The following is a 72,089-nucleotide window of genomic DNA, read 5'->3' as shown; positions in this document are numbered from 1 at the left end:
AAAAAATCTATCCCTCTGTCAGCAATAAAAACTAAACCCATATCCGAAGTCTAGTGGTGAATTTCTGTCACACGATTGACCCGGGCGAATCTCTCTCTGCATCATCTCCATCTCCCATCGATGACTTCAAAGGAAGCTGCTGTTGTATCGGTCTGGATGCTGCTCGATCGATGCGTGTAACAATACCCAACTTCAAAACAATCTGCCTGGCTGGTCGATAGCCAGTACAATAGCCAACAGATGTACCTCAGTAGCAGCTACCGGCTAAATTAGGGTGTCTAGGGTGGTCCTCACAGACAGAGGTATTAGGCGAGGGGGGCGACACATCTAAATCTCAAGTCTAGATGCTCAACAAATCTCACACTAGCGAATCAATCTTCGAAAAATCTTCTTTCATTTCTCGCATCTACTTGCATCGCGTATCATCTTTTTGCAGGAAATCTTCAGAATCGTCATCAATCTTCTTTCTATCTACTCAGCGTGCGCGCAGCTAGCCACAGCAAAACACAATCTTTTCTGCATCGTAGATAGAGTCGTCCCCCTCGGTATTAGGTATGTTTTACAGTCAGTTGGTGATAAATCACCAACAGAATAACATCAACATATCGTGAGCGATTTTTTTCCTCAAATTTGAAGCTCTCGGGCCAAGCGAGTAAAAAATTAACGGAATTGAACTATCTATTTTTACTTCATTGTAGTTTGCTTAACAATTATTTCCCAGAAAAAGTAGTCGTCAAAGTCCATGTTAGGAGGGGGTGGGGGGATATTTTGCATAAATAATTTTTCCACGTTTCGTATTAGGGGCTGTTCATTAACTACGTAGACAGTTTTTAGGGATTCTTGCCCCACCCCCTCTAAACTGTGTACGTAGTTAATGAACAGCCCGTTAGTTGAACGGGACCCAAGATTCCTTCCACTCCATCGCTGGTTGTCAAGGTGATCATGCCGTGATCCACCTTTAACCGCTGACTTGCTCCTGCTTCATAATGCAGTGCCACGCCGTCCGAAGCGGTAATGAGCAAAGGTACGACAGCAGAGCTGTTTTACATCTTTTCAGGTTCAAGCAGAATGATATGTAGCCAAGTGGTACTCGATTATGATGACTGGGTTTGGGAAAAACGGTAATTTAATGAAAACAGTGATTACATTATCATTTGTACATTTTTCAAAAGTTTGTTTTATGGAAAATTGGAAAAAATATATTTCAGCAGATTTGTAATTTAATATCCTATCGAATGGCGTACTTTGATTTTACTTTAATTTATAAATGACAAAGTTACAAGTGTTCAAAACCTAACACTATTTAACCACACATATTTTTTGATTTGCACCCCAGTATAGTCGACAAAGACGTAGTTCTGCGTCAAAAAAAATCACGAAAAGCTAGGATTCTGTCAAAGATATCTTATTAACAAGATATCCCACTAATTAATTCCTCATACCAGTCATATAATGACCACCCTTATGTGATCACAGTGCCATCTGTTGAGTGCACATTGAAACTGTTGAGAGTTTCCCGCCAACTTCACCACCAGGGCTCATTAACTGATAGGTGTCAGCATGACAGATGTCAACGCGGACGTTGATGATCAGCCGAGGAAAGACGATAACATCCTCGAAGTCATAATCATTATATTGCGATAGCAAGTTTGTGATTGCTCCGATTTTCAATAATTACCACTTTATACGCAACAGAAACATTTAAGAAAACAATCACACATCCAAGCGCGCATCATGAAGTGCTTGTAATATGTTTTGCTTTCGAGCGAAAGAGTTTCCAATACCACCGGTATCAGTAAGATGCAAATCTCTAATAGTAATTGATGATTTGCGAAGCTGGTGCCCAAAATAATCTTAATAAGCATAGAAGTAAACATGGAAAAAAGATTCACTCTCTCTGAAAAATTATTCCAAAACCCCAGCCACTGGAAATTAAACGCATCTAAATCATTGCGAAACGTAATAAAATATGCCGTCTTCTTTGGCCAACGCAGCACGCATTCTATTCAAAAATAACGTTGGAATAATCATTACTTTCCTATTTTACAACGTAGAAAGTATTTGTCAACGCCGGTGAAAGCACACGCAAACGGAAGTAGCCGAAGCTGAATGATGACGATGAGTGATGACATCACTTCGTGTTTTGATTTGCGCTGTACCGTGCGCTCAGTTATGTGGGTACGTCAAGGGGTAAGTCACTCAGCACATTGTCCCGAAATTATATTCGGCACAGCTTGGGCACATCCATCGGCACATTTTCATCATACCTTCGACACAATCTCGTAGGTATTAGATTGTTGTAAATAAAATGGGAGCACTGCTGGACAACTGTCATTGAAGTTGTTCAGAACATTACGTGCTGTTTGACTGTATGTTCAGGGATATCTTCTAATTGAATATACTAGAGGAACTCAGACCAGCAGTTCACTTATAGATCTAAACATGAAATGTAGGTTCTAGAGTGGACTCAAGAGGAAGAGGCAGTTAATCAGACTTCATTAGTACCCTTAATTCAAATAATGCTGCAACTCACACAAAACAAACTAAAGAAGTCTAGATAAACATTTCAAAAGGTCCTATCTGTATTGATCGATTCTCTTCATCGACTTTCTCTTTCGTCAATAACTCAGCTGCAAAACCTTTCCCTGTTGTAATTGACGTTTTGGACGCTAGATAAGAACCTTCTTTATCAAACTATGTGGTAGAATTAGCGCGAAATCTGTTTGCATAGCAGTGGTTATGAAAAGAGAAAATCGATGAAGAGAATCGATCCAAGCAGATAGGACCATTTGAAATGTTCATCGAGAAGTCTATTCATCACCCTCTATAGTCGGTCTCCAACAATGCTCCCCACCGGTTCCAACTCTTTCCGACCGAAAGGCTAGGTTTCTGGTCTGCCTTTGAGGACATTATAAAACACTAAAATACACGACTTTTATTACCCTATGGATCACAAAACATCGAAATTTCACACACTCGCCACTTCCCGCGTCAGCCTCAATCCAATTTATCCTTGCGATTTCAAACCAAAACATTCAAGGTGTCAGAAATACCGGGTTGCCGGGATGGGTATTTTACAAACAATTGCAGCTTGCTCTATATATAGTCCTCTCCAGGTGGGTTCGTATTGGTGCGATTTGCGTGTGTTAGTGAGATGAAATTTTTTGTTAGCTGTGAGAATTTTTTTGTTTGCTGTAAGAACCGAGGGGGACGACTCTATCTACGATGCAGAAAATATTGTGTTTTGCTGTGGCTAGCTGCGCGTACGCTGAGTAGATAGCAAGAAGATTTATCACGATTTTGAAGATTTCCTGCAAAAAAATGATGCGCGATGCAAGTAGATGCGAGAAATGAAAGAAGATTTTTCGAAGATTTATTCACTAGTGTGAGATTTTTGAGCATCTAGAATCGAGATTTAGGTGTGTCGCCCCCCTCGGTAAGAACTGTCATTCTAAAGTAAAAATAAACAACAAAACAAAAACAAACCCTACGCTTGCACGGTAACAGTCAAGTACCCTTTTGTGAGTAAAGGTTAACCTATTTTTGATAAAGGTGGCTTTACTCATTAATCAGTCGCGCACGGAACCCATTTGGATACGGTTGTGTTTGTTCTCTGTTTAGTGCGTGCGTTCGCTTTCATATTTTCGGTTGCATTTGCGGGTTTAGCGCTGGCAGTCTGCCTCCCGGACGGTTATACGTGTGTGATTGGTGGTTTTCTCGCTTTCTGAGAAGTTTTAGAATCGAGAAAGAAAACGTGATTCATCATGTTTGCAAGCATCAGAAGATTTGGCGCTTTCTGCGTTGTTTGATTTTTTTCTCTCGGACCAGATATTTGTGGCATCGCGAGTGATAATGTTTCATTTCAGTTTATGTACGCGCTGCAAGGTGCGTGAAAGAGTATGGCACGATCGGTGTTGATGTTGGTTCACTTGCAACTATTTTTGCAAAAAATTAAAAAAAAAATTAAGTTTTTTCGAAAGAAATTGATATCGAAAGTGTACCAAAAGTGCTTCTGAACGTGTTTCGCAGTTGGATGGTGAAATTCGCGGTTGTTTTCAGTGAAAATTCCGTATCACAAATTTTCTCACCGAGTTCCCTTTTTTTTGCCGTTCGACGACATCGGGAATGCGCTCCCGGATATATTTATTTGGTGAGTACGTTCCAGTTGAGGATTGTTCTTGTACAATTTTCGATTGCATTTTCGAGGGGACGTGTCTGCTTTTGTGGGCAGTGCGTTTGATGGTCGGTTTGGTAGTATCCTTTTAAATATAATATCTCATGTCAAAATAACCTCGATTTTCGGTCTATTGATTCAATACTTCAGTATTATATTTTCAAAACATACAATTATGCATTATGTCATTTCATGGCACATAAAACAAAAAGTCTGTGTATAGGACCCAATAATCTAGGTTATTTGTATTTTGTAAAACATTTTTATTTTTTATTATATTTTTCATTCTACTACATATTTTATATACATTATATATTACATGATTATATATAAATTCATAATGTAAATAACAATAAATACTGGGAGGGGAGGGAGCATCAGGGCATCATTGAAGTTGTAACTGGACAATGGAGTGGAGTGCCAACCGGAGTCTAGGAGGGAATGTGTACTGTCATTTTAGATAGTTACATTTCACTCCAACAGTTGCAATGAATTTGACGCGCTCTTCTTTAACAAACCATCACGTGGAAAGCTTAACATGTATTGCGAATTTCGTTATTCATTTTGTTGGATCATATTGTTGGAAGGAGATTCTCTTATTCCCGCGGGTTTCGCGTAAGTGCCTCTGCTTACGGGCCCGTCCAACCCTTTTTGGCCCTTCATACAGCAGTATGTTGAATTCAGAATGATGACGGAATTTGATCTTGCTGTTGAGTGGAGCCGCATGCAGGGCAAGACCCAAGCTAGGATGGTGGCTACTTACATACATACATAGGTGGCTTTACTCATTAATGACTAAATTATTTTAATAACAATGAGTTTCTGCTAACAGTAGCTAACAGTTACTACTTAATTGGCATAATGAATTAATCATTAAATTAGTGGTGCCACTTAGAGTCGGTGTATAATGAGTCACGCCAAGAGAAAAACAGTTGAACTCGCATCACGGTTTTTGAAAGATTCCCTTTATTTTAACTTGGCAACAGAGGACTTCTGCATCAACTTCAAATGACTTCTAGCGAGGAAAAAAATTAACGGCTGTAGTAAATCATTATATCAGGGATTTTGTCGAATTATCTTAAAGAAAAATAGTAGAAATTGTCATTACTGATCATTACAAAACGTATCGCATGACAAATGTAATGCTCACTGCGTGTATATGATCATTTCTTCGATTATATTTTATATTTAATTGCAATACCTTTCGTGGACCTTTAATAGCATCGTAATGCTTGTTTACTTTGCACGATAGGTAGCCGGTTTGACAGTTCAATAGGTAGACTTGGCTTCACTCTTGGCGTGACTCATTATACACCGACTCTAGTGCCGCTTTTATTGACAATGGGTTCACTTTTACTCATAAATGGATGTTTGATTCTTACCGTGCACATGACAGTTTTACGTGTGTAAAATTATGTTATTAGTGTATTGTTCGTGAGATCCTGCTTGGAGAACTCAATGACCTGCACAATCGGCATACTTGCGTCACACTAACAAAAAAGATGACCCAAGATTGGTGTGCGGAGTGACCTACCCCTTGGGGTTCGTTCATGTATAGATGTTGGTGTGCGTGTTTTCTTCCAGCGCTGCAGTTCAACGTTGTCTCGCCACAAACCATTTGGCGCTGTTATCGGTCTTTATAAATTCCGAAGAGTGAAGGGGGTCTGATTCTGTTCTACCTTTGAGGGCATTATAAAACCCTAAAACTCAGGACTTTTATTCTCCTATGAACACAAAACACCGCATACACATACCCACATTCCCGAGCACCTTTCTCTTCCCGCGTTAAGGTCTAAGCGCAATGACAGCGGAAGCGGAACGGCAGCGGCAGCGGAAAAGCCCGATCTGAGTAAGCCTACTTGTCGGATTGAAAATTAGTTAGAATCAAATCGACTTCGGTTAGGCATCTTGATGCCATTTGTGACAACTGTCAAACTTTCCGTTCCGCTTCCGCCCGAGGGGGACGACTCTATCTACGATGCAGAAAAGATTGTGTTTTGCTGTGGCTAGCTGTGCGCACGCTGAGTAGATAGAAAGAAGATTTATGACGATTCTGAACATTTACTGCAAAAAGATGATTCGCGAAGCAAGTAGATGCGAGAAATGAAAGAAGATTTTTCGAAGATTGATTCGGTAGTGTGAGATTTGTTGAGCATCTAGACTTGAGATTTAGATGTGTCGCCCCCCTCGCTTCCGCCCACATTGCGCTTGGGCCTTTATCATCAATCCTAAAGCCCTACAGTAAAAGTATGGACGACTCTCACCACAAAACTGAAATAAGCTGTTCCAATCGAGCAAAGCGGTGCATTTTGACGGTTCGATTGGAACAACTTTTGACAGACGTCCATACTTTTACTGTAGGGCTTTAATCAATCGGACTTATCCTTGCGATTTCAAACCAAAACATTCATGGTGTCAGAAATACTGGGTGCCGGGATAAGGTTTTGCACCGTCGGGGTTAACCTTAATCTGATGACAGTTCTCGCCGAACTTTTCAAAAGGTCCTAAGTAACAAATGTAAACAAATCGAGTTTATAAATGCACATTGCAACATTTGTACCTAAGAACATTATGCACACACACACATTCAGATTAATGTCAATTGAATTGAGATAATTCTAAATTAACAAAACGTCTGAAGTCCAAATTTGCATTAACGATGTTTCACTGTTACATAAGACGTTTGACTATTTTCATCAAGACAAACGTCTGAAGTATCAGAAAAACCAAAACAATGCAGATCTGTATTTCGGTCCTTTGTGTTTATACGAGTAAAACAAACCAAAACAATGTGATTGTGCACATCGGAATTTTCATGTCAATCATTTTTCTACTATTTCCGCGTGGGGGGGGGGGTGTTGACAATTATCCACGGCCCATACAAATTTTAAAATTTTTATATGGACAATTGTCTACGCATGAGGAAGGGGGGGGGGGGTCAAGAATACCGAAAAGCTGTCTACGTAGTTAATGAACAGCCCCTAAAATAACACTGTTATCAAATAAAAAGCAGCTCACGCGACCACCAACGATCGACCAAAACAATCTGTGGGCAGTGTTGCGATATACACGGCGAATGAGAACGACCCAAATTTGAGTTTAGTTAACTCAGCAATGAGTAAAATTTGTGTCATGGTTTCCTGTGGAAAACCTAAAAAATCTGCCGGAAAATGAGGAAATTGACGAAAATTTTATTCAGTTTCTAAGTAGTACCAAAAGACTGAGTGAATCCAATCTTTACTTTTCTCAAATTCGGGAATTTTTCCCTGGAAAATCCTGGAAAAACCTGGGAAAACATGAGGCAAATTTACTCATCGCTGAGTTCCTGCACTTTTGGCGATTATGAGTGAACTAAACTAAAATTTGGGTTGTTCTCATTCGCCGTGTACCGTTGAAAAAAAGGTAATGCATTGTCCAATACTCATATTGTTCGTTTAACTCGTATAACTTAAATTATGCACTCATAATGCTTACAAATAAACAAATAATGTTGAAAACATAAATGATCTATGTAACCACAGACAAACAGAAGTAACTCTTTGAAAAGGTTTTTCTTGAAAACATAGTATCTCAAAACATAGGACCTCAGTAGCGACATCTTTCAGGCTTCTCGCGGAAAACAAGCTTGCTCGCTAACTCGCAAACAATATTGCATAAAAGTTATATAGAATGTATAGAAACGTCAAAGTGATCCGATGCCAGCGCTGCGGCGAGTAGTTCGCGGAACTGATAATATTCAAATCAACCGTTAAATGCGCGAACGAAGATACACAATGAAGAGTTACGTCTGTTTGTCTGTGGTATGTCTGTTACGGGTGAGTCCTTTTTTTACTGGCTATGGATTGAGATTCGATCCGGAACTTGTGAGAAATGGAGGTCAACTCCCCTGCACTCGATCTCTCTAGGTCACGTCTCCTTGGTGGTTGAGCGTCGTTGATAAGTTAATGCATTCAACTGGAGAGAATCGCCCATGAAATATGCTTCCTGAGAGTTATTTCCTGACATCTTCAAGTGGTGGATTTTTTTTTATTATTATTGTATGATTATTGACTGCACGGAAAAGGTCTGCATTAAGCGGGATTTAGATGAGGCAGGAGAGTTGAGTTCAACTCAAACCGATCTGGTCGTAGGCGTTCAATTGACTTGGCAACGAATAGAGCCAAACGAACTGTCAAAGCAAGAGCCATACGAGCAGCGCCTATCTTGATCAGCGCTGCCATTTATACAGATTTATCTGTATTAAACAGATTTTTTAATCTTAATACAGACCCGATACAGAATACAGATTTTTCACAGATTTTTAAATTACAATACAGATTTATACAGATTTTTATAAAATGCTTGAGAAAAAAAAATTTATATAAAAATAAGTTATCAAGCAGTTCTAACTAATATCAATATATGTTATAATTTTGATATTCTTCGCATATCTTTTAGCTCTCATTTTTGTTCTGTTACCCTAATAAAAAATAACCATAAACGAACGATAACCCAAATCATCGAACTATTCAACAAATGGTTTGGATGATACTCAGAACACGTCGTTAAGCAAATTAACCATACAATTTTTATTAGGGTAGCCATCAACTCCATCAAAATGCAATCAATTTGAGTTATCAGGAATAATGAAAACAACATAATTCTTGTTTTCATTTTGTTGTCACCCTCTGCTCGGGAACCTATCAAATTTCCATCGACAATTAATCGTGTTATGGTGTTTTTGACAGCATTCACAACCAGAGGACCAACCGCTTTCGGATGCATATGGAGCTGGTAGTAAACGATTTGAGATTGTATGGGGATTTACAGTATTAATTGAATATTTCCAATATAAGCATGTATGTTAAATACAAGAAAAGTGCCCGAGCACATTAAAATGGTACAAATACAAGTACTCGTAAACATTTCACTTGCATTGAAAATGTATTTCGTAAGAAATTGCGGATTTTCTGATATTCTCCATACTGCAAAAATGATTTTACCAGCACTGGCGGGGCGACATCTCTCGACTTTTCGGTGTAACTACCACACAAATGATGTAATTAATTGTATTCATCTATATTAAAAATATCAAATAGTAATGAACTCGTGCACTTTTTTGCATTTAAAACTGCTTATCAGGAAGATAATGAATAGAAACTAAAATCTCCATACATTTTCAAACGGCTTCATATCACTCGATTATAAATAAGTACGGACGATATCACAAATGGCACAATTATATCCCGTATGGTTAGTACGATAGCCCGAATAGGTGGTTAAGCACTTTTTATGGATATTTTGTATGCACTGTATTTGTAAAACAGCAAAACATGATTAATTAAGAAAAAAAATCGTCAATACAGAAAATACAGATTTTTTAAAAGAGTGGATACAGATTTTTATCAAACCACCTGGCAGCTCTGATCTTGATTACATTGGCAGTGTTGCTGACCCTCTCATAGTCACAAAACACACCAATATTTAATGTAACAACAATTTTTATTGTAAATAATAGAGTTGTTCATTATTGTTCGTGATCGAAAAAATAAAAAGTAAAAAGTGAAGAAATCTTTGGAAATGCCTTTAATGTATTCAGAGACGACAGAAATTTTCATGCAACACAGAAGAAGTCAGGTGGTGGAGTTCTTATAGCTCTTTCGGCCAATTTTAACTCAGAAATTATCTTTACACCAAAATTTACAGAATTTGAGCATATTTGGGTGAAATCACACATAGCCGGTGAAACCACATCAAAAACCAACAAAATTGCTATTTGGACTTTTTACTAACGAATATTTATGAAGATTTCTGTGTGACCGAATCATTATATCCACTGTGGAAAAATGAAGCGTTTCACACAGCAATCGAATATTCTTTATTTATGCATGAAAACCAAAGACCCAACGACTGCGAATACGAAGAAGTCTTTGAATACAAATTAGCAGACTACGAAAAAAATAAAATTTAAATTAAACAGTGTCAATTGGCAATTAATTTTAAGGAATGTAGGAAATGTCGAAATTGGTATAGACGTGTTCTACAAAATTTTAACAGAAATAATTTCGGAAGAAATACCTTTGAAGAAAAAAAGACGTAACAGAAACACACAAAATCCAGTCTGGTTTAACAGACAAATAAAAAACTTGAAAAATCGGAAGCAAAAAGCACATAAAATTTATAAAAAACACAATAGTAGTAATAATTTATTAATTTATTTGGATCTATGCGATCAACTGAATTTAGCTATCAGTACCGAAAGGGACGACTCTATCTACGATGCAGAAAAGATTGTGTTTTACTGTGGCTAGCTGCGTGCACGCTGAGTAGACAGAAAGAAGATTGATGACGATTCTGAAGATTTCCTGCAAAAAGATGATGCACGATGCAAGTAGATGCGCCAAATGAAAGAAGATTTTTCGAAGATTGATTCGCTAGTGTGAGATTTGTTGAGCATCTAAACTTGAGATTTAGATGTGTCGCCCCATTCGATCAGTACTGCATTTGAAGAATATAATGCAAAAACTGAACGTGAAATAAAGTCCTGTCCGAAGAACTTCTTTAATTACGTAAAAACGAAATTAAAATCTGACAATTTTCCTTCAATAATGCATCTAGACGAAAATGTCGGTGATAGTTCGGAAAAAAACTGTAATCTATTCGCAAAATTTTTTCAAGAAATTTATACGACATTTTCTGAAGAAAATCGTGACCGTGATTATTTTGCATTTTATCCAGAGTTTTCAAGGGACATTGGCCTCAATCAACTTCAAGTGCAGGACATTTTGCAGGCTTTAAAAAATTTAGATGCCTCAAAAGGTCCTGGACCTGACGGAATTCCTCCAGTATTTATTAAATGTCTAGCAATGGAACTCACTGCTCCATTGTTTTGGCTTTTTAATATGTCCCTGGAATCCGGAACCTTCCCTAAAATTTGGAAAAGCTCATTTCTAGTACCTATCTTTAAATCTGTTCGAAAATCTGACGTACGTAATTATCGTGGTATAGCCATTATCTCTTGCATTCCTAAGCTTTTCGAGTCAATTATCAACGAAAAACTATTTCTCCAAATCAAAAATAGAATTACTGACATGCAACACGGCTTTTTCAAGGGTCGTTCGACCTCGACCAACTTACTTGAATGTATAGACTATTCATTGAATGCAATGGATAATGGAAACCACGTAGAAGCTCTCTATACAGACTTTAGCAAGGCATTTGACCGCATTGACATACCAATGCTACTCTTCAAACTGCAAAAAAATGGAATTAAGTCAGGGCTCCTGAAATGGCTTGAATCATATTTAACTAACCGCCAACAAATAATTAAATTCAACGGAAAGAAATCGAGCCCAATTCAAGTCACTTCAGGCGTCCCCCAAGGCTCTCATTTTATTCTATACGTAAACGACATATCTTACATTCTCAAAAAACTTAAATTGCTTATTTATGCCGACGACATGAAGCTCTTTTTGGAAATAAGAAATGAAGAAGACATCAATATATTCCGGAATGAAATACACATATTCTACATATGGTGCAAAAAAAGTCTACTAGAATTGAATGTAAAAAAATGTAACTTAATATCATTTAGTAGAAAAAGAACAACTTCAAACATTTCAATTGCATTAGGAAATCAAACTGTAGACAAATGTGAAAGAGTTAGGGATTTAGGAATTATCTTAGACTCTAAGCTAACTTTCATAGACCATTACAATACAATTATTCACAGGGCAAATAACATGCTAGGCTTTATCAAGCGCTTTTGCTATAACTTTCAGGACCCTTACACAATTAAAACACTATATATTGCCTATGTGAGGTCAATACTGGAATATTGCAGCATTGTATGGTCTCCATTTTCAATCACGCACGAAGAAAGATTAGAATCAGTACAAAAACAATTTCTATTATACGCTCTTCGTAAATTAGGTTGGACTTCATTTCCTCTTCCATCATATGAAGCACGCTGCATGCTTATAAACATACAAACATTAAAAGAGCGTCGTGAATATGCAATGGTTTGCAAACTTTTATCAAAATTAAATTTCCATGCACCCACTCGGCAACTCCGAAATCGAAATTTATTTGCCATAAAACATCATCGCACAAATTATGCAAAATATAGGCCATTAAACCGCATGATGGCCTCTTACAATAAACACTGCGAAACCATTGACTTTACAATGTCTCGGCATAAACTAAAGCAATATTTTTATTCCATAAGAAATAACAACTCATAAAAGAAAAGACAAGAAAGCTGACACTACTTTTTTTTACATAAATATATATTTAAGAAAACAAAACTGTATTAGTTGTACTAGTCTACGTTGGTTGACGAAATAAATAAATAAATAAATAAAATAAAATAAATGAAAAATACAATAAAAATCATTGTAACAACATTTTATTATGTACATTCATTGTACAGCTAGGTAGCAGTTTTGCCGTTTTCGGAAGGGTACAACATTATAACAATCATTTTTATTGTCGACAATAAATATTAATGTTAGAGCATTGTTTCCACTGAAAATTTCACTGTAATTTTTTTTTTTCGGGCAAGCACTTAGTCGTTTTTTCGAAAAAAAATATATTTTAAAATTTCAGAATTTTAACTTGAAAATTGTCGAGGAACAGCGCGTAGAAAGGATGTTGCTCATGTCGTTGTCGATGTTATGATGTTGTCGAGGAAATGCGTGGTGAAAGAATGTGGCTCGTGGACATTGCAAAAGTGTGGTTATCCAGTAAATCTTCCCAAGAAAAAATCGACTAAGTCCACGTAAACAGTACCAGTGAGCTGTCATCAGATTGAGGTTAACCCCGACGGTGCAAAACCTAATTTTACCGAGTATTTTACACACAATCGCAGCATGACCGGCACACTGACAAAAAAGATGACCCAAGATTGGCGTGCGGAGTGACATTAAAAGTTCGCATTGATCGCATTTATGTTTTGATTCAAATGATTCTGAAGCTTTATTGTTTTTGTTTATGATCTGGTATGAACGTCATGCTATATCACGATAGCGTAGTGTGAACACCTCCACTTGATATCGATATCATCTCGCTATATTACGTGATATAGAGCGTAATGAGAACAGGGTATAAAATTACTAAAATATTGTCAATAATGAATGCAATACTTGTAGTTGATTGGCTGTGGGAACAATGGTGTTTATTTACTTTCCTCATTTGGTACCCCGCTTGACAATTCGATTGGTACTTCTGGCTTCACTCTTGGCGGGACTCTTAAGGCCGGCGCAAAATAGAAACGTTTTCAGGTTTCTTGACAGTTAGCCCATGCATTATCTGTCAAAAAATCCGAAAACGTATGCATTGTGTGCCGGTCTTTCTTATAACATAGACTCTGAGGTTGAGGTTCACACTGACAAAAAGTTCGGTTTCGCACTGGGTTGGAACTGGTGTTAACCCCGATAATAAAGAATTCGCTATAAGTATCTATAATCCATTGTGGGATTTTGTTGGTTTTTTTTTCTCCATTTTAAGCCTAGTATATAGATCGAAGCGAAACAAAAATTGAAGCACACGAAAAATCATGAAATTTCGCTAGCGAAAAAGGTTGTGAAAAAATGTTTGTGGAACATTTTCCAGTTTCCTTTTTTCGCAGTTTACAGTTCATGTGAAACGAAATCGATCAGATTACACCTCCGGTGAAGTGAAAATCTGACAGATACGCTCTTTCTCGAAACGTCAACTTTTCGCTTAGCTGCTGCTCTTTTCGCTAGCGCTCCTAGCGCTGCATGCGCGAAAAAAAATCAACGTATAAAACGCTGTCCAGACTGGAGAGCTAAGGCCCAAGCGCAATGTGGGCAGAAGCGGAACGGAAACGGAAAGTTTGGCAGTTGTCACAAATGACATCAAAAAGCCTAACCGAAGTCGATTTGGTTCTAACTAGTTTTCAATCCGACAAGTAGGCTTACTCAGATCGGGCTTTTCCGCTGCCGCTGCCGTTCCGCTTCCGCTGTCATTGCGCTTGAGCCTTTATAACATGTTATAACGGTTGTCAAATAATTGCAACACAGAAACCACCATCAAGATAGCGCTATTACATGTTATAAATCTGTAGTGAGAACGTACTATAAGCGAAAAAGATACGATCCACAAAATAAGATTTCGCTGGATCGTATCTGTTTACAGTTCAAAGCGAAGTGAACAATTTGCGAATTGTCTTTCACGCAGGTGAACATTTTTTAGTATTTTGTAGGGTAGAGCGCTACTTCATCGTAATCGCCCATTTCCGTTCTATCGATCAGAAAAGATCAATAATATCAATGATTTCACCGTGCACAAATCAATAATAGGTTTGTTCCGATGCGTTAGTTCATTAGCTACAGCATAAATCCTATTAGAGAGCATTGTATGAATTATTACGCACATTGTTCTCAAAACAAAAGAAGCACTCCTAGCGAATCCCCTTTTTCTACGTTTATCCGTAGGACGAAGGAAATCTAACCCAACAAACAATCGTCTATTGAAGAAACGGTTTCTTGACGATTTTATTCAACTGCATACTTAATAATACTTGTATTATTTTTAATAATAGCTTCTTTTCAGGCTTTGTTCACACAAATCTGGAGAATTTATTCAACCACAACATTATTGATCTACTTGGTGTTGTTTAAGGTATGTCGAGCAGCTTTTATTCGACTTATATGAGTTGTAACAGAGCTTTATTCGATAACATTTTTGATTATTCAGCGTTTTTTAGACATCACTGCTTCCTTACGCTTTATTCTCATGTGAATTAACGTTTAATTAGACATTTTTATACATTTATTAAACGATTATTCAACTGTGAGGAAATTAACTCAAGAATAACAGACCAGAGCACAGTGGAAGGAAGGGTGATTGTTTTCATTATTTCTGACGCAGCACGGTACCACACCACTCACAGAGATATTACAAATATTTTTACATACATATACATTTCGTTGCATGGGATTCGAACCATGTATCTTCCGATCACTAGTCGCTTGCCTTGCCATCTGAGCTATCCTAGAATTCATCATATGGGCAGCTCAATAATAAATAAAAGCTTGCTTGAAAGTGAATACCTATCAGCACTCCCGATCGCAACTCAAGCTCCTTCGAGGCCCTGTGAGAATGATTACACAATTAAAAACAGGGTTGAGCTTGGTATTGAACTCACGATCTTCTACTTGGAAAGCGGAAACGGTAACCACTATGCTACCAATTTCGTTTTGTTGTTAGCCTGAACCAGTGTTGTGGAATAATGAATCTAATACGTCGTTTATAAAGCATTTACAAAGCATGCGATTAAAACATGGACGCATAGTGGTATATGAGCTAATATGTTGACTGTATTCACCTTTATTCAGCAATATTATAAAGCAATGCAATGAAATCTAACAATGGAGCTAGAAAACATTTATTAGACGTCTAATAAAGCATGTTATTAAATCAATTGAAAACAGTCGACTTGAAGTATAAATGTATGTGCAAATTACACTTATTCAGTTTGTTATTAGATCAAACTTCTGGCGTTGAATTGGGAAGACAGCCAACGTTTATACAGCTTTTATTAATTAAATTAATCAGATCAGAGAAAACAGCGGAATAATGGTGCATCTATCAATCTCAATGAGGTTTTTTCAGCATATAATTCGACAACTCGTTTTATTCAGCATTGTTCACTGTAATACAGCATTTATTCAATAAATATGCTTATTTGTGACTCTGAATTGTTTGTTGGGAATGGCATTTCAATGCGTTAGGACGGAATTGAACCTCATAGGACGAATTTAGAATCAAGACGCAGTATTAGATTTTCAACAATATCTCAACAATTTGTGACTTTTTATCAAATCCAACGGTACTTATGGAAAGGTGAATAAATTTAGAAGCAATCTTTGATAGAAATATTCCATTTTTTGTTCAAACCCGTTCAAAAAAGAGAGGTAAAGCGTGGGTTGTGCTTAGTAGGACGGAAATTAGATCAAAAACCCTATGAGGTTGTCGCTTCGCTTCGAGCTCTACTATACAGGCCTTTAGTGGTGACCAGCGTTGCCAGATATACCGATTTATCGGTATTTGTACCGATTTTTAAACTTGATACCGATATACAGATAAGGCTCCCCTAATAAAAATTGTATGGTTAATTTGCTTAACGACGTGTTCTGGGTATCATCCAAACCATTTGTGGAATAGTTCAATGATTTGGGTTATCGTTCGTTTATGGTTATTTTTTATTAGGGTCATCAGGATACCGATTTTTTAGATTATATACCGATTTATACCGATTTTTAATAATCACAATTATTAATGTCTGCCTACGCTCAAATGTCAGAAAAAAACTTCTTCAGGCAAAAATATGCTGCTTGATACTCTTTCGATTATATTTCCATTTCCTCGCCGTGTTTGGCTACCCATAAATCGAGAAAAAGCTAATAGCTCATCTTGATCTCGATTCCTGGGAATCGGGAAATACTTTTGTCTTTTATGTCAGCAAAAAAGTCCATCAGAATGTTATTTTTTAAACTTTCTGGAGTTTATTTAATCTATCCTTAGGGCCTGTTCATAAACTACGTAGACAGTTTTTTGGGATTCTTGACCCCCCCCCCGCAGGGGGAGGCCCTGCGTAGACAGTTGTCCATACAAAAAATTTAAAATTTGTATGGGCCGTGGATAATTGTCAACAACCCCCCCCCCCCCTAAACCGTCTACGTAGTTTATGGACAGCCCCTTAGAAGTTTCTCAAAACTTTCCCTTGGAATTTTCTTCAACCTTAGTCCGTAAGTTATTTTCCAATTCCTCTCGGTAAATTATTTCGATTTTCCTCGGGAGTTTCATCTGGCTTTGCTTGAAAGGTTCTTCCGTCTACTCCCGCTAGTTTTTTTTTTCAATTTCCCTCGGAATATTCTGCTAACTTTCTCTAGAAGATTCTACCGATTTTCACCGGAAATTTATTTCGACATTTCCCAAAAATCTCTTTCTACCGGAATTTGCTTCCAAACTTCTCTTGGAAGTTTCTTTAGACTGTTCCGAAAACCTTCTAGCTTTCGCCGGAAGATGCTTTCGACTATCCTCAGAAGTTTCTTTTTGACTACCTCAAGAAGTTTTTTTTCCAGCGTCTCCAGGAAGTATCATCTCCAAAAGATTTTTGTGTGTTCCGTTTCTCGATAAGCTTCTTTCGGAGGTTTGTCCGACTTCTATTGGAAGGTTTTCCAAGTTTCTTCTAGCTGTCACTCCTGGCATTTTCTTCCGATTTCCAAAACTTTTCTGGCTTCTCTGGATATGTCACCCATTTTTTCCGAAAATGTTTCCCTAAAAGTTTCTCATTATTTGTCTAGGAGGTTCCCGGATATTTTTTCAACTTATCTTAGAAGTATCCTTAAAATTCCTCCAGCAGAGCTTTTTTCTTTCTCTGGACGTTTTTTCGGCTTCCTTCAGAAGGTAATTCGAATATTCCCCGACTTTCCTGGAAAGGTCGATCGTAAATAGTGATATGACTCTAAAATTTGATAAGCTAAAAAACAGTCTAAGCCACTCCAATACGAAATATCTTTACAAAGTGTATGCATCCTTCACAAACGTCCACTAGCTTTTGCATGATCTTGAAAAGACTTATGAGCGATCGTGAGGGATGCGTATGCTTAGAAAATGGATATTTCATCTTGGATTGGGTAGGCCTGGTTTTTTAGCCTCGAAAATCTTAAAGTCATACCCCTAACTTCTAAGTCTTCGAAAAAGGAAAAAATATAAAATTTATTAGAAGAGTAAATACCGATAAATACCGATTTTTTTAACCTTTGATACTTGAAAACAATCTGGCAACGCTGGTGGTGACATCTCTGCAGTAAAAATGTACATTTCCCAACTTTGAAGTTAAGCGCAACAGCCATTTCCCCTCCGATTGTTCTACGTTTCATGTGTTATTGCTAAATATCTCACTTTTAATAGTGCGCGTATGAAGCGAGGCTTGAAATGCATCTGCATGCGAGTCGTGCGTTGTAATATACCTGATATGTTGTATGTATATTGAACGTAAACATCGTGGTTTGACATTTATGTCATGCTTTTGAAAAGTTGTGAAGTAATCCACAATCAAAAGGAAAAAAACTTTTTTTGCGAGAATATCATCAGTAAATCAAAATTTAGTAACAATTTGTATGTGCATGAGTTAAACTATATGCCGAATGGATGTCGAAAGCGGTAAAAATATCCGAAAATGAAAGAAAATGGGAACAATTGCATCAGTGCTACAATGGACCTGTGCCAATTGCAATTTAATCAACCCGACGGAAAGCACCCTTTGTCTTAATTGCAAAAAACCTCGACATCTAGACATCGGAACCAAAAAGGAACACCACCAGAGTGTCGCAAGCAGTAAACTAAACGATATACACAGGTAATTAGAGTCGTGAAATCAAATGATCGATAATATTACCGATTCAACAACCAGAGATAAAAAATACGGTAACCAATCGATTTTTCATACCAACATATACATTCCTACTGCCAAGCACAGTTGCCATTATGCACAGCATCATTACTAGGATGAGGTGTTTAAGCATTATGAAGTGCTGAAAATTCATTAAGTAAATTGTTGATAAAAATGTTATGGCATTCATCCATAATAACGACGTTATTTCCATTATCAATATGCTGGACTAGTGGCGTTGTCTCGAATGGACTGAAAATCGACCCTCCACCGAACAAGTTTATGATTCAGATAAAAAATACCTATATTGAATTTATTTTGAATTTTTTAGAGTTTAAGTGGTTTTAGTTTAATTAAAAAAACGAAAGAAATCTAATTTATATCGCAAAAACAAAAACGCTGAAATTTCAATATATTTTAAAGACAACAAAAATAATGCTTACGGTGCAATTACAAACAATCCTTTATCCGAGCCTTTATCAAAGTATAGGGTACAGTGGGGCATGTGTGCCACCCCGATTGTGCTTTCATTTGAAATAAATACGAGTGTGTACACCGAATTGCAAGTTTATATCATTGCTATCGTATATCAGCAATGCAATACAAATTAAATCAGATCAAAAGATGTTTTAGATTTAATGTGGCAAAACGGCCAAACGTCTTAAAATTTGTGAAACCGATTAATACTTGTGAAAAAAACATAGCAACATTGTTGATACCAATTTATGTAGGGGAGAACAGTACATAACGCACCCCCGGGGTAAGACGCACTTTTTATTTTGAGTTTTGGAATTTTTAATCCAATTCTAGGATTTATCATGCAGGATTTTGAGTTCAGATGCTATGCTAGAAGTGCTGCTTGATAAGACAACAAAAAAGTTACGTAAAAGCCATGAAAAACACAAACGAAAGTCAGCTGGTGCGTTCTGCCCAGGGGGTGCGTTGTATACCATTCTCCCCTAGTTTGTTTTGCCAAATTCGATGAAGACAAAGCACACTGAAATCTAAAATGCAAAATGAAGCAATTCGTCGGCATTTTTGAGTAATTTTATTCATTAATGTACACGCTATTTCAAAACTACCCAAATTTGGGTAGAATCCACCCAGATCGGTCAAAACTGAACCTACCCAAAAATTGGTAAACTGTGTTGGGAGTTACAAGTTGACAAATGAACAACATCGACATAAATCCGATCAACGTTGTTCATTTGTCACTCCCAACACAGTTTACCCATTTTTGGGTAGGTTCAGTTTTGACCGATCAGGGTGGATTCTACCCAAATTAGGGTAGTTTTGAAATAGCGTGTACGGGTTGCACCAAGATTGCTAAGCGGTCATTTTTCCTGTCCCATATGAGGATTATTTTTAAGAAGATGATTTTTGACCAGTTAAAGAAAATATCTACCAATTATTCATTTTTATTAATGTTTCAATCAATCGTTAATAGGGAGCTGCACCGTCGGGTTAAACTCACTTTTTTGACATCTGGCAGTGGTTTGTTTCCATGGATAGTTGTTTTCTCCATACTAATAAATTTATTAAATATGTATTTAGATTAGATCATAGTCGGATATCATATCTTTTAATTATTTTTTTATTTAAAACCTCAAATTCATTTGAAACGACTAACAAGCAAAGGTAAACAAACCACCACTGGATGTCAAACTGATGAATGCGGGTTCATCGCGTTCATTCGTGACGTCAGCGTGCAGCATCCTACACGCTCGCTCAAATTAACTCTAAAGTGAGTAAAATTCCACTCACTTTCGTTAAAAGTGGAACTACTCTAAAGTGAGTAACCCCATGTTTACTCACTTTTGAGTAATGTATGAATTTGTCAAAATTTGAGTAGCACTTACTCAGTTTGGGTTTTCGCAATATTAGCACAACTGAGTAAAGGTTACTCAGTTTTGTAAATATTATATTTTGACAGGAAATTATTTGATCGAATCTTTTTTGAAGCATAATAAAATCAATTTATTTTATCACAACAGAATTATTTAAAAAAATTAATTTCATAAACTCTAATGAACAAATTGATAATAATTCTGCTTACTAAGCGATTTCCAAGACCACTGCAGCTATCATCTGACAATACCAGGTGCTATTTTCATTCCGGGAAGTAACCAGGGATGTAACCATAGGCGTAGCCAGATAGGGGCAGGGGGGGGGGGGCGACTGCCCCCCCCTAAACTCGGCAACACAAAGGCTTTCGAGGAAATGGCGTTCGGTGAAATGGCATTCGGCCAAATTTTCCATGGTAATTTTTTTTTTCGCCCCTCCCTAGCTCGAAACCTGGCTACGCCCTTGGATGTAACACATTAAACATCTCGAAATGGACTGAGCAGCTTTCTGGCACAACTTACGGATCAGTTTCTCAGTATTTTTTTTTTCTAAAAAATAATTTCTTTATGAATATATTGTTATTTTCCGATTTTCTCATAAAGCTTACTTGCAATACCCTCACAGTGAACATTCCTTTGGATCGAGCTTGGGATTCTGAAGTTCACAACCAAAAGTTGTTGCAGAAGTTCAGAAAAACGTAACCTGTGCAAATTTGGGCTGAAATAAAGTTTATCTAAGGAAAAACACCAACTGCTACTCACGCTAGTTAGTCCAGAAAAGTTTCACAGAACGCTGAAACTTTCACTCTTTGAACGCTTTGTGGGAATTTCTCTGGGAATTTGCTTTCAGCCCAGGACTTCAAAATTTTCGGACGTTTATCACATTTGTTCTTACTCAAAACAGTAAAGATCCATATTTATTTAATTAGAGTAAATGTTACTCACTTTGTTACATTCATGTTACTCTGTTTTGGACATTTAGCATGCAAATACGAAACTGAGTCAAAGTTACTCACTCTAGAGTAAAATCAGACGAGCGTGTATAGTGATTCCTCAATACATGAATAATTGTAAGAAAAATATATTATTTTTATGAGTAACTAGCTGAGTGTGCCCGTCCTTGCTCGGGATTCAATATTAACTTGAGTTTATGAGCCAATTTAAAAAAAAAGCATGCTATATTGAAGGAAGCCCCCCCCCCCCTCATATCTAAGGGGGTTACCCCCTAAAACCTCCACATGCCAAATTTGGTTCCATTTGCTTGATTAGTTCTCGAGTTATGCAGAGATTTCGTTTCATATGTATGGGAGACCCCCCCCCCCCCCCCAGGGTGTATGGGAGGGTCTCGAACCATCATAAGAAACTTTCCCTACCCCAAAAACCCCTGCATACAAATTTTCACGGCGATCACGATCAGTTCAGTAGTTTCCGAGTTTATAAGGGTCAGACCGCAGTACAAAGAACCGGTGCGTTGAAGTTAAAATGCTATCAAAAGCATTTAAAGTAATTAAAGTAGTAGTACTGACGGTAATTAAAATTATTTATCCGTTCTTTATGCTTCTTCTTCTTATTCTTCTTCTTCTTCTTATTTCAATTGCATATCGCATATTAGCTTATTGCGTGCTCTCAACTTAGTGTTCTAGATACACTTCCACAGCTATTAATTGAGAGCTTTCGATGCCTGTACCATTTCTGCATTACTAGATGAACATTTCAAGAGGTCCTATCTGCATTGACCAATTCTCTTCATCGACTTTCTCTTTTGTTAATAACACAGCTGCAAAAACATTCCCTGTTGTGTTTGACGTTTTGGATGCTCAATAAGAACCTTCTTTATCAAACTAATTGGCAATAATAGCACGAAATCAGTATGCATAGCCATGGTTATCAAAAGAGAAAGTCGACGAAGAGAATCGATCAAAGCAGATAGGACCTTTTGAAATGTTTATCTATTAGTATAATTGTGTGTCAAGTACAGTCATTCTCTATGCGCAATCGAACCCAGCCACCTCCAGCATGGTCTTGCTTTGTAGCTGCGCGTTTACCGACTGAGCTAAGGGAGGCCCCTATCCGTAATGAATGTAATTAAAAGTATTGAAGATGTAATTATGGTCCTTTAATTACGAAATTTCAACTGTAATTAATGGAGTTAAAAAGTAGTTAATGTATTTTTTTTTCTTTGGTTTATTTTTTCCGTCGTTCTTGTTTTCCGTGCTGAGCACCAATGCTACCGACGTGCCAGAAAGGCAGCTCCCACACCTGGACCCTACCTATCGACCCATCAACTCATGAACCGGGGACCAACGGCTTTACTTCCCATCCGAAGGAAGGCGTGATCAGAGATGTTATGCCTCAGAACATCCCGGCGGCGCCGACTGGGATTGAACCCAGGCCTGCTGGGGTGAGAGGTAATCACGCTTACCACTACACCACCGGCGCCGTTAAGTAGTTAATGTAGTAGTGTAATTAATGTAATTAAAGTAGTAGTTAGTGAAATTAATTTAATTACAGCCGTTGCCTGTGTTGTAGTTAAAGGTTATTGCGAAATTCATTTTTATATATGAGGAAATGGCTCTAATGTTGGCCTATGGATCTAATATTGGGCACATCGCTAAAAATCTGCTATTTATCAATTTTGTCTAGATGAACGCGTCACGCGTCATGGGGAAGTTACTAATGGATATTTTTGGCCGCTATTGAAAATTTAGTCGATGCTTAATTTATGTATGGGCCCAAATTAGGGGCATTCAGGCCGACATTCCCCCTATATAGATTGTTTTCGCTTCGAAAATCTTTATTTTTTGTAAAAAGATGAAATCTAAATTATTTTTTAGAATAACTTTTTTCCCGTATGACCGTGCTGTCAGCAGTAGTGAGATTAAAACTGACAACATTCAGACAAGCAACAGTTTAATTAGTGCAACTCCGTAGTGCATCGCAAAGCCAAATTTAATTCTGATGGCCAGTGTTGGCAAAATCAGAAATCAATTGATATTTTTCCGCTCTCATGCGCTCGCAATATCACGCGTGATATTGGAACAAAATATCATGCTTGATATTGATTTTACCAGCTCCTTTGATATTGCGAGACTATTCACAACGTGCAAAAATCAAGCTGAGAGTTGACTCGACCAGGGCTGGCAAACGTCATTTTCAATTAAAGATCTCACGCGATATTTACAGAGATACTTCTGTCACTATCATTGGATGAGAAAACGATGATAGAGATTCTCTTCGAAATCTCATAGAATTTTTTGTCATGACAGAACGTGACAGTGTTGTGATCATCGTAATTACTAGCTCATTTAATGCTATTAAAGTTAAGGAAACCTTAATAATATATTCACTCTACCGATTGCATACGGTTGTTTGCTTAAATTCATCTAAATCAGTTAGAAATTTTGAAGTCAAAACCGCATAACAATTATTCTCATGAGTGCTTGATCATTGACAATTAACATAACGGTCGTGATATTTACCAGCTCTGGACTCGACACAAAAATGATTCCATTACACATCGTTTTCTTAGAAAGAGAAAGCATAGTTCGCTATCTCTTTTTAATCTTCACCGATGGCAGACGCGAAGGGACTGCTGCAAGCCGTTATGGAAGTTTCGGTTGCATTCGGGTGTAAAGCAAAAATCATTAAACTCAATCTCACCACAGTTTGGTGAGAATTGCAGTTGGTGAGTTTTATTAGCTTGATATTCCGAGCTGCGATATCACAGCTTGCAAAATCAACCGCAGTTGTTTGCTTGTTGATTTTTGTCTACGATAATCAAGCGTGATGAAATTGATTTTTTGATATTTTCCCAACACTGCTGATGACATCGACGATGGAACTCAACATTCGAGATCCAGCTGTGAGGCCAGCAGGCACAAATTATATACTGCAGGCAACGGTTTATTTGTTTATTTGTTTATTTGTTTATTTGTTATGGTTGCATCAACAGACTAGAAATAGTCCCAATGATGTGTTGTAAAAAAAGTACAGATTATACAGACGACATACATATACTACAGTTACTACAGTTACAAACGAAAATAACTTGGAAAGCATTGTCAAGTTACTAAAAATTAAATTTTACACTTAGCTGTTTGGTATCAAGCGCCTTCGGTCAGCAAAAAAGGCAGAGAATCTTCGGCGAAGCATATTCCGTGTCAAGTGGAAATTGAACATCGACGCTACTCGGTTGAACACTAGCTGCAAGCCGTAAATAGCGCTCCCTATGCTATAAATAGTTCGAAGAAGTGGAAGTCTCAGCATAAGACTGTTGCGTAGTGATCGAGGTTGAACATTAATGTTCACTTGTTGCAGAATTGCTTCGCAGTCGATTCTTCCTTGCAGAGTATCGGCGACGGTTAAGGCTCTGAAAACATCTCTTCGGATACGTAAGGGCTTGATATTGATCAATTGGCAGCGATTCTCGTAGCTTGGAAGACGAAGTGGGTATCTCCAAGGCAGCTTACGGAGCGCGAAGCGAAGAAAACGTCGTTGAACAGATTCAATTCGCTCGGCCCCATTATTGTAGTTCGGGCTCCAGACAGCAGAGCAGTATTCCAACGTAGATCGTACGAGAGAGCAATAGAACGATTTCAAGCAGTAAATGTCCGTGAAGTTCTTAGTAATCTTGAAGACAAAGCCAAGCGTTCTGGACGCTTTGTCGACGACATACGATATATGGTGTGAGTATGTCAGCTTTGAGTCTAGAAAAACGCCTAAGTCTTTCACGCAGTGCACCCGTTCGATAGTCGTGCCTAGTAGTTTGTAGTTAAAAATAATCGGTTGATGCATACCTGCAACTACTGCACACTGGGCCAGTAATGCAATCTAGTGGAGCAAATTTAATAACTCCGAAACGAAGCATATCCGCAACTTGGTGTCTTCAGCAAAGTTTCTCGACATAATAAGCACAAACGAAGTGACAGACGACTAACTGGCGATGAAATCAATTAAAATAATGTGGTTCGCTGTAATAGAATTTTCTTAGAAGCTTGTGCCATCATCCACCAGATGGGATAGTATTTTTGTTTTGGTTTTGCACAAAGTTGATTTTGTGTACAATGATTATTTGACAGTGTGCAAAGAGTGCGTATCATTTTGTCATTTTTTTATGCATTTCAGTTTTGAGTAGAGTGAAAGAGATAGAACCAAAACATTCTAGTACATTTGGTAAAAATGCTAGTTCAATCCAGTAGTAGTGTTGCCATGTGGTTCAATCCAGTAGTAGTGGTGTTGCCATATGGTACACTGAACAATTGCAATAGCAGGTTAGTCACCAAAGTTTTCGAGCCGCTCCGTCTGTCACTTCGTTTGTGATAATAAGGACCATCTATTGACATAAACAAATAGTTCAAAATTCTTCCGGAAATATGGCGCCACTATCTAACTTCTTTCTTTGACATTTTAGATACTTGATTTCTTCGGTAAACAACTCTTTTGAAGACGTAAAATTTTACACAGCCTACTGGTTCCGAGTTATATGGAGTTAAAGAAAAAATGTCGAAGATATGGTTTTTTCTTTCTGTTTCGGTTTTTGCTTACAACCATATAATGTTATATTTTTCTTTTATGCAAATGAATTAAATAAATAAGTTTTGTAAAGAAGTATGTTTCTTGGTTTGTTTGGTTTGTTTAAGCTTAAAATTTTAAAAATATTGTTGAAAAAATCGAAAAAGCGGCAATTTTTTAACTTTATTATCTCTCAAAGCGCAAAAAATCAAAACCTGACAATTTCAGCAAAAATAAAGCAATACTCGATAAACAAAATATCAAAATTTGAGAGAGGTATATTTTTGTTTTTTTTAAGATTTCTTCATTTCAGTGGAACATGTTTTTGTATTCTTAAACTTTTTTTAATGCATTGAAATGGCATTTTGAAGACTTGACGACTTTGGCAAAGTTGTTTATCTTGATAAAATAAACAACTCTTCTTAAGATGTCAAAACTCCACAGCCTCCTGTTTTCAAGTTATATAGAATTACAGAAAAAAATATGAAAATAAGTGTTTTAATTTTATATATTTTTATATCCCAATATATTAAGGGGGAAAATACAAGTAAAGGGTGATACGGTCAAAATTTGGTCAATATCAACTTGACGTATTTCTTTCAATTTTGCATTTGAAAAACCTGAACACCTCTCATTTTGAAGCTGTGTGTGTGTAGAATGTTGCTCCTATTTTGATTTTGGAATTCACTCTTCAGTTGTCAAAATGCCGTCCAAGCAAGAAGAGCAGCGTATCAAAATTTTGCTCGCGCATCGCGAAAATCCGAGCTACTCGCACGCAAAGTTGGCAAAATCGCTAAAAGTTGCCAAATCAACCGTTACAAATGTAATTAAAGTGTTTGGGGAACGTTTGTCGACAGCCAGGAAGTCTGGATCGGGGGGAAATCGAAAACCGGAAGCCGCTGAGACGACAAAGAGAGTTGCCGGTAGTTTCAAGCGAAACCCTAACCTCTCTCTCCGAGATGCCGCAAATAAGCTGGGTGTATCGTCTACAACCGTGCATCGAGCCAAAAAACGAGCCGGACTATCGACTTACAAGAAGGTAGTGACTCCAAATCGCGATGATAAACAAAATACGACGGCCAAAGCGTGATCCCGGAGGCTTTACACGACGATGCTGACGAAGTTTGACTGCGTGGTAATGGACGACGAAACCTACGTCAAAGCCGACTACAAGCAGCTTCCGGGACAGGAGTTTTATACGGCAAAAGGAAGGGGAAAGGTAGCAGATGAGCACATGAAACTGTCAAAGTTCGCAAAGAAATATCTGGTTTGGCAAGCCATCTGTACCTGTGGCTTGAAAAGCAGCATTTTCATAGCTTCCGGGACTGTCAACCAAGAAATTTACGTGAAAGAGTGTTTGAATAAACGTCTGCTGCCTTTCCTGAAGAAACACGGTTGTTCCGTACTGTTTTGGCCGAATTTGCATCTTGCCATTACGGTGAAAAGGCCATGGAGTGGTACGCCGCCAACAACGTGCAGGTGGTTCCCAAGGACAAGAACCCTCCCAACACGCCAGAGCTCCGCCCAATTGAGAAATACTGGGCTATTGTCAAGCGGAACCTAAAGAAGACCAAAAAAAAAACTGCTAAGGGCGAGCAGCAGTTCAAGGCAAACTGGCTTTCTGCGGCGAAGAAGGTGGACAAGGTGGCTGTACAAAATCTGATGGCAGGGGTCAAGCGTAAGGCCCGGAAATTCGGATTTGGAAAAGCGGAAGCCTAACTGAATATTTTTCCTGAATTTTATACTAATTGAACTAGAAAAAGAAATTTAATTTGATTTTTTAAATAAACGATTTCACCGATTTACACGCGTTTTCCCTTGACCAAATTTTGACCGTATCACCCTTTAACACGTCAAAAACTCGACGATTTTCGGAATTTTTTGTGAGCAAGTGAAACAACGCAAACGTTTGGGGTTTTTGCATTAAATTGCTTAAATCTTCCTCTACATTTGAGATTTTTTTCATTGGTGTGTGACCTCTGTGGCTCCTTGGGGTCACATCGGAAGGAGGTATATTTATATTATATTTGGGTAGTACATCTCTAACGGACTGTTTGGAACTCCATATCTAGTCCATATTTGGACTAGATTCAATGCTTTGGTGTGTGACCTCTGTGGCTTCTTGGGGTCACATCGGAAGGAGGTATATTTATATTATATTTGGGTAGTACATCTCTAACGGACTGTTTGGAACGGGTACACGACGTTAGGCATACGGACGTTAGGCATACGGACGTTAGGCATAATGGACGTTAGGCATAATGGACGTTAGGCATAATCTACCCGATGAATTCAAGAAGGATGATTATGGGGACTTATTGATGTTGAACTAAATTTAAACTAAATTAATCCCTAATGAACTTAAACCTACTTAACCTAAATGAACTAACTAAATCCTAAACCTAAACTTAAAGTTAAATCATAATTCTATAAATTGAAACGAATCTAAAACTAAAACGGTATCACCCTAATCCTAAACCAGAGATGATAAGAGAAGAGAGATGGAAACTGCGCGCATGCGCTACACACTGATGCCCACTTGTAGTGGTCACTAAGTACATTGTACATAGGTAGGATAGAGGAGACAATTGTAAATATAGGATAGTACAAAATATACCGTCGGAAGCGATACATCCCTTTTTCTGTTCTGTTGTCCGGTAGTGGAAGAAAAGGCAAAGAAGTGCAATAGTTCAATACTTAACAAATTCCTTGGTGGTCCGAAAGTGTTTCTTGGCGATTTATTAGCTTAAGTGGCTAATCAGCATAAAGCATTCCCCGAATCGCGCGCAGTGTGCACAGTGCAAAACGTGCATCAGGAGCAATTTGTGTGGCAAGTGTCCGAGCAAGGTGGAAGCAACAGTGAATCATTGCAACAGAATCTTCTGGGCCGTCGATATTTCACGACGGTGGAAAATCCTTCGAAAAGGAACGGGTAAGCCCCATCAGGGACCGTCTATTGATTGTTGACTTCGGTGACAATAATGAAAGAGCCTTAATTTTTGAAACTCATGAAAACTTGCGACGTCTTGGACAGGGTATTGGGTTACAGATGGTACGTTTGCCACAGTTCCTTGTTTGTTTCGGCAACTCATCACTGTTTTCATTCGGTAACTCGTCTACTAGTGGGAAGAACACTGATGAAGACTGCACATTGTAGTCGAAATACGTATCTGTCATGGATACCATGTGGAATTAAAAAGAAGATAACCTTTTTTGCAACTCGTCGCTAGTTTTCATTCTGATGACAACAAAAACAGAATCGTTGTATCGAAAAGTATGGCAGGAAATCCTGGAAGCAGCAGGTATGTTTTTTTTTGTTATTGAATGAAAAACCACATTCACCATTCTTCATTTCATGAACTGTTCTTTGGCATCATATTTTATTCAATCTTAGCGTTTTTTGTTACTGAATGAAAAATCACAAAATTCACCATTCTTTATTTCATGAGCTGTTCTTTGAGCAAAACCTTTTCTTCTTTGACAATTGCAATATGTGTATAAGAATATATTATAACAAATGTGTGATTTTTTATGTCTAGATGCGATTGATTTCAAGATATAGTTCAAAACTATGCTGAGTTTTCATTGCCAGATTACTTAACCGCTATCGCTACTAATCTTAGATCTAAGTATATATGTAGCTACGTCACTTATGAAATGATACATAATGAATTCCAAACTGTGCTTATTAAATAAACTATGTTTGTTTAACTTGTACCATTTTTTATTCAACGCTTAGCCTAATTTAAGCATTGTTTACCATGCTCGAAACAGGTTTCTAGAGTTGCACAGCAGCAAGGTATTTTATGCCTAACGTCCATTATGCCTAACGTATATTATGCCTAACGTCTAACGCTAACGCCTAACGCTCTACAAACAGGGATGTACCTTGGTGGAACAACAGGCTACAGAAACTTCGTAAAAAAGCCCGGAAGCTTTTCAATAGGGCTAAACGAACACAACAGTGGGAACAATATAAGGAATCCCTCACCGCCTATAATAAGGAAATACGGAGATCAAAGAGGATACACTGGAGGCATACATATGAGAACATTGAAAATACTCCAGCAACTGCTAGGTTGCAGAAAATACTCGCCAAAGATCATTCCAATGGTCTGGGCACTTTGAAAAAAGAGGATGGCTCTTTTACTACTTCTACAAATGAAACGTTAGAGTTGATGATGAGAACGCATTTTCCATGTTCTATTATTAATTCAAACGAAGACCAAAACGTGACGACAACAGCAATTGGTATCGATGAAACCAGGACGGATATTCATGAAATATTGAATGAAACGACTGAGTTAGACAGAACAAGAGCTGATGCTTGCACTTTGGCCAACAAAATCTTCACTGAAAGAAAAGTTGAATGGGCGATTGACTCCTTTGAACCTTTCAAGTCACCAGGTAGGGATGGAATTTTTCCTGTACTACTACAGAAGGGAAAAGCGGTTGTAATGCCTATTCTAACAAAGATATTTCGAGCAAGCTTAATATTAAGCTATATACCGGCAGTATGGCGACAAGTGCGGGTTATTTTTATTCCCAAGGCTAATAAAAAGGATAAAACTTCACCAAAATCCTTCAGGCCAATAAGCTTATCGTCTATTTTGCTAAAAATAATGGAAAGAATAATAGATGAACACATAAAGTCATCATATTTAGTCACAAATCCTCTGAGCAAATATCAATTTGCATACCAGGAAGGTAAGTCATCAGTAACAGCACTCCATACGGTTGTTACAAAACTAGAAAGATCTTTTGAAGCAAAAGAAATTTCACTTGCTGCATTCCTTGACATTGAAGGTTCATTCGATAATTCATCTCACGATTCAATGACTACAGCTATGATGAAACGTGGTTTCGATCGAAGCATTGTAAATTGGATCAATGAAATGTTATCAAAAAGAGAAATATCAGCAAACCTTGGAAGCTCACTCATCAGTGTAAGAGCAACCAAAGGATGCCCGCAAGGAGGCGTGTTATCATCTCTATTGTGGTCTTTAACAGTTGATGATCTTCTCAAAAATTTAATAGCCCATGGCTTCGAAATAATTGGCTTCGCGGTTTATATAGTCATAATTGTACGTGGCAAATATGATTGTATTATCGCTAACAGAATGCAAATTGCTTTAAATTTTGTCTCATCGTGGTGTGATAGGGAAGGATTAAACATAAATCCTTCTAAAACTACTATCGTGCCATTTACCCGAAGGAAGAAATTTTCATTAGACAACATAAGATTGAAAGGCACACTTTTGGGACTTTCTAATGCTGTCAAATATCTTGGAGTAATCCTCGATAGTAAACTTAATTGGAATATGCACCTAGAGCAGGCAATAAACAAAGCTACTAATGCTCTATGGATATGCAAAAGAACATTCGGTAAACAGTGGGGACTGAAACCGAAAATGATCCATTGGATTTACTCGGCAATTGTGAAACCCAGGATTACTTATGGTGGATTGGTCTGGTGGCCAAAAACAAAAGAGAGTGTTGTTCAGAGAAAGTTAGAAAAACTCCAAAGGTTAGCAACTCTCTCAATAACAGATGCAATGAGAAGTACACCATCGAAGGCATTCGATGCTTTGCTTTATATGCTACCATTGCATCAATTTGTACAATTAGAAGCCGAAAAGTGTGCTCTAAGGATTACAAGGTCACTGAAACTCTTTGAAGGAGACCTTAGAGGACATCTTACGATTCTAAAAACTGTTAGTATCAACTCTCTAGTAAGGAACAACGAAGACTGGATAGAGAAAAGATACAATTTCAATCGACTTTTTCGAGTAGTTGACCCTGGGCGTAATTCATGGCAATTTGGTGGCCCGGTTCTTCGTCCAGGATCGATTGTTTTTTATACAGATGGTTCAAGATTGAACAATCAAGTGGGAGCAGGAGTAACTGGCCCAGGGATAGAAATATCGGTTCCTATGGGCAGATGGCCAACTGTGTTCCAAGCTGAAATCCATGCAATTTTAGAGTGTTCCGTTATATGTTTGCGTAGAAACTATAAGAGTTCAAATATATGCGTCATGTCCGACAGTCAAGCTGCTCTAAATGCTTTAAAGTCGGCGACATGTACATCAAAACTTGTCTGGGAGTGTGTTCAATCACTTCAAAAATTGTCTTGTCATAATCAAGTCAACTTATATTGGGTTCCTGGTCATTGCGGAATTGAGGGAAATGAAAGAGCTGATGCACTAGCAAGACTCGGATCTTCTCATAAGTTCATCGGGCCAGAGCCCTTTTGTGGCTTATCGGATGCATCTCTTAGAATGGAGCTAAAAGCGTGGGAATCTTCAAAAGTGGAGGAAAACTGGAAGAACACTTCCATTGCTAGGCAGTCGAAGCGATTTATTAATCCAAACATTTCTGTGACCCGCAAAATCCTGGAACTTTCTAAGAAAGATCTTAGTATATATGCAGGTCTTATAACAGGTCATTGTCCGAGCCGTTATCACTTGAAGCTGATTGGAAAACTTCAAGATGATGTATGTCGCTTCTGTGGCATAGAAAAGGAAGACTCGGAACATTTGCTATGCCACTGTCCGGCAATTTTTAATAAAAGGCGTAAGTTCTTCGACAAGGGGCTGATAGAACCCTTTGACATTTGGAGAACAACTCCCAGTACGGCAGTGCACTTTATTCGAAGTATAATGCCGTGCTGGGATAATGCTATTAGTCAAACGATGGCGATCACTCCTAATAATAGTGATACGGCATCTTGATATAGCTAAAGAAAAAAATGGGGAATATATCACAATAGATCAGAAAAATGGTCGCAGTGATGAAAATACCCGACAAGGAAAAAAAAAATATGCCTAACGTCCATTATGCCTAATGACTTTATGCCTAACGTCCATTATGCCTATCGTCCGTATGCCTAACGTCCGTATGCCTAACGTATTTATGCTTAATGGGGTACACTCGTTTGGAACTCCATATCTAGTCCATATTTGGACTAGAATCAATGCTTTGATAAGACAATCTTATGGTTTCCAACTATGCACATGGCTGGTTTGAAATAAAGAAGAAGTTCTGTGGGGTTGGTGCAAAGAATTTTAAAAAAACAAGTCATGGTATGATTTCACATCAACTGGAAGTGACTTTCTATCTTGAAGAGTTTTAAAAATTAATTTAACATTTTGGTGGTAAACACACACACAAACAGTATGTATGCCACTCGTTCCTGCCAGAATGCAATGCTTAGGGCGGTTACTTGCAAACATTGAAAACCCTATTTTAGTTGCGGGATATTGATCCTTGAAAATGGCGTAAACTTCTTGCACTATACTAACTTCGTTGTATATTATAAACCATCGCTGATTTTTTGATATGTTGTGTAGAAAAGCCTAAATTTTCAAAAAAAAAATAACGTGTTACGCCCAGTGTCTTACTTACCTTACCAATCAGGCTAAGGCCTTGTTGTCCTCTGCTGTCCGAAGAAGTCGTCTCCACTCTACTCGATCCATGGCCACAGTTCGCCAGCCTCGTAGTCTGCGAAGGGTCCGCAGGTCACCTTCTACTTGGTCGATCCACCTTGCCCGCTGCGCGCCTCTTCTTCTTGTTCCTGTTGGGTCGCTTTCTAGAACCATTTTCACTGGGTCGTCGTGCGGCATTCTTACGACGTGCCCAGCCCACCGTAGTCGCCCAATGTTTGCAATGTGGACGATGGATGGTTCTCCCAGCAGCTAGTGCAATTCGTGGTTCATTCGCCTCCTCCACGTTCCGTCATCCATCTGCACTCCACCGTAGATGGTACGCAACACCTTCCGTTCGAAAACACCAAGGGCGCGTTGGTCCTCCACGAGCATAGTCCAGGTCTCGTGGCCGTAAAGGACCACCGGTCTAATCAGCGTCTTGTAGACAGTCAACTTCGTGCGGCGGCGAATTTTATTCGACCGGAGCGTCCTCTGGAGTCCAAAGTAGGCACGATTCCCTGCCATAATGCGTCTTTGAATTTCTCTGCTGGTATCATTTTCGGCGGTCACCAGTGAGCCCAAATACACGAACTCATCGACCACCTCGATTTCGTCACCGTCAATCTGAACTCGGGGTGGGAGGCTAACATTGTCTTCCCTAGAACCTCTTGCTTTCATGTATTTTGTCTTTGATGCGTTGATGGCAAGTCCAATCCGTCTAGCTTCAGCCTTCAGTCTGATGTACGTTTCCGCCATCATCTCAAAGTTCCGTGCCATAATGTCAATGTCATCGGCGAAACCAAGGAGCTGGATGGACGCAGTCCGCATCGTGCTCTCTTGCCGTGCGGATCTATTTGCTTTTTGCTGAAGGAAGTGTTACTACTACCTAAAGCTACAACAAATTTAAACAGCACTTTTCAGTGCTCAACCAGTAAAATTTCTACCTTGTTCAACTTTATTCCTCTTCGATCCTTGTTTGGACCCTACCCGAGGTAATCCTTCTTGGATATCGATTTGGAAAATTCCTCTTCGATCCTTCAGATTCTTATAGTAATCTGCTTGGAAGTCGATTTGGATAAAAATTTACTGCCGCCATGGCGCCTAAACGCAAAAGAAAGGGGCAAACTCTTGACCCCCCTTCTGAAGAAATTAATTTGAGTAATCAATTTGATTTGCTCACGGATGATGAGAATAATCCATCATCCAAGAAAAATTCTAGTAAACTTTCCCGGCTTAATGCCAAGAAGGAAAAGATTCCCCCTATTGTGATAACCGCTTCCGATTTCCATGCTGGAACTTTTGAATTTCGTGAAAGTTAAGTTTTCACTACAAATTGGACGTCGGGGTGAATGCCGTGTATTGGCTGAAACCTTGGACGGATTTAAATGTCTTCTCAAGTATCTTACTGAGAAGAAGCACAATTTTTTTACTTACGACACCAAAACTGAACGTGTGTTTAAGGTTGTCATGAAAGGACTGCCCAGTGGTGAATCCCTGGATCAGATCAAAGATGAACTGGCAAAATTACTTTAATCGCTATTTGGTCTGACTCCCTCATCCGAAACCGTGTGACCAAGAAATTGAACCTCCTTTTTGAAAAACTCACACTTGTCCAATAGTATTTTTAAATTGGCTTCGCTGAGCTTCTTGAAGACTTGATTCATGTGTTTTACATGCTCCTGAAGAGAGCTTGAGAAAATAATTATATCGTCCATGTAGACGAGACAACAAATTCCAACTAATTCTCTTAAGATTGAGTCCATAACTCGTTGGAATGTCGCTGGGACATTCTTTAGCCCGAACGGCATCCGTGTAAATTCGTATTTTCCTGCACTGACTGCACAGCAAAAAAATAATTTTGATATCACATCAAAGTGGATGCACTACAATCATGTCGAAAATTTCATGTAATTTTTATGACCACATAAATAAACAAATGCAGTAAAAGCAGCGTAATGTCAGTTCATGCATTGTATTAATGATAATTTTGTCCTTTTTAGCAAGTAATATTACACCATATTTTCGACATGATTGTAGTGCATCCACTTTGACGTGATATCAAAATTATTTTTTTGCTGTGTGAGAATGATGTTTTTTCTACATCTTCCTCAGCTAATTGTATTTGATGAAATCCGGCAACCAAATCGATTGTTGAGAAATAGGTTGCTCTTCCGAGTTTGTCCAGGATATCTGTAATCTCTGGTATCGGGTATTTGTCATTGATAGTTTTTTCGTTTAGCTTTCTGTAATCGATCACTAAACGAAACTTTCTTTTTCCTGATGCGTCCGCTTTTTTTGGAATAACCCATACAGGTGACGTGTATGGCGAGATCGATTCTCTGATTATTCCATCTCTTAGCATCTTTTTTATCTGTTCCTGCACCTCGGTCTCATAAATATATGGATATTTATAGGATTTGGTGTATATAGGAATATTTTAAGTTGTCCGAATGTTATGTTTAATTTTATGTGTAAATGTAAGCTTGTCTGATTCGGTATATAGAATCCGTTTATTTTTCTCAATGACGTTTTTGAGAGCTATTTTTTCCTCGGTGTTCATATGTTCGTCCCGTATGGTGTATTTCAGATTATTATTCTCGGTTGGTATCTTTTTAATTCTTAATATTCGCTTCCAATATCTATTTCGTTGCAGTGTACCTCAGTAACTTCTGCTTTGCTGTTGTTCCTAATAGCTATCATTGCTCTTCCATTTTTGGCTTTATAGATACCAGGTAGTATGGAAAAGTAAGCAAATTCGGTTTCATCTTCTATTAAGAAATCACCTGTTTTACTTGTTGGGATTTCTATAAACTGGAACTCTTGCTCTGTAATATTTAGTTTGATATTGCTTGGAAAATATTATTTTCAATTTGAATTCTTTTCTCCCAGCTTTTAAAGTATTGTTCCCAATGAGTTGGGCTTTCAGGTCTCTTAGGGATTCATATCCTATGAGCCCATAAAAAAAATTGTGAAACTTGAAAACGAAAAATTTCAATTTCTTTTTTATTTGGAAGAGATCAAAGGATGCAGATTTGTTAATCTCATGCGTTCCATTGACATTATTAACCTTTACTTCTTTTTCATCTTTGCAATGGTCAATGATGACGTGATCTGGTGAAATGTAATTTTTGTTAGCACCAGTGTCTATCAAAAATTTCATTTCTCCCTTCGTTGTCATTACTGTTACATATGGTATAAAGTTGTTGTTGGTTATGTTTCTTGCTTTGCGTTTGCTGCCAGCAGAAAATTTAGCTCGTCTGGCTTGTCTTCGCCTTCGAAATCTGAGTCGTCCGTTATGGGCTCAGGCTCAGGTTCGCTGTTCATTTCTAGTTTTGGCTCGTGATTATTTATTTGCATTTTAGACTGATGCGTTTTCATTGAAACGTCATCGTCATGTGGAGGTTTGGGGTTGTTGAACTTCCCAGAGTTTGATCTGAATTGGCCGGAGCTATTCGATTGATATTTGCTGTTACTAGAATAAGTTTGGTTGTTGATTGGATTATTTTTGATTATATTTGGCATATGACTACCGGGCTGTCTATCGAGCTTTTGTCTATATGCCGCGTTAGAATATTGAAGTGTAATGTTGTATGCTTCTTCTAATGAGTCCGGCCTGTAATTTCTAACGTACATAAATAGTTGCTCTCCTAAACCATCTATGAACCTGGTCAGAGTCATCATACTTATAAGTTTGTTAATTTCCATAGTTGCTAGTTTGTAGTCTTCTAGCGACGCTGCTGTGGTCTTGATTGCGGTGTCGATTGATTTTATTTTATAATAGTAAAGGGTGATACGGTCAAAATTTGGTCAATATCAACTTGACGTATTTCTTTCAATTTTGCATTTAAAAAACCTGAACACCCCTCATTTTGAAGGTGTGTGTGTGTAGAATGTTGCTCCTATTTTGATTTTGGAATTCACTCTTCAGTTGTCAAAATGCCGTCCAAGCAAGAAGAGCAGCGTATCAAAATTTTGCTCGCGCATCGCGAAAATCCGAGCTACTCACACGCAAAGTTGGCAAAATCGCTAAAAGTTGCCAAATCAACCGTTACAAATGTAATTAAAGTGTTTGGGGAACGTTTGTCGACAGCCAGGAAGTCTGGATCGGGGGGAAATCGAAAACCGGAAGCCGCTGAGACGACAAAGAGAGTTGCCGGTAGTTTCAAGCGAAACCCTAACCTCTCTCTCCGAGATGCCGCAAATAAGCTGGGTGTATCGTCTACAACCGTGCATCGAGCCAAAAAACGAGCCGGACTATCGACTTACAAGAAGGTAGTGACTCCAAATCGCGATGATAAACAAAATACGACGGCCAAAGCGCGAAATTGGAGGCTGTACACGACGATGCTGACGAATTTTGACTGCGTGGTAATGGACGACGAAACCTACGTCAAAGCCGACTACAAGCAGCTTCCGGGACAGGAGTTTTATACGGCAAAAGGAAGGGGAGGGTAGCAGATGTTTTCAAGCACATGAAACTGTCAAAGTTCGCAAAGAAATATCTGGTTTGGCAAGCCATCTGTACCTGTGGCTTGAAAAGCAGCATTTTCATAGCTTCCGGGACTGTCAACCAAGAAATTTACGTGAAAGAGTGTTTGAATAAACGTCCGCTGCCTTTCCTGAAGAAACACGGTTGTTCCGTACTGTTTTGGCCGGATTTGGCATCTTGCCATTACGGTAAAAAGGCCATGGAGTGGTACGCCGCCAACAACGTGCAGGTGGTTCCCAAGGACAAGAACCCTCCCAACACGCCAGAGCTCCGCCCAATTGAGAAATACTGGGCTATTGTCAAGCGGAACCTAAAGAAGACCAAAAAAACTGCTAAGAGCGAGCAGCAGTTCAAGGCAAACTGGCTTTCTGCGGCGAAGAAGGTGGACAAGGTGGCTGTACAAAATCTGATGGCAGGGGTCAAGCGTAAGGCCCGGCAATTCGGATTTGGAAAAGCGGAAGCCTAACTGAATATTTTTCCTGAATTTTATACTAATTGAACTTGAAAAAGAAATTTAATTTGATTTTTTAAATAAACGATTTCACCGATTTACACGCGTTTTCCCTTGACCAAATTTTGACCGTATCACCCTTTACTCCGTAAGAGTACGTTTACCCTGTCGGGCGTAAAATAGCGATAGGATGTGAGATGGCAAATCTCTCCGATCGCCATAAGAATTCAACAGGATGTTTTTAATCGAACCCCAATCTGAGGGATTACCGGCAGCTATTAATATTTCTTTCGCTTCTCCCACGATCTTGCTTTTGCCCGCTCTGACAATTTGGGAGTACATTGGTGTATTTTCGTATAGATTCAACGTATTTTCCGTGTCTTCTACCCAAGCGTATGTCTGCTTTTTGTTCCCGCTAAAAGGTGGGAGATTTTTAATGGGGTCTGGAGTTTTGAATTGTAAAAACGGGTCATCAGCTCTATGCTGAAGTCCATTTAATGCGGCCAACATCTGATTTTGTGTTGCCGTGATATCTTGTAATTTAGCAATTAATTGCTCTTTAGTAAAGTCTGCTAGGCCTGGCGTTTGGGGCGCCGGTACCATTGGAATTGGATCAGACATTTTGATTCACTCCTTATATTCGCTAATGAGTGTAGAAAAAAATTGCTCCACGTATGGTTAAATTTTGCTGACTTGCACTGGGGCGTTTCAATTTGTTTGCTTGCACTAGGGCGTTTAAATGCATGTGCCACTATTCTGTGCATTGTCTCGCTATTCTCGATGAATGTGGTTTGGTCGTCCTTCGTGTTGATTCCACAATGTAGCTGCTGATTTTCGGATGATTTCGGATTTCAAATCACTAAGTCTTCTTTGAAATGTGCGACTTTAACTTTTCAATACTCCACTATCGCATCACAATGTTCTAAGGCCGTTCGCAATGCTGTTGTATTTTATAAGGACTGTTTCAATTTGAAACTAGAACAGAAACGCACCTCTCGCAATGCTGAGTTGCAGTTTCATTATTCGAGCACTATTTTGCACCAGATTTGCAACTGCTCGACTATTCTGTTTTATTTCTGAGCGAGTTTGAAACACGAATGGAACTCTGTTTCAAATTTCTTTGGATGTGTTGAAGATGTTTCGAAGAGCTCCACAAAAAAAAAACGGAGAACTTCATAGAGAACAGTAAAGTTTATGGAACTTGATGATTACAAACATGTTTTAGAACTGTGCGTTGCGCTGATCGTGTTGCAGTTTTATTTTTGACAGTTTCAAATTATAGAATTGACGAGTAGTTTGAAACAATTTTGAAACTCAGCATTGCGAACGGCCTAAGGCTGTGTTCCATTTGGTGAATTTTCACTTAAATTTGACATATGGAAAATTTTCAAATAAACCTGCTATTGTACCAGACTTATTTCTGACAGACCAGGAATCAATTTTGACAAACACCTTCTCGAAAATAGGAAGATCAACAACAGAGGGATTTTCGAACATCTTAATTTATTTTCGAAGTGTCAAATTTAAGTGAAAATTCACCAAATGGAACACAGCCTAAGTTCCTAATGATTTTCGCACTTGAACTTTTTTTTTCAGTTGCTTCACTATGAAATCTTCACTACTTGCCACTCACTCCGTTGACTGCGCCAGTGTTTCAGCGTTATATGGAAAAAGTCAAAGTCCGGAATTTCAAACGCTGGAATGGTAGTTTGGGGGGTCAGAATCACTCTGCCAAAATTTGAAGTCATTTGGTTCACGGGAACCCCTCGCTCAAACGGCTTGAAGTTTGTATGGGGAAAATCGACAAAATGTATGGGGGGGCGAGCCACTTTCACATTCGCGGCTCTAGGTGGCGCTGTAGTGGGTTGATTTTCTTCGTGTACAAAATGTAGCACATTTGGAGTATTGGAAACATCTTGGCTCAATACCGGATGTGAATCCGAGTTACCCCCGAAAAGTTATTAGCGTTTCAAACGAACACCACCTGCTTTACTTCTGGGGAGGGCCTAACGCGCTTGTGCAGTTTTTATTTTTACGAACAGATATACGAATAGCAATGTATGCATAGGTATAACTTTTTTGTTCAACCATGAAATTGGTTGAAATTTTCACAGTGAGTAGAAAAATGTTCGAAATTATGGTCTACTAAAAATTGGAACAGATTGGCCAAGTGGTTCCGGTTTTATTCCTGGTTTCCGAGAGGCCATCAGGGGGAGAAAAGGTACCAGTCGTCTAGAACAAGGTGGTGCTGAAAATCCACAGCAACAGGCATCTATGGGTAGTGCTGATTAATATTTTAACAAAACCAACCCATAACCTGGTTCTAAATACTGAGCGTCCACCGGAAGGCCTTCTGATGACCCGGATCAACCTTAATCTGGATTATTATGTATTTTTGATCAAAGTAGGCCTTGATTATTCACTGCAACTATATGAAATGTAGTAAATTAATGATTTTAGATATATAAGCGTTTCAATGGCTCCAAGTGGTCGCCAGATGATCCGCCGGAAGATCCGAAACACCCGTATAATTTAGTGCTACATAAATTCGATCAAAGTAGGCCTTGATTTTTCTCTGCAACAATGAGAAATGTTGTAAAATGGTGATTTTTTATGTGTTAGCTGTTCAATGTCTCCGAGTTATCACCAGATGGTCCGCTGGTAGATACGGAACATCCGTAAAATTAATTGCTGTATAAATTTGATCAAAGTAGGCCTTGATTTTCCTCCGCAATTATATGGAATACAGTAAAATGGTGATTTCTGAAATATTAGCTGGTCATTGGCTCCAAATGGTCACCAGATGACCCACCGAAAGATCTGGAACATCCGTAAAATTGGTTGCTACGTAAATTTCATCAAAGTATGCCTTGATTTTTCATTGCAACTGTATATAATGAAGTAAAATTATGATTTTTTATATATTAGCTGGTCACTGGCTCCAAGTGGCTCGCTGAAAGATCCGGAACATCCGTAAAATGTATTGCTGCGTAAATTTGATTAAAGTAGGCCTTGATTTTGCTCTGCAACTACGTGAAATGTAGTAAAATTGTTATTTTTGTTATATTAGCTGTTCAATTGTTCCGAGTGGTCACGACATAACCCGCTGGAAGATCCGGAAAATCTGATAAATTTATTACTGTGTAAATTTGATCAAAGTAGGCCTTAATTTTACTTTGCAACTATGTGGAGTGTAGTAAAATGGTGGTTTTAGATACATTAGCTGTTCAATGGCTGTGAGTAGTCACCAGATGGTCCGTGAGAAGATCCGTGTGTGTAAATTTATGTGTAAATTTTATCAAAGCAGGCCTTGCTTGTTCCCTGCAACTAAATGGAATGTAGTAAAATGGTGATTTTTATATATTCGCTGGTCATTGGCTTCGAGTTATCACCAGGTGGTCCAGAAAATACGGAACATCCGTAAAATTTATTGCTGCGTAAATCTGATCAAAGTAGGCCTTGTAAAATGTAGTAAAACGATGCTGTACCCACGATTCAGACTACGAAATATCCATCATCTTAGGTATAAGTTTGATCATTTATTCCCTCCTCCTCGTATGTACTAGCGAAGCTCTTACCCTCATTTATGTATTTATCTGAATAAACGTAACCCTAGCAGCACACTTGTCGCAAACGGCATCTCCTATGTGATTTATTCCGGTTACAATCAAGTTGCCTCAACCTTTAGAGACGGAAGTGTATTGCTTGGGAAATTATGCTTAGTGGGACTAATACACATTACAACCTGATTGTAAAACTCAATAACGGGACAGTCATGCAGTGTTGCAGCATCGTCATGCATTTTGCTCCCTTGGTCTTCTGACTGATTAAATAAATAGTACCGTAAGACGAGGTGACATTGAAACTAGGAAGTCACATTGGGCCAAAATTGAAAAATGTTTATTGAGGCAAATATCTTGAATATACAGAAAATGATGTCTAGTATATGTTTCTTGAGCTTCTGGAGTAAAGTGTAGATAACATTAACTAATTGTTTTATTTAATTTGTGCTGTAAAGTAAAGTGTCATAAATAGTAGTAGATTTTTTTAAATGTCCACAGGCAAACAAATGTTTGAACACACTTTTATGAAAATAGACGAAGGCTACAAGCGATCTTTAACCATACATACGAAGTACATTGTGATCATAACCAAGTGTACTCCTAATAGCTGCGATAAATTTACATATTTTAAGATATGTTAAGATATTTTAATTAAATTTATGTGTTGGCCCAATGTCAGCCGCCATAAGGTTTTACATTGGTCTATTTTTTAATTAATTTTAGTAAAATAAGCTTTCAATTTCAATTAACCATTTCCATGACAGTCGTAAATATATCATTGATGAATATATTCACATGCTTAACATTGTTTTCCTTGCTAAAATGTGAACGTTGTTAGGTATAAAGTCGGTGTATAATGAGTCACGCCAAGAGAAAAACAGTTGAACTCGCATCACGGTTTTTGAAAGATTCCCTTTCTTTTAACTTGGCAACAGAGGACTTCTGCATCAACTTCAAATAACTTCAAGCGAGGAAAAAAAATTAACGGCTGTAGTAAATCATTATATCAGTGATTTTGTCGAATTATCTTAAAGAAAAATAGTAGAAATTGTCATTACTGATCATTACAAAACGTATCGCATGACAAATGTAATGCTCACTGCGTGTATATGATCATTTCTTCGATTATATTTTATATTTAATTGCAATACCTTTCGTGGACCTTTCATATCATCGTAATGCTTGTTTACTTGCACGATAGGTAGCCGGTTTGACAGTTCAATAGGTAGACTTGGCTTCACTCTTGGCGTGACTCATTATACATCGACTCTAGTTAGGTAGGGAACGATTTTTTTTTTTGATTTTTTGGCCCAATGTCACCTTCACTTACGGTATCACTGAAACACTTACCAAACAAAATCTTAGACTATCCCATTTAGTTTAAGGTTAGTATCAAAATGTTCCCCCGAAATTACATTTGAACACTACCCTGAAATGAAAGGCGATAACTTAAGGCTTCGTTGGATGTGTGGCTCAGAGATACTGATTTTTTTTTGATTATCCTTAAATATTTTATTTGATGATGAAAATGTGTGTCAACCTGTTTGCCAATCGATTTAAATACATGCGATGTTTGTGTGACTTACACACCTACACACTTGCTAACGACTACGCCGGAGCTGTCCTCATACGAAGCAATTAATTTTACTGATGTTACAATGAACAGCTAATATATAAAAAAAATCACCATTTTACCACATTCCATATAGTTGCAGAGAAAAAGCAAGGCCTACTTCGTTCAAATTTACACAGAAATCAATTTTACGAATGTTCCAGATCTTATGACTACTCAGAGCCATTGAACAGCTAGTGTATCTATAATTACCATTTTACTTCATTTCGCATAGTTGAAGAGTAAAATCAAGGCCTGCTTTGATCAAATTTACGCAGTAATAAATTTTACGGATGTTCCGTATTTTCTGGACCACCTGGTGATAACTTGAAGCCAATGACCAGCGAATATATAAAAAATCACCATTTTACTACATTCCATTTGAGTTGCAGGGAACAAGCAAGGCCTGCTTTGATAAAATTTACACATACATTTACACACACGGATCTTCTCACGGACCATCTGGTGACTACTCAGAGCCATTGAACAGCTAATGTATCTAAAATCACCATTTTACTACACTCCACATAGTTGCAGAGTAAAATCAAAGCCTACTTTGATCAAATTTACACAGTAATAAATTTATCAGATTTTCCGGATATTCCAGCGGGTTATGTCGTGACCACTCGGAACAATTGAACAGCTAATATAACAAAAATCACCATTTTATTTATACGCAGCAATACATTTTACGGATGTTCCGGATCTTTCAGCGAGCCACTAGGAGCCAGTGAACAGCTAATATGTAAAAATCATAATTTTACTACATTATATACAGTTGCAATGAAAAATCAAGGCATATTTTGATGAAATTTATTCAGCAACCAATTTTACGGATGTTCCAGATCTTTCGGTGGGTCATCTGGTGACCATTTGGAGCCAATGCCTGGCTAATATTTCAGAAATCACCATTTTACTGTATTCCATATAATTGCGGAGGAAAATCAAGGCCTACTTTGATCAAATTTATACAGCAATCAATTTTACGGATGTTCCGTATCTACCAGCGGACCATCTGGTGATAACTCGGAGCCATTGAACAGCTAACATATCAAAAATCACCATTTTACAACATTTCTCATTGTTGCAGAGAAAAATCAAGGCCTACTTTGATCGAATTTATGTTGGACTAAATTTTACGGATGTACCGGATCTTCCGGCGGATCATCTGGTGACCATTTGGAGCCATTGAAACGCTTATATATCTAAAATCATTAATTTACTACATTTCATATAGTTGCAGTGAATAATCAAGGCCTACTTCTCAGAAGCTAAGACTTTTTTTAGGGATTTGTTTTGTTTGCTTAGTGTGCTTTTTCTTTTTCTGGAAACAAGTTTTTTAAACGAGGTAATGCATCACTTATTAGTGCCCTTTCTTCCACCGCACATCACTTCAATGCGTACACAGAAGAAAATTATATGTATGAATAATATAGATCAATGATATTTATGGTGAAGTATTGTACATCAATAACTGGTAAAAGTTGATAGAATATAACAGTCGTCAACATGATTTGTTCTCGAATTCTGTGTACATCGTACAACGTAATATTAGGAACGGAATGACTAATGAGCAGCAGTTTTGATGTAATATTCAACAATTTTTTTTCTGTATTCGTAGATGTGGTATGTGTTTCCAGAAGGATGCCTTGACCACTTATCATTTTCAAGAGCTGACATCTACTAACTAGACGTGAAAAAAAAACTGGCATCACAGATAAGTTCGAAATGTGGTGGCTTGCTCAATGCTTCAGTGGCGCCACCATGACAAATTCAAGCACATTCGCAACTAAAACATTATTTGCGATGAATGTGATTGGGAGTGTTATGTCAGTTTGTCTGTGTCATAACTTTTAAACCATTGAACCGATTTGAATGATCAAAATATCGAATGAAAGGTTATGGCTGGCATCGAAAAAGGGAAAAAAAATCAAGATTTTTTTTCGCCTTTTTTATTTTTTTTGTGTGGTTGGCATCGAAAATGGAGAAAAAAAAATCAAGAATATTTTTTCGCCATTTTTTTTATTTTTTGATGATTTTTTTTGTGGCTGGCATCGAAAATGGGAACAAAAATTCAAGATTTTTTTTTTCACCTTTTTTTGTTTTTTTTTTCTTTTTTGATGATTTTTTTTGTGGCTGGCATCGAAAATGCGGAAAAGAAAAATTCAAGAATGTTTTTTCGCCTTTTTTTATTTTTTTTTTCTTTTTCGATGATTTTTTTTTGTGGCTAGCATCGAAATTAGAAAAAAAAATTCAAGAATTTTTTGTCGCCTTTTTTTTATTTTTGATGATTTTTTTTTGTGGATGGCTCGAAAATGGAAAAAAAAATCAAGAATTTTTTATCGCCTTTTTATTTTTTTTTATTTTTTGATGATTTTTTTTTTGCGGCTGGCATCGAAAATGGGAAAAAAAAAATTCAAGAATTTAGTTTTGCTTTTTTTTTCTTTTTCGATGATTTTTTTTTTTGTGGCTAGCATCGAAAATGGAAAAAAATCAAGAATTGTTTTCCCCTTTGTTTTTTTTTTCAATGATTTTTTTTGTGGCTGGCATCGAAAATAGAAAAAAAATCAAGGGTTTTTTTGGCCTTTTTTTATTTTTTTTTTCTTCTTCGATGATTTTTTTTTGTGTGGCTGGGAAAAAAAATTCAAGATTTTTTTATCGCTATTTTTTTTGATGATTTTTTTTTTTGTGGCTGGCATCGAATGGGAAAAAAAATTCAAGAATTTTTTTTTCGATGACTTTTTTTTGTGACTAGCATCGAAAATGGGAAAAAAAATTTATGATTTTTTTCGCCTTTTTTATTTTTCGATGATTTTTTTGCGGCTGGCATCGAAAATAGAAAAAAAAAATTCAAGAATTTTTTTCGCCTTTTTTATTTTTTGATGAGTTTTTTTGGCTGGCATCGAAAATGGAAAAAAAAAAATTCAAGAATTTTTTTCGCCCTTTTTTTCTTTTTCGATGATTTTTTTTTGTGGCTAGCATCGAAAATGGAAAAAAAATCAAGAATTTTTTTCGCCTTTGTTTTTTTTTCGATGATTTTTTTTGTGTCCTAAAACTATGATATGACTGTGTTCCGGAAATTTGTTTGACACGATTATAACGGGTTTTAAGTTTTCTTTCCATCGCTTTATGATCTGCGTCTGAAAAAAAGCCATAGTGCATTTTAGAAATTGCGCATGTATAAAGCTCTTTAGCTTCTTGCAAATCTTACAATACTAATCTTCGTTGTATATTAACCTTACCATCAACATTTTTTGTAATAACATAGTCGCGTTTTCCTAGACATGCTCGGCTTATTTCGACACTGGTACAGAAATCACGCACGACTGATAAAGTTTCTTCTGCTAAAGACGCCCTGCTCAGCTTTCTTCCTGGTGTCGTCATTATCCCCTTGTCCTCCTGTAGTGTTTTGGTCCGATCCGCCATATATTGAGAAACACCGAATTCCTTCGTTATTTTATCTGCTGACCAGTTTCTAGGTAAAGTCGTGAGTATGCGATACTTCTCATTATTATCATGAGTTTCTAGAAACTTTTCCTTGAGTTGCTGAATGATTTCATCATCGTTTGTAGTAGGCACACTGTCAGTACTTCTGATCGATGGGTGCTTCTAGTGACTCTGAAAATGAAGTTAAAAAAAAACATATTTGACAATACTGTAAACACTACACTACATTCGAACCTGACGTTATAATGTTTTCAGATTGCTATAATGTGACGTCATGCTCGTTTGACTCATGCCTACCAATGTAAAAACATTTTTTAAATACAATATTCACATTGGCTGGTGACAGCAGGAACTCCGGATGGGCGGGCTCTTCGGGTGCGGGTTTATATAGTTTGAGGTAGCAATTTCTGCATATGAAGGAACTGCCATCTAATTTCACTTTTTCTTCACCGCATGAACTTGAAGTATTTTCTCTGAAAAGTATTTTTAATAACCTTTCGTTTGATATTTTGATCATTCCAATCGGTTCAATGGTTTAAAAGTTATGATTTTAAAAAAAAATGCCATTTTTGGAAAAAAATAGTAAAAAATCGATTTTTTGGACCACCTAACAGGAAAATGGTCACCCAAATGAGAAAATAAAAAAAAAATACGGGTCTAATCTAGGGTCCAGAGATGGCAACAGTACATTTTTTGAAAAACCATCGTCCAGAGCGAAACAAAACAGCCAGCACACGGGCAGCCGTTTATAACTACATTCCAAGCGAACAGCAGAGATAGAGAATAAATAAAATCTCGCAGCCTGATTTTTCCAAACAGTTTATTGTAATGAAATTTTAGCTGCAGGCTTGCGTGTGACAGTAAATTACCAACTCCCTTATTTACGCATAATTTTAACATCAATGCTTATGAGTGGTCAGTCTTCATTCTTATCTTTTAATTCCATGCAATAAACATCAAATAAATGCAGTAATTAACCAGAAATCAGCAAAATTCTACACGACATAAATTTATGTCGCGCGCGCCGCCGGTCTTGTCTGCTTCTTTGTGCGAAAATGTTCTGTCGCTGGCAGAAAACAGTTTAGAAATGTCATGACATTTTTGCCGCTTGCCAGTTTGTTTTTGTGTGTCGTCAAAATGGTTATCGCAAAAAGTATCAAATGTTAAGGAAAAAATGTTAAACTCCAGGACTCGGGCCACCATTGCTAGGGTCTAATATTTTTCGATAAGGAACAAAACTGCCAATTGTTACGAAATTCTGAGAACCACTACATCGTTTTGCTATGGAATGGCTGTACATAATAACATAATATCTTTAAATGCTGTTTGATAATGCAAGATTCATGTTTTAGGAATCATTCAATATATACGAGTCCATTTAGGGGGGCGGGGGGAGCTGAAATTTCAAACTTTTCGTAAGTGTCATATAAGAAAAGACATTCTTACATTGATGGTGTGGAGGGCGGGGGGGGGGGGGGGTGGTGTTGCTGAATGGACTTAGGTAAGAATTGAATGGCCACTCAATGCATATGTGGTTAAGCATTTTCTGTAAGAACAACAATAATAATACATAGTGCATAATAAAGACTCGCATATGTCCCATGGACCCCATATTAAAATTCTCTGAATGAAATTTGTAGAGATTTTCACACACACACACACAGACACACACACACACACACACACACACACACACACACACACACACACACACACACACACACACACACACACACACACACACACTGCTCCCTAAGTAAAGAAGGGTGACACCTTCTTGAAATGGCGAGTGGGCTAATAGCATAGAGGTAACTCTAAGACCACTGGGTCCCGAAGAAAATCATTATTATTTTTGGCTCACTCAGTACCAGAACAACGGTCCCAAGCAGTCCCAAGCTATTTCACTCACCCCTGCATGTTCTGCATGAATCCACACACCCCTGATGTTATCTGTCAAACTTTCATAGCGAATCAAAACAAACATAGTGTAGTAATAGAATTTCAACTAGAATAGGGTACGTTAATCGTTTGCTTGGGACCAATAGGCTACTAAAGTGGTGAGCCAATTTAAAATCGTTAGTTTCGTATTGATTGTTGCTAATAGTGCGGCTGCCCCCGTCCCGGTTAAACCTTGGCAGGCCTCCGGATACGTTCAAAACTCGTCACCAATTGGTGATTGATGAGTATTTTTTTTTTTTTTATAATTCGTTTATTTTTCCAGGTTCATTTGCTGTAGCTTTGCGGAGCCGATATTCATTGTTTAAATAACAAAATTACTTAAAACTAACGTTAGTAAAGCGGAGGCCGATTACTCGCGGCTATCTCGAGGTTAGGGGTAACAAATTGTAACAAATGGATGGCAGGGTAGGGATTGTGAACACAAGGTTTGGAGAGCAATGTGCTCTTGATCTCGAACTAGGCGACACTCTGATGAAAAAGACAAACATGGGGGTACACCGATGGGCAACTAACAACTTGGGATAACACAAGATGACACTAACTACTAAATCCTCAAATCTATCCGTTTTAAAAACACATAAATTAAATTCAAATAGTCGAGGTCTCGGCTCGCCAAGACATCTCTAACGGGTATCGCGGGTTGTTTTCCTCGGGCCCTGAGGGATATGGATAACTCAGATCTGGCAACACGGTGCAAGGTACATGACCAACCAACGTGCTCGATATCGTGATAACCACTGCCACACGCACATAAATTGCCTGAGAGCCCAATTCGATAGAAATGCGAGTCTAACGAGCAGTGATTGGACATAAGTCTTGATATAACGCGTATAAAGTCGCGGCTCATGTCCAACCCTTTGAACCATGGCTTGTTCGACACCTGTGGGAGAATAGAATGTAACCATCTTCCCAATTCACCATCATTCCATTTTTGTTGCCAACTGATGAGGACTTGCTGACGAGCAATGGAGAAAAATTCGTTGAAGGCGATTTGTCGCTCAAAAATATCGCCTTCCATAGCGCCCACCTTAGCCAATGAGTCCGCTTTCTCATTACCCGGAATTGAGCAATGAGATGGGACCCAAGCTAAGGTGATAGTATAGGAGCAGTTAGATAAAGCACTCAGTTTATATCGTATTTCAGGCAGGAAATACGAGGAGTGCTTCATCGGCCTCATTGAACAAATAGCCTCCAATGAGCTAAGACTATCCGTAAAAATAAAATAATGGTCAGACGGTAGTGAGGCAATTCGCTCTACTGCGTAAAATATAGCTGCGAGTTCCGCAACGTATACTGAGCATGGTTTCTGCAGTTTATAAGAGGCGCTATGAAATGATTAAATACACCAAATCTTTTATCGTTACTTACATGGTGGTACTTGATTGCAAAAATTGAGGGAACAACCATCGACCGATGGTGATCTGGTATTCCATGGATTTCTTGCATCATGGTCAGATCAAAATTTACAGAGGAACTATAGAAGGCTTGAAAGCAATCACGATTGGAGATTAATGAAGAAGGACCAACCTCCAGCGTCCAGCATGTACTCATAGTACAAACTCATGAATCTTGTTTGAGGATTTCTGTCGAGTAGCTTCTCAAAATGTTCTATTACCAATGGGTTCATTACTTCACAACGGATAAGAAACCGGAAGGACAGTTCCGCGAAACGATCTGTCAGTGGGAGAACACCCGCGAGTACTTCGAGGCTCATCGTATGCGTCGAGTGCATACAGCCAAGCGCAATTCGGAGGCAACGGTATTGAACCCGTTGCAGCTTCAAGATATGTGTTTTTGCCGCGGATTGAAAGCAGAAGCTACCGTACTCTAGAACCGACAAGATGGTTGTTCGATACAACCTGATCAGATCTTCCGGGTGTGCTCCCCACCAAGTTCCAGTAATTGTACGAAGAAAATTAATTCTTTGCTGGCATTTTTGTTTCAGATACGCAATATGTTTTCCCCATGTGCATTTGGAATCGAACCAGACACCTAAATACTTAAAAGAAATACTTTGAGTGATTGTTTTACCCATTAGCTGAAGCTGTAACTGTGATGGATGGTGCTTCCTAGAAAAAACAACCAACTCAGTTTTCTCCGGAGAGAATTCGACACCCAGCTTCAAAGCCCAAGTAGACAAGTTGTCTAAGGTATCTTGCAATGGTCCTTGCAGGTCCGGTGCACTTGGTCCTATAACGGACACAACGCCGTCATCTGCAAGCTGCCTTAGCGAGCAATTGTCATCAAGACAACCATCAATGTCTTTTACATAAAAATTATAAAGAACGGGGCTTAAACATGAGCCCTGGGGGAGACCCATGTAACTAATTCGTGAAGTTGTCGAGTTTCCATGAGAAAAGCTCATATATTTCTCAGACAACAAGTTGCTCAAATAGTTGTTCATAATTGGTGAAAGCCCACTATCGTGGAGTTTATCCGAAAGGACATCGATACAAACAGAATCAAAAGCCCCCTTAATGTCCAAAAAAACTGAACCCATTTGCTGTTTTTGCGCATAGGCCAGTTGAATTTCAGTTGAAAGCAACGCAAGACAGTCGCTCGTTCCCTTGCCTCTCCGAAATCCAAATTGCGTATCTGAAAGTAAACCATTCGACTCGACCCATTTGTCTAGACGAAAAAGAATCATTTTCTCCAACAATTTCCGTATACAGGACAGCATCGCGATGGGACGGTACGAGTTATAATCCGACGCGGTTTTACCGGGTTTTCGAATGGCGATAACTCTTACTTGCCTCCAGTCATCCGGAACAATGTTGTGCTCCATAAATTGATTGAATAAGTTCAACAAACGTCTCTTCGCGACGTCTGGGAGATTTTTGAGCAAGTTAAACTTGATTCTATCCATTCCTGGAGCTGAGTTGTTACATGAGAGGAGCGCAAGTGAGAATTCCACCATTGAAAACGGGGAATCTATTTCGTTATTACCCGACGGACGATCACGAACGTTGGTTTGAACCGGCACCGAATCCGGGCAAACTTTCCGCGCGAAGCTGAATATCCAACTGTCTGAGTACTCCTTGTCTTCGTTGACCGGTGATGACGCGTTTCGCATTCTCCTGCCGACATTCCAGAGTGTTCTCATGGAAGTCTCTCGCGACAAACCATCGACGAACCGACGCCAGTAACCGCGTTTCTTGGCTTTAATCAAGCCCTTGAAAGTTTTCTCGAGGTCGGTGTACCACTCGAAATCCCCGACCTTACCGTGTTTGCGGAAGCGTTTAAACGCGGCGGACTTCTCGCTGTTCGCGTTGGTGCAATCCTTATCCCACCACGGAGTGAGAGGTCGTTTGCGAATGGAAACACCCGGAACGCGTTTCGTCTGTGCTTGAAGAGCGCAGTCAACGATAAGTCGCGATAAAAAGGAGTACTCATCCAGCGGTGGGAGTATCTCAACCGATTCTATACCACCGAAAACCGTGGCCGCAAATTTTTTCCAGTCGATGTTTTTCGTGAGGTCGTACGCGATGTCAACCGAGCGAGTGGAAGATGAACCATTGGTAATAGAAATTTTGATTGGCAAATGATCACTACCGTAGGGATCTTGGATTACTTTCCACGAGCAATCCAACGATAGTGAACTCGAACAAAGTGGGAGGTCTAATCTGCTTACTCTTGCTGGAGGTTTGGCTACTCGTGTTGCTTCCCCGGTGTTCAGAATTGTCATTTTCGCACATGTCGTATATCAAGAAGATGTCGCACATGTCGTATATCAAGGTTGAGCGGTTGTCGTCGTCCGCCCAGCCTGTACCGTGAGAGTTAAAATCTCCTAAGATCAACCGAGGCTCAGATAAAACTGAGCAGATATCTGAGAGACCTTGGCGAGAAATCGCAGTTCTCGGAGGAAAATATACTGAGGCAATACTGAGGCTTTTACCTCGAATATTTACCTGACACGCGACAACTTCAATGCCTGTCACGGAAGGCAGATCGATTCTATAAAAGGAATGGAGCTTATTAATCCCTAGAAGCACCCTGCTCGCTCAAGGCGAATAATGTTAAAATCGTGAAAAGGGAGATCGGTGTCTGAAGAAAGCCATGTTTCACAAAGAGCAAATGCGTCACAAAGTGAGTTGTGAACTAAAAATTTGAATGCGTCAAGTTTCGGTATAAGACTTCTACAGTTCCACTGAAGAAGAGATATCATATCTCCGACCTCATTCGGAAAATTATCCATCAAAAGATATGATCGATGCAAGGAAGGACCACCTAGAAGCTAGTTGCTTCAAAAGAGTTTTCACAAATGGAAGCACTAAATTAATAATGTTCCTAGTTGAGTCAGAGACGTTGAATATATTGAAGATGCTCTCCACAATTCCAGAAAACGTGAACATGGCATCATGTTCTTGCTGGTTATTCAGCTGTTTTTCTGGCTGAAAAACTGGGATATCTGGGGTTTTAGATGATCCCGGAAGTGGCGGAAAGTCTTTGTTAAAATTACAAACTTTAAATCCCGGTGGTGGGGGTTTTGCTACATTTCCGATACCTCTTAAATTTGTCAAGGTAGGTTGAGAGTCCGTACGAGAGGCCTTCCCGCATAAACGCGAACCATAAATTGACCTTACCTAAAATGGTTAAAAATTGTTTATAATCCCTGCTGAACTTCAACTGAAATGGTTATGGAACTTTACATGAACGTTTAATGATAAAGTTTCAACCTTATGTATTATGGTTTTTTGGAACTGGACCTTACAAATAATGGGTTGTTAAGAACCATTACCGTTCCAAATTCTTGTTTTCTCCATACATTTTCGGAAAGAGAACTATATTAGAACCTTTTAACTTATGGTTTGAGAACTTTAATGGTAATGGTTATGGTAGTCAGTAAGGTCCACGAATGGTTTTGTAACATCGATCAACTTTATGTGGAATATATCGCGAATTGGTTGCCTGTAATTTACTGATTACCAATTCACGATATATTCCACGTAAAGTTGAGCGATAATACAAAACCATTAATGGACCTTACTGACTACCATAACCATTACCATTAATGTTCTCAAATCATAAGTAAAAACGTTCTTATATAGTTCTCTTTCTGAAAATGTATGGAGAAAACAAGAATTTGGAATGGTAATGGTTCTTAACAACCCATTATTTGTAAGGTCCATTTCCAAAAAACCATAATACATAAGGTTGAAACTTTATCATTAAACGTTCATGTAAAGTTCCATAACCATTTCAGTTAAAGTTTAGCAGGGATTATAAACAATTTTTAACCATTTTAGGTAAGGTCAATTTATGGTTCGCGTTTATGCGGGTTACGAGGTTTTTGGGTGACGTTTGTTTTGGACCGCTTACTCGTGTTGCCGTTAAAGACAAAAGGACTACTCTCACCAACCTCTGAGTCAGAGCCCTGATCATCATCTGGCAGGAGGTGGAATGTGTTGTTGCTTTTTGGGGTGGTTTGGGAAGATGAAGCGGTCGTTTTCAAAATTTCTGCTAACGAGCGCTTAGAGCGAGCTTGCAAGGACCGCTTTAGTTTTTCTCCCTGCTGTTTGTACTTCGGGCAATCACTCAGAGCATGCGGAGTATCCTTACAGTAAACGCATTTTGGGGTAGCATGACAAAGACCCTCCGTATGCTCCTCCCCACATTGATCGCACCGCGGTTTGTTGGAACAAAAGTCCGCGGTGTGACCTAGTTGTTTGCATTTCAAGCAATTCATTACCCTCGGTACAAACAAGCGTACAGGTAGTCGAACCTTCCCAATTGTGACGTAGTCAGGTAATGCCGATCCTGAAAAGGTCACACGAAACGAATCTGAGAGGGTATACTTTTTGTTTGTGCCTATGTGCGACACTGACTGCAGTTGAATGCAGTCCAGTATCTTGACTTTCGGGAGGGCACGGTTTTTGAAAATGCCGAAAGATTCGACTTGCAGGAAATCCTCACAAGTCAGACTCGAATCGGTGACCACTCCTTCAATTTCACAACTGGGGACGTAGACTCGATATTCGATCGAAAAAAGCTCACAGGCAACAATTCGGTTTGCCTGTTTCAGGTTATCAACGGTAACGCGCAGTTTGTTTGGCGTCACCTTAAAAATATCGGTTACGGCCGAAAAATGTTTTGTCAGATCCTTCGAAATCCGAGAAATATTCAAAGGTTTTTGTTTGGGCCGGAAGAAAACAACCCACGGACCTTTCGAGTCATCAGGGTACGCCTTGTGGCGGGGGGTCGCTGATATTTTCGGGGGAAGAAGTGGAGTAGGCGGCACAGAAGGACAAGGCGGCGATGGTGGACAAGGCGGCGATGGAGGAGAAGGGGGCTGTGGTAGAGATTTCACTTTTGGATAGGCTCCAGTGTTCTTGCTGGTGGTTTGATCAAGGTGCTCTTCGAGGGTATCCATTTCCTCAGAGCTATCAAGCTTTTCAAATGAGGGAGACTTTATTGACTCATCATCAGAGATGTCAAGCGACAGACCCCCGCCTTTATTTGTATCATCCATTGCGGTGACTTAAGATACCACCGCAACGGAATTGGTTGCAATCTTAGCTATTAAATGTTTATATTTTCCACAAATTTCAAATATATGGATTGAAATTGGAAAGGAAACAACAAGAAAAGGAAGTCAACACTGTGAGTGAATTGCTCAGTGTTAAAAAAAATAAAAATTAAATAAAATATGTGCAAAAAAACTAAATAAGATAATGAATAATAATAAAAATAATAATTTGTAAGAAAGGAAATTCAACGCTGCAGGGGGATTACTTAATATTAGCAAATCAAAAACCAAAAAAAAAAATATTTACAAAAAAAAAAAAAAAAAAATAGGCTGAGAAAAAAAATTTACTTATCTCTATATGCCGGGATGGCGCGGTTACAAACTCCACTGTGCGATGAAGCAGAGATGATCGCTCTATTGTTGCAGCACGTGGCTTAGCACAAAGGGCACCGTCCGGTCTGGATAGACCGTATCTGCAGTTCTGCTGCTTCGTTGTACGGTGTATACGGGTGATGACCTTTTGATGCCGTATGATGCGATGTCTAGGTGGCGGTTGATGGTTTTACCGTTGGAAAATCCAATCTTCAGACTCGGCTGAGATGGTTGCTTCCTCCGGGGAACGTTTATGTCCGCCTGTGGCACTGCACACCAGAAGGTGTATAAAAAAAAACTCGGATCGGGGAGAGAAAAAAAATCCACTTTTTTTTCCGAAAAACACTTTTGCGGCGGCGGGAGAGTAGCGTAAGCAAACTTGCTCTGTCGAACGTTCGACGAGGAATGATTGGTGAGTAGTAGGCTCAGATGTAACATTCCTGACTTACGCCGATCTGGTTCTGAACACGGCCCCCATGAAGGATCGTGTCAACCCTAGCATGGCCTCCCTGCTTGCATAGATAACCATGGGATCACAATAGGAGATTACATCAAACGATTGGAGATAGCGGCCCGGAGAATGGAGAAAATCGGAGAAAAAAACAAAAAAGACGAAAATAAAAAAAACCAAAAAAATATGAAGGACGACGGCAAGACGCCAGACAGTGAAAACGGAGGAGCGAACGTGTTCGCAAGAAGCGGAAAGCTGCAGAGATCACCAGCGTCAAACCAGGTGACCACAGCGAGTTCCAGTAGTAGCATACCCCAAGTGGAACAGCATGGACCCCAAGGAGAGCAGCTAGGTGCGGTGCCATGCCAAATATTCACACCGAAATCCAGCAGTGGCAAACAGCAAGAATTGCAGCTTGAGAGAACCAAAATGACGGAGGTTAGGAGGAAGATCGATGAACTCTATGTGTTCGTGAAGGATAAGAACAACATACACAAGGAGGTCAAGCTACTAGCGACGGTCATCAAATCGCGCATAGCTGTGGCAGATCGGGAACTGCAAGAATGGAGAAGAAGAGCCGAAGCGGCCGAAAAGGCTCTGCTTGAGGCCAAGGAGAATGCAATGCTGGCTGAAGCGCAGGAGACGCCGAAGGGACCAATGAACCCACGTCCGGAGAAAAGAGATAGGGAAACGCCAGGAGACGAAGAGGACCCCAACAAACACAAGGACGACGAATACAGGGACAAGGAGCAAGAAGATGGAGAAGACAGTGGCGTAAAGTCGAAAACCAGAAGGAGAAGAGGAAAAAAACTGAAGGAAGAGAAACAAAGGAAGAAGGAACAGAAGAAGAAGGAGCAGCAGGAAAAGAAGAATGAAAAGGAAGAGAAGAAGAAGACGGAAGAGAGGAAGAAGGAAGTCAAGAAGAAGGAAAACCCCAGGCATCGTAGGGAGAGAAGTAAGGGCGACGCTCTGGTTAACGAGGCGAGAGACAAAACGACATACGCAGCACTCCTCCGGAAAGTGAGAGAGGATCCGGAGTTGAAACAACTAGGCGAGAACGTGGTGAAAACCAGGCGAACCCAGAAAGGCGAGATGCTATTCGAGCTGAAAAGGGACCATACGGTTAAGAGCGCAGCTTTTAAGGAGCTCTCTCTTGGCGAGACGGCGAACGTAAGAGCCTTATCCCAGGAGTCAGTGGTCGAGTGCAGGGATCTGGACGAGATCACAACAGAAGACGAGTTGAAAAGTGCGCTGAAGGTGCAATGCAACCTGGGAGACGTACCGATGGTAATTCGGTTGAGGAAGGCGTATGGTGGCACGCAGACGGCGTCGATACGACTTTCTTCGGACGCAGCTAACGAGCTGCTGAAGACTGGCCGAATCAAGGTTGGGTGGTCAGTGTGCCCGTTGAAAGCTATTCCTCGGGTATCTAAGAAAATAGAGAGATGCTACAAATGCATGGGCTTCGGTCACCAGGCGAGAAACTGCAAAGGCCCTGATAGATCTGATCTGTGTAGGAAATGCTGAGAGAAGGGGCACGTTGCAAAAGACTGTACAAAGCAACCGAGGTGCATGCTCTGCAAAAAGGAGGACGGAAACGGCCATGTGACGGGAAGTTTCAGGTGCCCTGAGTTCAAGAAGGCGATGGTGGGCCAGCAATAATGGATGTAACCCAAATAAATCTCAATCATTGCAACACAGCACAGGAACTGTTGTGGCAGTCGACAACGGAAACAAAGTGCGACGTTGCTATCATTGCAGAGCCATATCGAGTCCCTCTCGATAATGGTAACTGGGTGGCGGATAGAGCAGGAATGGCGGCCATACAAGTCATGGGCAGGTATGCCATTCAACAAGTGGTGGCAAGCTCATACGAAGGCTTCGTGATCGCCAAAATCAATGGAATCTATGTATGTAGTTGCTACGCACCCCCGCGATGGACAATTGAGCAGTTCCACCAGATGCTAGATAGGCTCACCGGAGAGCTCATTGGACGGAGACCAGTCGTCATCGCTGGAGATTTCAATGCTTGGGCAGTGGATTGGGGGAGCAGATGTACCAACGCTAGAGGGTATAGCCTGCTGGAAGCTCTGGCAAAGTTGAACGTCAGTCTGGCCAACTTAGGAACCATCAGCACCTTCCGCAAAGATGGTAGGGAATCCATTATCGACGTCACTTTCTGCCAGTACGTCGCTAATGGCAAATGTGAACTGGAGAGTATGCGAAGAGTACACCCATAGTGACCATCAGGCGATCCAGTACAGTATCGGCGAACGGACACCGGTGGAAATGCGGAGGACGAAAGTAAGCGAGCGGAAGTGGAAGACGAAAGCATTCAATAAGGATCTCTTCATCGAAGCTCTAAGGGTAGACAGCAGCGTCCCGGGCCTAAGCGGGAACGAGTCATTAGCAAGGGCACAACTATGCCGAGAAAACTGGAGCCAACGAACAGGCGGCGTCCAGCTTACTGGTGGAACGAGGAAATTAGCACCCTCCGTGCTACTTCCCTAATAAAAAATAACCATAAACGAACGATAACCCAAATCATTGAACTATTCCACAAATGGTTTGGATGATACCCAGAACACGTCGTTAAGCAAATTAACCATACAATTTTTATTAGGGTTGTCTTCTAGCCAGAAGGCGTGCTCAGAGAGCAAGAACAGAAGCAGACAGAGAGGAGCGCAGGGTGGTGTTCCGAGAGGCCAGGGCTGCACTGAAACGAAAGATAAAGCTGAGCAAGTCAAATAGTTTCAAGGAGCTGTGCCGCGGCGCCGATGCCAACCCCTGGGGCAACGCATACCGAGTCGCGATGGCGAAGATCAGAGGTCCAACGATGCCGGTTGAAATGTGTCCCAACAAGCTGAAAGTCATCGTGGAGGGACTTTTCCCACAGCATGACCCAACGAACTGGCCACCTACACCATATGGCGCGGTAGATGAAGACAACGTTGAACAAGTCTCCAACGCGGAACTCATAGCAGCAGCGAAAGGGTTGAAAGCGAATAAAGCTCCCGGCCCGGATGGAATTCCCAACGTGGCGTTGAAGGAGGTGATCCAGACGTTCCCGGACATGTTCAGGATGGTGCTGCAGAAATGTCTGGACGAGGGTCAGTTCCCTGATAGGTGGAAGGTACAAAAGCTTGTGCTGTTGCCGAAGCCCGGAAAACCGCCGGGGATCCTGCATCGTATAGGCCAATATGCTTGCTCGATACTGTAGGAAAGCTCTTGGAGAGGATCATCCTCAACAGGCTGACGAAATGTACGGAGAGTGAACACGGATTGTCGGAGAGACAGTTTGGATTCCGGAAAGAAAGATCAAGCAAGTGGATGCAATTCGGACAGTGATTGACAGAACCGAGAAAGCTTCCAAACAGAAGCGGAGAGGAAATCGATACTGCGCCGTGATTACGATTGATGTGAAGAATCCAGCTGGGAGGCCATCGCCAAGGCGCTCCATAGAATGAGGGTTCCAGACTACCTCTGCAGGATTCTAAGTAGTTACTTCCAGAACCGGGTCCTGGTCTACGTGACAGACACGGGGCAAAAATCGCTTAGAATCACGGTGGGAGTTCCCCAAGGCTCCATTCTAGGTCCCATGCTGTGGAACGGAATGTACAATGGCGTGCTGACGCTTAAGCTGCCCAAAGGAGTTGAGATCGTTGGCTTTGCGGACGATGTCGTCTTGACGGTAACCGGTGAGACGCTGGAAGAAGTGGAAATGTTGGCGGCCGAGGCAATAGATACGATTGGTAACTGGATGCAAGGAGCGAAGCTGCAGATAGCCCACCACAAAACAGAAGTGATGTTGGTCAGTAACTGCAAAGCAGTTCAGCGGGCAGAAATCACCGTTGGAGAGCACACCATTGTTTCGAAGCGCATGCTAAAGTATCTGGGAGTGATGATCGACGACCGGCTAAACTTTAATAGCCACATCGAATATGCTTGCGAGAAGGCGGCGAAGGTCATCAACGCAATAGCCAAAATCATGCCGAACAATTCTGGTCCAAGCAGCAGCAAGAGGCGTCTTCTGGCTAGTGTGTCCTCATCGATACTAAGGTACGGAGGTCCAGCCTGGATTGAAGCGCTGAAAACGAAGCAGAACCAAAGGAAATTGAGCATTACGTTCCGGCTCATGGCTATGCGAGTCGTGAGTGCGTACAGAACCATTTCGATGGATGCTTTATGCGTTATCGCCGGTATGATCCCAATTGGCATCACCTTGGTGGAGGACTACGAGTGCTATATGACGAGAGAAACCAGAGGAGTACGAAAAATGGTGAGAACGGTGTCGATGGCTAAGTGGCAGCAGGAGTGGGATGCAGCAGAGAATGGTAGATGGACACACAGGCTAATACCGACTCTTTCGACCTGGGTGAACAGGAAGAATGGAGAAGTCAACTTCCACTTGACGCAGTTCCTGTCTGGTCATGGCTGCTTCAGGAAGTACCTACATCGGTTCGGACACACAACGTCACCCTTCTGTCCGGAGTGTGGGAATGTGGAAGAATCACCAGAGCACGTGGTCTTCGAATGTCCTAGATTTGATGATGTGCGAGAGGATATGCTCGCCCTTAGCACGGAGAATGTCATCGAAGAAATGTGTCGAGAGGAGGGCACCTTTAACTTTCGAATAAGTCATCAATATTTTTCAAACTGAGTCTAAACTTTTCTGTTATGTTATTCAATCCTTTTTTAAGTTGTCAAAGCTTTCCTGAAGTAGTTCAACATGTACCGAATCCAAGTTTTAAATAATTAGTTTCGCTTTTTCTGAAGTGAGGCAACATTAGCTGATTAATCCTTTTCCTACATGAATCCAACGTTTCCTGCATTGATTCAACTTTTTCCGAACTGAAACCAAACTTGTCAGAGCGGGTTTGACATTTTCCAAAGGGAGCTCCAGATTTTTGTTAACTGCTTTGGCATTTGGCAAGGACACAATCTTGCTTAGTGAAAGTGTAGAAAGTTTTCCGAAGTGAACCGACAATTTTTTTAGCCTTAATTTTCCAAATGGTGTCCAACCTTTTCTGAAGTGGTTCAAAACCTTCCTTAGGGAGTCCAAACTTTTCTGTTGATAGATTGAATTATATTGAATGTCTGAGCTTTCCTGAAGTGATTTACCTTACTTTTAACGTAGATTCCGCTCCCTTAGATCCCTTCCTCGTTCTTGTGAGATTCACATCCTTTGAAAATTAGGCTAATTCAACTGTTCAGCAGGCAACATTGGTGTTTCTGGTGCGAAGAATAGATCACAAATATCATGGCTACTATGTCACATTGCAGAATACAGTGTTGCCCACAGAACAGCTGCTTCATCATGCCATAAGATTATCAATCTCTTAAACAATTAATAACAATTTAATTTGACATTTGGCTGAAAAACGATATTGCGCAAAGTTGTAGCTTACAAAGTTTCCCGTAAGAATAATTATAGAAATTTTCGAAAAAGCATTATTAAAAATGGGTACAAGACAATGAACAAAAAGTTTGGTTTTCCCTAAGTAATTTCCATATAAACTTCGAATAGTTTGTGCCAAGTCAGTTTCTTACCAAATGAGTTTAAATTTTGGGAGGCTAATCAGAACCTGATTTGAAACCGTTTGAGCACTGTGGAGCGAAAATTTCAAATTTTGCATCAGTCTAGTGAGCATTCATCAATTCTCTTCATCGATTTTCTCTCCACAATGATACAGCTAAGTGAAACAATTTTCTTGAGAGTTGGTTGGAAATGCTAACATGAAGCTTTAGTGTGATGATTTATTAGCTAGAGAATGATCTTTAGAAGAATGTAGGTGGATAGTTCCGTTAGAGTACGGCAGTATGAAAATTGAATAGAAGTTGAAAATGAGCGAAGGGCCATTAAAGCGACAGTTTTCAAGATGACGCACATTTTTGCCTAGCCCGTACGATGTACGCGGGGACTTGAAGTATGTCTCCAAGTCCACAGGCAAAAATGTTTTTCCAACCAACTCTGAAAATCGTTAACTTCGCGTATGAAGTAACATAAAAAACACTTTGAATGTAACAACTCAAGGCGGGAGTAGCCGTCAACAATGCTGATGATGGTACAGCACGCAACAACCACCCTACTGCTTTCTCTCTGAGATGATCACGTTGGTCATGACGAGAGGAGCAACACAATAGTTGGGTAAAGAAGAACTGCATTATAACACACCATCGACTGGAAATGCTCTCGCGACGTGGGGCTTTAGGTAGTGATGAAAACGTCGCTAGAACTATTCCACAGCCGCAGTCAGTTTATGAGCAACAAGAGGGACGCACATTTTTGCCTGTGGACTTGGAGACATACTTCAAGTCCCCGCGTACATCGTACGGGCTGGGCAAAAATGTGCGTCATCTTGAAAACTGTCGCTTTAATGGCCCTTCGCTCATTTTCAACTTCTATTCAATTTTCATACTGCCGTACTCTAACGGAACTATCCACCTACATTCTTCTAAAGATCATTCTCTAGCTAATAAATCATCACACTAAAGCTTCATGTTAGCATTTCCAACCAACTCTGAAAATCGTTAACTTCGCGTATGAAGTAACATAAAAAACACTTTGGAAGGAAATTTTCTTGAATTTGCTCAATGTAGTGCTGTGACAGGTTGTATTGGCTATCAAATGCAACAGCAAAAGCACCAAGAAACGTTAATCCAAGCGAGTTAATAACAAAAGAGAGAATCGACGAAGAGAATCGATCATCGCGTTTACGCCCTTATGCATGCTCACTGTCGAATTATCACACACAGTCAGGTCCCCCTTCTTAGGGACCTTCACTAAGTCGGCCGGGAAAGTCGCGGCGTCCCAGATATTACAGAATAATTTATGTAACATTTGTGCGGATTGCCTGAGGTCAGCTTTGAGCATCTCTGATGATATGCGATGCGTTGGTTTTCATGCTTCGAATAGCTGCATCTATCTCCTGTAGTGATGAAGCCTCAGAGTTGGAGCGAGTGATGCACCGCACACTTGGCGAATCATGCCATTATGTTGATGGCTTCGAAGTGCTCAAGCCAACGTTGAAGCTGGTCAGTGAGATCGGTAAGCAACTGTCCAGTCGTATCTTTCACTGGCATCCTTGGGTTCATCCTTGGTCCACTCACGACTTCGTGAGATATCGTAGGGGAGTTGAATTTCGCCAGTTATTGCGGCTTTCTTCCAGCTTAGGGAGTCTATCCGGACTCGCTTGCCCCTTCTGCAGGAGCGCTTGACATCTTTCACTAAAGCAGAGTACGGTTGACTTCTCTGGTTATCGCGCTCTCTATCGTGGCTCTCTAGGCTCCTCTACCTTCCACCACGTATCTTCCGTGATCCACTTTTTAAACTGAGTGCGCCGCTCACTCTGGTTACTCTCACTCGACTAGATAAAGGCATTCTTGATAGCCGTCCATTATTCTTCTACGCTTCCACCTGTTGGAACAAGCGCTGCTCCGATCTCAAGTTTTTCAACGAAAGGCCTTTTCACTGCTGGATCTTCTAGTCGGCGTGTGTTAAATCGCCGCTCGAGTCTCTACTACCGCCGCTAAATCCAGCAATGCATAAGCCGATCTCACCGATTAGTGGTCAGTGCTGCGTTAATTCCGGACATCAAAAAAGCTCCGCCTCCATTTTCAGCTCAGAAATTGTCAAAATATATTTATAATTTCATTAATAGCACGACATTTTATCCATAGTTTTTAAACCAGACTCATAATGCTCCCACAACTTATATGTCTTCTTTTTTCCGCATCATTCAACAGGATCTCTCGCGAAGGCATACTTAAAGTTAAAGATAGTTTAGCGATTGCTCATAAAAATTTCAATAAGAAGAAAATCGATCAACACGTATTTCCTGTAGTTCATCAAAGTGAATGTAAAAACATTCGACGAAGTTTCTCTCAACCAAACCTGTACAGAATCTGGAAATGCTACGTCTGTAACTATGAGAACAATTCAATAACCTGGCATTGCATTAACTGTGATTCAATAAGCACCTTAGCCCCTGTGTATAAAGGAAGTGCAAAGAAACAATTGAATCAAAATGCAAATCAAAAGTCCTGTACGCCGGTGGGTAAGGAGAGTTGCAATACAAGCCTAATTCTTAAGAAAGCTCCTAGCATGGAATTTATCGACAGAAGGAAGTGTCAACTGTGTCTATATAACCGTTTCAACCTAAAGAATACCATTTGTGTGCACAAAAAAATAGATGTGTTCAATTCAAACCATCAGGAACTACAGTCTAGTTCCAGTGATAAAATCATTCCTGAAAAAAACTACAGCAGGTGGAAGCAGAAAGTAAGCCCCAAAATTTCATCAAACCATCCCAGGTATTTTGAAGATACCCAGCAGAGCGAAACAAATAAAAATAATAGTTGCTCAAACGAAAGTAAAAACCTACAACAATTTACCATTACAACTTTATCAAAGAAAATACGTGTTGGGACAGCTCTTAACGCAACTGGTGAGAACCATCGCGATTGTGGAATATTCGTAACCGTTAGGGATTGGATTGTCCGAGCAGCTCCAAATCAGACACGAGAGTCCTCGGATTCTAAGAAACCATTCAACGAATTACTGCTGGACGATAGGATCACTACGATGATTCCCTCGAATAAAGAGAACGTCTCCAAGAGCAAGAAAGACACAGAAAATGCCACAGAACCAATATACGCTGTGATAAACAAACAGAATAAGCAAAATAATCAGCAAAGACCCGCAAATCGGCAACATACTAGCATTTCTATGAACTTTGATCAATGGTATGAAAACGTAGAGTGCAGTAGAAAGCCTGAACAACAACTTTCCAATGACTCAACGGGATCAGAAGACTATTTGGAAGATAGTGTGTCACATAAAACAGATAACTTAAACAATAATTCATCAACGGGCGATGAAATCCCTGTTTATGCAGAAATACAGAAAAAAATGAAAACGAAAAAGTAAGACTCGCTGCGTTATCTCTTTAAAAATAGACCTGTCTCATACCAAAATTTAATTTCTTTTTCTGATTTGTAGGTGTAGAATTAATGAAACGGAAAACATTAACAAAATTTCTTAATCATCTGGAACAAACGCCTTTGGCTTCAGAAAACAAAAATCTTTTAGGAAAAAGATATATAAAATATTTGATATGACGGGTCTATTGATAATTTGCATCATTTGTTTCGTTTAGTACTATTATTTGTTTTGCAATGTAGTCTCATACAATAGTTATTATATGCCTAGTACAGCCTAATTTAATTAACACAAATAATTTTGGTTCCGAATTATACAGCATTCTACTGAATCGTGCGGTGAATTTTTACCTACCTATCGTTGGTCTTGCTCGGGATTCAATATTAGCTTGAGTTTATGCGCCGATTTAAAAAAAAGCATGCTATATCAAGAACAACATGTGAAAAGGGCATACAAGCTTTTTGTAAACAAACCTTCTTATGCCCTTTTCTCGCCACCCATATGACACCAACGCAGACCATTAACATTAGCGGGTAGGGGAAGCTTTCCTCTTCCCGATGATGTTGTTGGTTTGCGTGGGCGACCCTCGGTTGGTGAGAAAAGGGCCTACAAAGGTTTGTTTACAAAAAGCTTGTATGCCCTTTTCACATGTGGCTCTTGATATTGTACGTAGCCCCCCCCCCCCCTTATTATCTAAGGGGCTACCCCCTATGATTATCTCCTTATACCCCTACACTCGCCCCCACATGCCTAATTTGGTTCCATTTGCTTGATTAGTTCTCGAGTTATGCAGAAATTTCTGTTTCATTTGTATGGGAGCCCCCCTTACAGAAGGGGGAGGGGTATCGAACCATCATAAGAACCTTCCACAGCCCCAAAAACCCCTGTATACAAATTTTCACGCCAATCGGTTCAGTAGTTTCCGAGTCTATAAGGGTCAGACAGACAGACAGACAGACAGAAATTCATTTTTTTATATATAGATAGAAGATAGATATATTGGGGTCGTGGAAGGTTCTTATATATATATATATATATATATATATATATACTTGACGCTGTTCCATTTGTGAATTTCATTGAGTATTCCTTCTTCCTTCCAGCAGTTTGGTCATTCTTTTACAAAACCAAAACTGTTCTTCCATGGTATTTTAGGGCTTAGAAGAACTGCTCATGTTTGAAGAAACATCAGCCAAAGCTCATACCTGCCTAAAAATAGTCTAAACACTTAGAAATTATCGCCGATTTCGGTAATTTTTACCGAAATCTGAAGAGCTGAACTGTTCGGTAAAATTTGTGCAATTAATTTCAATTGCTTTTCAGCTACTTTGAAACTAAATCTCCACTAAAATGACAAGATTTGATCATTTAAACAAGGTTGAAGGAAATAATTTCAAATTCAATAGCCTTTAAAATAAAGTTCGAAGTTTTACCGAACGTTCAGCTGTTCTGAACACGAACACGAAAACAAAATCTTAGTGTGTAGGCGCTCACGCACAATGAATGAATATTCAAAGGTTCCTTCTTTGTAACTTACGTGATATACGCTGTAATGTGAACGGGGTATAACGTTGTACCAGACTCATTCTAGCAAACTAATTTCTGACAGTCAAGGAATCAATTTTGACAAACACCTACTCGTTAATCGATCTAACAAAGGGATTTTCGAACTTTTTAATTTATTGTGTCAATTTTAAGTGAAAATTCACCAATTGGAACACAGGTCAGTCTAAATAGTCAATACTTTACTTTATATTTTGCTTTAAATGAAACAACCAATAGGATCATAGAATGATAAAATTTTATGGAATTGGATAATGACATTGATTACCACAACGTTCACATCGCGGCGTATAGAGATTGCTAAAGTATGATTGTGTCAGTGATTTGTTTTCATCGGGAAAATTTTCTGCTATGAAGTTTTTTTTTCCCGATGAAAACATTTTGCGTATACGTATACGTGACGTAGTGTGCGTACGATAAACGTCAGCAATCTCTATGTCTCTTCATTTAGCCTACCTTGATATCAGAATCGAAACGTCATATTTTTACTTAAAACAATATGCCTGACATTTGATATCAAGAATGACATCAAGTGATATACGCTGTAGTGCAAACGGTTAATTGAGGTTGTTTTGCAAATGATGTTATTTCCCTTAAAAAAACATTGAAAGTTGAATTGAAGAGAAATGTGCTTTCGGCAGACTTCTAAAACAATACTCAGTCAACATGTTTGCTGGAACCTGGTTTTGTAAAAAATAATCATATCAGGCATAACATTTGATAACGGCACAAAAGCATTTGTAAACAAACTTTCTAAGGCCCTTTACACGCGAACCAACGTACGCCCCGATAGTTGCCCCTATCCGATAATGTTGTTGGTTTGCGTGGGCGTACTTTGGTTCGCGTGTAAAGGGCCTTAGAAAGTTTGTTTACAAATGCTTTTGTGCCGTTATCAAATGTTATGCCTGATATCTCCCTTTTTTTATTTCTTCTAAATGTTTGCATGACAGCTTATATATATTTTTTTAAAGCTTGGTAGAGTCAACATTAATTGTACTAAATAACCAAATATATGTTAATCAATTACTACATAAAACTACTTTTTACACAGACTTCAGCAGCTACCTAAACGAATGTGGACCTGTGTAAAGTGTTCCTACGCTTATAACTCAGTGTTTGTCGAAGTATGTGACATCTGTTACTCGTCTAAATCTAATCCAGTCACCATTACGAAATGTGATAAGAACGTTTTTGGTGAGTTTCAAATTTGGCCTAAACAAATATTGCTAAACTAAGACGGGGCAGGGTGAGTATATAAATCAATCCAATGACTTATGACTATGATTCGGTCATTCATCCAATCGTCATTCCAACAGAAAACCGTTTAGTTCAATCATTTTGCAACCATTTTATTCAGTTTTAGTTTTTCTAAAAATATTAGAACTCTCGATTCATTAATTAATTCGAAAAATCGATTAACTTGATTCGCTTTCTACCGCAAACAGTACGATATTTTCAGAATAGTGATACGTACAATCTTTAATTTAATGTTTGACATTTGGATTGTATGCATCAATATTACAAATCCACCGCTCAAATTTCGGTAGACAGCGAATCAAGATAATCGATAAATAGGCTGGAACCTATTCAGAACCGTATGATAAAGGGACGTAGGCTATCTGTTCATTATCCAACAAGTTGATATTGAAAAAAATGGTACTCGATGCAATGAAGGGCATTTCTGCATTAAATTCTTAACAAAGATTTTCTATTGTTATAGTGAGATAGTTGTATTGTTTTAGTAATTATTGGCTGGCGCTTCACCATTGTAAGTCGTAAATATACGATCGCAAAGACACCGGAAGTGGAATAGCCTAATAGCACGTTAAAAAACTAGTAGTCAACTCCAGATAGACATCTTGAGTCAAACTTGTCGCTGTTTTTCCGCTACCGCGCATATTGCGTTTGAACTCTATTGCCGTAAAACGGGGTAACATTGATGGTTTTTTTTTTGAAGTATAATTATTGCAGCAATCAATGTTTTTCAAATTTATTTTTTTGGATCCTACAGTAAATTCGTTAGTTATATGTTTAATGGAAATTATTGCACTATTTTTTAATACTATATTAAAACTCTATACAATATCACGGGCAATACCCTAAGCTACAATATGGAACCAATATTTCCAATTCCTAAAAAGTGCAGAGATTAAATTTAAACATTATATTCCACTATCAAAGTTACCCCTTCTACGGTACCCTGAATAGAACAAACCCGGATGATTGAATCCCTTCGAATTTCATTAATTAAGATACAAATATTCCCTTCTTTGAGAATTTTTAAAAATAATGGTATATATTAATTTTTGAATATTTTAACAAAGAAGGGGGTTTCTTACTTACATTTTTTAATTAAACAAAGTTATATTTCGTTCTTTGAATATATTAACTCTTCAAGCATCACATTGAAAATTAAGTAGACATATTTTTCAAAATGATGTATCTCGGATTTTATTTTTCATTCTAATGTTTGTATACCATTCAAAAAGTTACTTACTCATCTTTTGACGGATTGACCATAAAAATACATTGAACGTTTACGGCTGAGTTGAATTTTTATGGAGTATGTATGTTAGTATTTTTTAGAAATGTATGTATGTATGTATGTAAGGTAGCCACCATCCCTTCGAAGATCTTGTCTTGTATGCAGCTCCACTTAATAGCAAGATCAAGTTGAGCTACCGATCTGAATTCACAATATCGCTGTATGAAGGGCCAAAAACGGTGGGGTGGACCCGTAAGCAGAGGCACTTACGCGAAATCCACGGGAATTTAAGAATCTCCTTTCAACGATACGATCCAACAAATCGAATAACGCAATTCGCAATACTTATTAAGCTTCCTACAGGATGATTTGTTAAGAAGGGCGCGTCAATCTCCATGAAACTGTTGGAGTAGAATTCACACCATCACAATCGAATCGGTAGGATAAAGAAAATGATAGTGTTTATTCCCTCCTAGACTCCGGTTGTCATACCACTCCAATCGTCCAGTTCCAGGTCAAATGATACCCTGATGCTCCCTCCCAACCCAGTATTTATTTATATATATAGTAAACATATGTAATGGAGAAATGAAATATATCAGAACATTAAAATACGTAATATAATGAAAATACATAGAGCTACATCATATTGTATGTTAATATTTTTTAGAAATATTCATAAAACATAGACCTTACACTAAAACTTATAAACGTATATGTTTGCAGATTATCACAACGAGAACGATTTTATGAGCATTAAAGGCACGGATCTCGCACAATCATCACTAAGATCTATTTCAGGATTCAATGAAATACCGGCAATTGTTAAGGTACCAATAGCAACCATCGAGCAAGATTTGGATGATGATTATGTTGCCACATGTAAGTTGAAAACAAATGAATGATCTGATCACGTTTAAACCTTTACATTCATGTATTCAAAAAATCTATATAAAGGCAAATAGTAAATAGAGTATGAAACTTTAAGTGCAGAGCATATTAAGCTGTAAGTTGCGGCATACCTGCCAGTCTATAGCTGGCCCGATTTACCCCGGCGGGGCGGTTACGAGCAGAGTACTTCCCCCAAAGTCTTCGGATATGGGTGAAATGATAGCAAAAGAGAAAGAAAGATGAAATTTTAGACGTCTATTAACTAATCTGACCTTCTCTTTCTCCTCGCTGATTCTCGCTGACACTCGGTGGAGCCCTTCGACGATGGCGGCGGCGGTTGCTTTTCGTTCCGGTTAACGTCGGTTCTAGACACGGTCTGCGCCGAGCGTCTCCTCTCCTTTTCTATTGGCTGCCTAGCAGCGATCCTTACATACTAATCCAGCATTTAGTTGTTCGGTTTTTTTTTGTACTGGGCTTACACGGTAAAACGAAAGATTTACTGAACATTCAGTTTAAATCAGGTGAATAACCGACGTTCTGCAAAACACAAACTGAACTTCGGTATTGTTTGATGCAAAATACTGAACACAGAATATTTATTTACTGAGAAAGTCGTTAATTTCCAAATTTTCGTGATTTCACGAAAAGTCAGCAAAAATAATTACTGTACCCAAAGTAGTCTTTATTTTTTTTACCGACTGGTCAGCAAAATAGCCACCTTGTTTTACCAACCACGAATTGTAAAAATCTAACCTGTCAATTTTATTCCCGCCGCCATTTTAGCTTCAGTAAAATCCGGGAGCAAGTGTTTAATCGCGCGGTTTTGTTAAAATTTGAATTATATCATGACGGAACTGAGAAAGCTCGACAGCGAAATTGAAGTACTATTTCGTTAGTACCAACAATTATTATTTACTCTTTTTGCAGTTCCTTGATCTCCAACAAATTTTGATTAACAAAATGGATGTTTGCATTGTTTGCTTTCACTGTCGACGCGCTATTCCGGGGTACGTCAAGGGATTAAGTCGTCATATTAATTGGCATATTATAAACGGTGAATTGCACCATGCTTTTATGACTGCAAATTCACTACTTTTAATATAACTGGGTAACACGGTATAATAATGAACTAAATAACTGTCTTTTCAGTTAAATTGCAGCAAAATAAACAAAAAGAAACTACTGGGTTTTCCAGTATACGCAACTCGAACCAATTACTGAATGAACAGTTATTTTTGACAGATTGACTTTACGGACAGTTCGGTAAATGCAAACAATTGTATCGTATATTGTAATCTATAACATCTTGTATACGTAGCAATAGGCCGGGTACAATCCACAGTGACACTTTGAATCTGTTTGGACATATTTCGATACTACAGACATTATTGGAGTCTTGGTTTATATAAATAGGAACTGGGCGATCCGCAATTCAAAAACCCAGTAAAATTTTACTAACTCCAGTGGGGGGTGATCGAGGCTCCTTTATCGGCGCATGGAAATTTAATTTTGATAAAAGTTCTGTGGAGTCAATGCGCTGCGAAACGATATCGTTTACAAATGAAACCATTGCATATTCACGACGCTCTTTTAATGTGTGTATGTTTATAAGCATGCAGCGTGCTTCATATGATGGAAGAGGAAATGATGTCCAACATAATTTACGAAGAGCTTATAATAGAATTTGTTTTTGTACGGATTCTAATCTTTCTTCGTGCGTGTTTGAAAAAGGAGACCATACAATGCTGCAATATTCCATTATTGACCTCACATAGGCAATATATAGTGTTTTAATTGTGTATGGGTCCTGAAAGTTATAGCAAAAGCGCTTGATAAAGCCAAGCATGTTATTTGCTCTGTGAATAATTGTGTTGTGATGGTCTATGAAAATTAGTTTAGAGTCTAAGATAATTCCTAAATCCCTAACTCTTTCACATTTTTCTACATTTTGATTTCCTAGTGCAATTGAAAAATTTGAAGTTGTTCTTTTCCTGCTAAATGATATTAAGTTACATTTTTTTACATTCAATTCTAGTAGACTTTTT

At 39.0% G+C, this 72,089-nt stretch overlaps 1 protein-coding gene across 1 annotated transcript; it reads left to right on the top strand.

Moving 5' to 3' along the window:
* The first annotated feature begins 18,184 nt into the window (after nucleotides 1–18,184).
* LOC135714615 (uncharacterized) lies at nucleotides 18,185–70,130 on the top strand. Its single transcript, XM_065237998.1, has 4 exons — nucleotides 18,185–18,542; nucleotides 63,911–65,089; nucleotides 67,720–67,862; nucleotides 69,880–70,130. Exons 1-4 carry the CDS (start codon nucleotides 18,373–18,375, stop codon nucleotides 70,056–70,058), a joined length of 1,671 nt encoding a protein of 556 aa, XP_065094070.1. The 5' UTR covers nucleotides 18,185–18,372; the 3' UTR covers nucleotides 70,059–70,130.
* The last annotated feature ends 1,959 nt before the right edge of the window (nucleotides 70,131–72,089 follow it).

This window comes from Ochlerotatus camptorhynchus, unplaced genomic scaffold, assembly GCF_037179485.1.
Source record: "Ochlerotatus camptorhynchus isolate MF236.1 unplaced genomic scaffold, CSIRO-AGI_Acam_v1.1 ptg000676l, whole genome shotgun sequence".
Lineage (NCBI taxonomy): Eukaryota > Metazoa > Arthropoda > Insecta > Diptera > Culicidae > Ochlerotatus > Ochlerotatus camptorhynchus.
Note: the sequence above shows the minus strand (reverse complement) of the source record. Positions and strands in the feature narration are given on the sequence as shown.

What these genes read in the sequence shown, in the direction of transcription:
- LOC135714615 (XM_065237998.1), top strand. Translation starts at nt 18,373, where the DNA reads ATGGGAACAATTGCATCAGTGCTACAATGGACCTGTGCCAATTGCAAT. An exon ending in AAACTAAACGATATACACAG is followed by an intron (nt 18,543 to 63,910) that starts GTAATTAGAGTC and finishes ATCATTCAACAG; the next exon opens with GATCTCTCGCGAAGGCATAC. An exon ending in ATGTGATAAGAACGTTTTTG is followed by an intron (nt 67,863 to 69,879) that starts GTGAGTTTCAAA and finishes ATATGTTTGCAG; the next exon opens with ATTATCACAACGAGAACGAT.